Here is a 72089-nt window from a genome sequence, read left to right as displayed (position 1 = left end):
GTGGGACAGACTGGAAGCCTGTCTGGCGGGACAGACTGGAAGCATGGCTGCGCAGCCCCCAGGACAGACTAGATATCTGTCAGGCGGGACAAACTGGAATCCTGTCTGCCGGGACAGACTGGAAACCTGGCTGCACAGCCCCTGGAAAAGAATGGAGTACATACCTGTGTGGTGGGACAGACTGGATGCCTGTCTGGCGGGACAGACTGGAAGCATGGCTGCGCAGCCCCCAGGACAGACTAGATATCTGTCAGGCGGGACAAACTGGAATCCTGTCTGCCGGACAGACTGGAAACCTGGCTGCACAGCCCCTGGAAAAGAATGGAGTACATACCTGTGTGGTGGGACAGACTGGATGCCTGTCTGGCGGGACAGACTGGAAGCATGGCTGCGCAGCCCCCAGGACAGACTAGATATCTGTCAGGCGGGACAAACTGGAATCCTGTCTGCCGGGACAGACTGGAAACCTGGCTGCACAGCCCCTGGAAAAGAATGGAGTACATACCTGTGTGGTGGGACAGACTGGATGCCTGTCTGGCGGGACAGACTGGAAGCATGGCTGCGCAGCCCCCCAGGACAGACTAGATATCTGTCAGGCGGGACAAACTGGAATCCTGTCTGCCGGGACAGACTGGAAACCTGGCTGCACAGCCCCTGGAAAAGAATGGAGTACATACCTGTGTGGTGGGACAGACTGGAAGCCTGTCTGGCGGGACAGACTGGAAGCATGGCTGCGCAGCCCCCAGGACAGACTAGATATCTGTCAGGCGGGACAAACTGGAATCCTGTCTGCCGGGACAGACTGGAAACCTGGCTGCACAGCCCCTGGAAAAGAATGGAGTACATACCTGTGTGGTGGGACAGACTGGAAGCCTGTCTGGCGGGACAAACTGGAAGCATGGCTGCGCAGCCCACAAGACAGACTAGATATCTGTCAGGCGGGACAAACTGGAATCCTGTCTGCCGGGACAGACTGGAAACCTGGCTGCACAGCCCCTGGAAAACAATGGAGTACATACCTGTGTGGTGGGACAGACTGGATGCCTGTCTGGCGGACAGACTGGAAGCATGGCTGCGCCAGCCCCCAGGACAGACTAGATATCTGTCAGGCGGGACAAACTGGAATCCTGTCTGCCGGGACAGACTGGAAACCTGGCTGCACAGCCCCTGAAAAAGAATGGAGTACATACCTGTGTGGTGGGACAGACTGGATGCCTGTCTGGCGGGACAGACTGGAAGCATGGCTGCGCAGCCCCCCAGGACAGACTAGATATCTGTCAGGCGGGACAAACTGGAATCCTGTCTGCCAGGACAGACTGGAAACCTGGTTGCACAGCCCCTGGAAAAGAATGGAGTACATACCTGTGTGGTGGGACAGACTGGAAGCCTGTCTGGCGGGACAGACTGGAAGCATGGCTGCGCAGCCCCCAGGACAGACTAGATATCTGTCAGGCGGGACAAACTGGAATCCTGTCTGCCGAGACAGACTGGAAACCTGGCTGCACAGCCCCTGGAAAAGAATGGAGTACATACCTGTGTGGTGGGACAGACTGGATGCCTGTCTGGCAGGACAGACTGGAAGCATGGCTGCGCAGCCCCCAGGACAGACTAGATATCTGTCAGGCGGGACAAACTGGAATCCTGTCTGCCGGGACAGACTGGAAACCTGGCTGCACAGCCCCTGGAAAAGAATGGAGTACATACCTGTGTGGTGGGACAGACTGGATGCCTGTCTGGCGGGACAGACTGGAAGCATGGCTGCGCAGCCCCCAGGACAGACTAGATATCTGTCAGGCGGGACAAACTGGAATCCTGTCTGCCGGGACAGACTGGAAACCTGGCTGCACAGCCCCTGGAAAAGAATGGAGTACATACCTGTGTGGTGGAACAGACTGGAAGCCTGTCTGGCGGGACAGACTGGAAGCATGGCTGCGCAGCCCCCCAGGACAGACTAGATATCTGTCAGGCGGGACAAACTGGAATCCTGTCTGCCGGGACAGACTGGAAACCTGGCTGCACAGCCCCTGGAAAAGAATGGAGTACATACCTGTGTGGTGGGACAGACTGGATGCCTGTCTGGCGGGACAGACTGGAAGCATGGCTGCGCAGCCCCCAGGACAGACTAGATATCTGTCAGGCGGGACAAACTGGAATCCTGTCTGCCGGGACAGACTGGAAACCTGGCTGCACAGCCCCTGGAAAAGAATGGAGTACATACCTGTGTGGTGGGACAGACTGGAAGCCTGTCTGGCAGGACAGACTGGAAGCATGGCTGCGCAGCCCCCAGGACAGACTAGATATCTGTCAGGCGGGACAAACTGGAATCCTGTCTGCCGGGACAGACTGGAAACCTGGCTGCACAGCCCCTGGAAAAGAATGGAGTACATACCTGTGTGGTGGGACAGACTGGATGCCTGTCTGGCGGGACAGACTGGAAGCATGGCTGCGCAGCCCCCAGGACAGACTAGATATCTGTCAGGCGGGACAAACTGGAATCCTGTCTGCCGGGACAGACTGGAAACCTGGCTGCACAGCCCCTGGAAAAGAATGGAGTACATACCTGTGTGGTGGGACAGACTGGAAGCCTGTCTGGCGGGACAGACTGGAAGCATGGCTGCGCAGCCCCCAGGACAGACTAGATATCTGTCAGGCGGGACAAACTGGAATCCTGTCTGCCGAGACAGACTGGAAACCTGGCTGCACAGCCCCTGGAAAAGAATGGAGTACATACCTGTGTGGTGGGACAGACTGGATGCCTGTCTGGCAGGACAGACTGGAAGCATGGCTGCGCAGCCCCCAGGACAGACTAGATATCTGTCAGGCGGGACAAACTGGAATCCTGTCTGCCGGGACAGACTGGAAACCTGGCTGCACAGCCCCTGGAAAAGAATGGAGTACATACCTGTGTGGTGGGACAGACTGGATGCCTGTCTGGCGGGACAGACTGGAAGCATGGCTGCGCAGCCCCCAGGACAGACTAGATATCTGTCAGGCGGGACAAACTGGAATCCTGTCTGCCGGGACAGACTGGAAACCTGGCTGCACAGCCCCTGGAAAAGAATGGAGTACATACCTGTGTGGTGGGACAGACTGGAAGCCTGTCTGGCAGGACAGACTGGAAGCATGGCTGCGCAGCCCCCAGGACAGACTAGATATCTGTCAGGCGGGACAAACTGGAATCCTGTCTGCCGGGACAGACTGGAAACCTGGCTGCACAGCCCCTGGAAAAGAATGGAGTACATACCTGTGTGGTGGGACAGACTGGATGCCTGTCTGGCGGGACAGACTGGAAGCATGGCTGCGCAGCCCCCAGGACAGACTAGATATCTGTCAGGCGGGACAAACTGGAATCCTGTCTGCCGGGACAGACTGGAAACCTGGCTGCACAGCCCCTGGAAAAGAATGGAGTACATACCTGTGTGGTGGGACAGACTGGAAGCCTGTCTGGCGGGACAGACTGGAAGCATGGCTGCGCAGCCCCCAGGACAGACTAGATATCTGTCAGGCGGGACAAACTGGAATCCTGTCTGCCGAGACAGACTGGAAACCTGGCTGCACAGCCCCTGGAAAAGAATGGAGTACATACCTGTGTGGTGGGACAGACTGGATGCCTGTCTGGCAGGACAGACTGGAAGCATGGCTGCGCAGCCCCCAGGACAGACTAGATATCTGTCAGGCGGGACAAACTGGAATCCTGTCTGCCGGGACAGACTGGAAACCTGGCTGCACAGCCCCTGGAAAAGAATGGAGTACATACCTGTGTGGTGGGACAGACTGGAAGCCTGTCTGGCGGGACAGACTGGAAGCATGGCTGCGCAGCCCCCAGGACAGACTAGATATCTGTCAGGCGGGACAAACTGGAATCCTGTCTGCCGGGACAGACTGGAAACCTGGCTGCACAGCCCCTGGAAAAGAATGGAGTACATACCTGTGTGGTGGGACAGACTGGAAGCCTGTCTGGCGGGACAGACTGGAAGCATGGCTGCGCAGCCCCCAAGACAGACTAGATATCTGTCAGGCGGGACAAACTGGAATCCTGTCTGCCGGGACAGACTGGAAACCTGGCTGCACAGCCCCTGGAAAAGAATGGAGTACATACCTGTGTGGTGGGACAGACTGGATGCCTGTCTGGCGGGACAGACTGGAAGCATGGCTGCGCAGCCCCCAGGACAGACTAGATATCTGTCAGGCGGGACAAACTGGAATCCTGTCTGCCGGGACAGACTGGAAACCTGGCTGCACAGCCCCTGGAAAAGAATGGAGTACATACCTGTGTGGTGGGACAGACTGGAAGCCTGTCTGGCAGGACAGACTGGAAGCATGGCTGCGCAGCCCCCAGGACAGACTAGATATCTGTCAGGCGGGACAAACTGGAATCCTGTCTGCCGGGACAGACTGGAAACCTGGCTGCACAGCCCCTGGAAAAGAATGGAGTACATACCTGTGTGGTGGGACAGACTGGATGCCTGTCTGGCGGGACAGACTGGAAGCATGGCTGCGCAGCCCCCAGGACAGACTAGATATCTGTCAGGCGGGACAAACTGGAATCCTGTCTGCCGGGACAGACTGGAAACCTGGCTGCACAGCCCCTGGAAAAGAATGGAGTACATACCTGTGTGGTGGGACAGACTGGAAGCCTGTCTGGCGGGACAGACTGGAAGCATGGCTGCGCAGCCCCCAGGACAGACTAGATATCTGTCAGGCGGGACAAACTGGAATCCTGTCTGCCGAGACAGACTGGAAACCTGGCTGCACAGCCCCTGGAAAAGAATGGAGTACATACCTGTGTGGTGGGACAGACTGGATGCCTGTCTGGCAGGACAGACTGGAAGCATGGCTGCGCAGCCCCCAGGACAGACTAGATATCTGTCAGGCGGGACAAACTGGAATCCTGTCTGCCGGGACAGACTGGAAACCTGGCTGCACAGCCCCTGGAAAAGAATGGAGTACATACCTGTGTGGTGGGACAGACTGGATGCCTGTCTGGCGGGACAGACTGGAAGCATGGCTGCGCAGCCCCCAGGACAGACTAGATATCTGTCAGGCGGGACAAACTGGAATCCTGTCTGCCGGGACAGACTGGAAACCTGGCTGCACAGCCCCTGGAAAAGAATGGAGTACATACCTTTGTGGTGGGACAGACTGGATGCCTGTCTGGCAGGACAGACTGGAAGCATGGCTGCGCAGCCCCCAGGACAGACTAGATATCTGTCAGGCGGGACAAACTGGAATCCTGTCTGCCGGGACAGACTGGAAACCTGGCTGCACAGCCCCTGGAAAAGAATGGAGTACATACCTGTGTGGTGGGACAGACTGGATGCCTGTCTGGCGGGACAGACTGGAAGCATGGCTGCGCAGCCCCCAGGACAGACTAGATATCTGTCAGGCGGGACAAACTGGAATCCTGTCTGCCGGGACAGACTGGAAACCTGGCTGCACAGCCCCTGGAAAAGAATGGAGTACATACCTGTGTGGTGGGACAGACTGGATGCCTGTCTGGCGGGACAGACTGGAAGCATGGCTGCGCAGCCCCCAGGACAGACTAGATATCTGTCAGGCGGGACAAACTGGAATCCTGTCTGCCGGGACAGACTGGAAACCTGGCTGCACAGCCCCTGGAAAAGAATGGAGTACATACCTGTGTGGTGGGACAGACTGGATGCCTGTCTGGCGGGACAGACTGGAAGCATGGCTGCGCAGCCCCCAGGACAGACTAGATATCTGTCAGGCGGGACAAACTGGAATCCTGTCTGCCGGGACAGACTGGAAACCTGGCTGCACAGCCCCTGGAAAAGAATGGAGTACATACCTGTGTGGTGGGACAGACTGGAAGCCTGTCTGGCGGGACAGACTGGAAGCATGGCTGCGCAGCCCCCAGGACAGACTAGATATCTGTCAGGCGGGACAAACTGGAATCCTGTCTGCCGAGACAGACTGGAAACCTGGCTGCACAGCCCCTGGAAAAGAATGGAGTACATACCTGTGTGGTGGGACAGACTGGATGCCTGTCTGGCAGGACAGACTGGAAGCATGGCTGCGCAGCCCCCAGGACAGACTAGATATCTGTCAGGCGGGACAAACTGGAATCCTGTCTGCCGGGACAGACTGGAAACCTGGCTGCACAGCCCCTGGAAAAGAATGGAGTACATACCTGTGTGGTGGGACAGACTGGATGCCTGTCTGGCGGGACAGACTGGAAGCATGGCTGCGCAGCCCCCAGGACAGACTAGATATCTGTCAGGCGGGACAAACTGGAATCCTGTCTGCCGGGACAGACTGGAAACCTGGCTGCACAGCCCCTGGAAAAGAATGGAGTACATACCTTTGTGGTGGGACAGACTGGATGCCTGTCTGGCAGGACAGACTGGAAGCATGGCTGCGCAGCCCCCAGGACAGACTAGATATCTGTCAGGCGGGACAAACTGGAATCCTGTCTGCCGGGACAGACTGGAAACCTGGCTGCACAGCCCCTGGAAAAGAATGGAGTACATACCTGTGTGGTGGGACAGACTGGATGCCTGTCTGGTGGGACAGACTGGAAGCATGGCTGCGCAGCCCCCAGGACAGACTAGATATCTGTCAGGCGGGACAAACTGGAATCCTGTCTGCCGGGACAGACTGGAAACCTGGCTGCACAGCCCCTGGAAAAGAATGGAGTACATACCTGTGTGGTGGGACAGACTGGATGCCTGTCTGGCGGGACAGACTGGAAGCATGGCTGCGCAGCCCCCAGGACAGACTAGATATCTGTCAGGCGGGACAAACTGGAATCCTGTCTGCCGGGACAGACTGGAAACCTGGCTGCACAGCCCCTGGAAAAGAATGGAGTACATACCTGTGTAGTGGGACAAACTGGAAGCCTGTCTGCCGGGACAGACTGGAAACCTGGATGCACAGCCCCTGGAAAAGAATGGAGTACATACCTGTGTGGTGGGACAGACTGGAAGCCTGTCTGGCGGGACAGACTGGAAGCATGGCTGCGCAGCCCCCAGGACAGACTAGATATCTGTCAGGCGGGACAAACTGGAATCCTGTCTGCCGGGACAGACTGGAAACCTGGCTGCACAGCCCCTGGAAAAGAATGGAGTACATACCTGTGTAGTGGGACAGACTGGAAGCCTGTCTGGCGGGACAGACTGGAAGCATGGCTGCGCAGCCCCCAAGACAGACTAGATATCTGTCAGGCGGGACAAACTGGAATCCTGTCTGCCGGGACAGACTGGAAACCTGGCTGCACAGCCCCTGGAAAAGAATGGAGTACATACCTGTGTGGTGGGACAGACTGGATGCCTGTCTGGCGGGACAGACTGGAAGCATGGCTGCGCAGCCCCCAGGACAGACTAGATATCTGTCAGGCGGGACAAACTGGAATCCTGTCTGCCGGGACAGACTGGAAACCTGGCTGCACAGCCCCTGGAAAAGAATGGAGTACATACCTGTGTGGTGGGACAGACTGGATGCCTGTCTGGCGGGACAGACTGGAAGCATGGCTGCGCAGCCCCCAGGACAGACTAGATATCTGTCAGGCGGGACAAACTGGAATCCTGTCTGCCGGGACAGACTGGAAACCTGGCTGCACAGCCCCTGGAAAAGAATGGAGTACATACCTGTGTGGTGGGACAGACTGGAAGCCTGTCTGGCGGGACAGACTGGAAGCATGGCTGCGCAGCCCCCAGGACAGACTAGATATCTGTCAGGCGGGACAAACTGGAATCCTGTCTGCCGGGACAGACTGGAAACCTGGCTGCACAGCCCCTGGAAAAGAATGGAGTACATACCTGTGTGGTGGGACAGACTGGAAGCCTGTCTGGCGGGACAGACTGGAAGCATGGCTGCGCAGCCCCCAGGACAGACTAGATATCTGTCAGGCGGGACAAACTGGAATCCTGTCTGCCGAGACAGACTGGAAAACTGGCTGCACAGCCCCTGGAAAAGAATGGAGTACATACCTGTGTGGTGGGACAGACTGGATGCCTGTCTGGCAGGACAGACTGGAAGCATGGCTGCGCAGCCCCCAGGACAGACTAGATATCTGTCAGGCGGGACAAACTGGAATCCTGTCTGCCGGGACAGACTGGAAACCTGGCTGCACAGCCCCTGGAAAAGAATGGAGTACATACCTGTGTGGTGGGACAGACTGGATGCCTGTCTGGCGGGACAGACTGGAAGCATGGCTGCGCAGCCCCCAGGACAGACTAGATATCTGTCAGGCGGGACAAACTGGAATCCTGTCTGCCGGGACAGACTGGAAACCTGGCTGCACAGCCCCTGGAAAAGAATGGAGTACATACCTTTGTGGTGGGACAGACTGGATGCCTGTCTGGCAGGACAGACTGGAAGCATGGCTGCGCAACCCCCAGGACAGACTAGATATCTGTCAGGCGGGACAAACTGGAATCCTGTCTGCCGGGACAGACTGGAAACCTGGCTGCACAGCCCCTGGAAAAGAATGGAGTACATACCTGTGTGGTGGGACAGACTGGATGCCTGTCTGGCGGGACAGACTGGAAGCATGGCTGCGCAGCCCCCAGGACAGACTAGATATCTGTCAGGCGGGACAAACTGGAATCCTGTCTGCCGGGACAGACTGGAAACCTGGCTGCACAGCCCCTGGAAAAGAATGGAGTACATACCTGTGTGGTGGGACAGACTGGATGCCTGTCTGGCGGGACAGACTGGAAGCATGGCTGCGCAGCCCTCAGGACAGACTAGATATCTGTCAGGCGGGACAAACTGGAATCCTGTCTGCCGGGACAGACTGGAAACCTGGCTGCACAGCCCCTGGAAAAGAATGGAGTACATACCTGTGTGGTGGGACAGACTGGAAGCCTGTCTGCCGGGACAGACTGGAAACCTGGATGCACAGCCCCTGGAAAAGAATGGAGTACATACCTGTGTGGTGGGACAGACTGGAAGCCTGTCTGGCGGGACAGACTGGAAGCATGGCTGCACAGCCAACACATTATTTTATGTGCAACATAAAAGTGCAACATAGGATACATTTACAAAATGTACTTACCAGGAAGGGTAGAAAGCTGCGACAACATTCCCCCACAGGGCAGAGGCAGGCAGAGAAAGACCTGGATTCCACCTGCCCACGGCTCCGAAACCCCAAGGCGCGCCCCCTCTGGAGGGGAGCAGTAACCACAGGGGAGCAGCCGGGAGAGGACTGGGCATGACTTGCCCCCAACCCAGAACTGGCTGTCCTCACACATACACTCAATATATATACATATATACACCCAACCCCTTATATACACCCTTATCATGTATGCACCTACACACATCCATATACACATACATATACACACGCACACACCCAAACTCACCCTCATATATAGACCCTCACACATATACACCTACACGCACATGTACATCCACCCCAACATACGTTGCCACAAACATTCACAAACACCCATATACCCTCTTATGGACATATATACACCCACAAATGTACTTACACATTCACCCCAATATATACACCATTACATTGTGAAGGGTCATCTCTGGGGTCATCTAGGATTATGGGTAAACATCCTGGCAGGAACACCATGTTTAGCCCTAGCAGGAGGGCGTGGATGCAGCCGGCGCCATACCGGCTCCCCTGCAGGCAGGGAGTGGAACTGAATAACCCCCTTGGTATTTTTTTAGCCGCCTCCCTTACCCTCTCAGAAAAAATAAATTAAAAATGAGAAGAGGAACTCAGAACTGTTCCTGCAGCATTATGGGCACAAGGTAAGAGCGATGTTGGGGCTCATACGGGGGGTGTGAGCCCATACCCATCACCCCAAAATCTCATTATAGGCCCAAGCAACATCAATACCCTTTAAAGCCTGAGGCGCTTGAGGGCATTAGACCAGTTTTCCAATCACTTAGGCAAGCTGGAGTGATTGTACCGGTCCTGACTCACCCGTGCACACTCCAATGTTTCCAGTTAAGAAACCAGGGTGGGAAGAATGGCGGTTTGTGCAGGATCTGCAGGCTGTCAATGTGGCAGTTCACGCTAGAGCCCCAGAAGTGCCAAATCCTCACACTATTCTTTCCCAGATTCCCCCAGATAGCCAGTGGTTCAGTGTAGTGCACCTAGCAAATGCACTTTTCAGTGCATCCAGATAGCCAGTACTGGTTGGCATTTTCCTTCGAAGGAAAAAACATACACATTTACTCACAAGCCTATTGTGAGTCACCCACCATTTACAATGCACCGCTGCGAGACAGTCTGGCCTCTCTGAAACTTCCAGAGGGCATTGCACTGTTGCACTACGTAGATGCACTTCCTGGGTCATGACGTAGTATGTATTGAAATTCTAACACAACAAACAGAGATAAAAATAACATTTGTTAAAGAGAATAAGCCTGTTTAAACAAATGAGTCTTAAGAACAGTTTTGAATTCTGAAATAAAATGCAGTGTTCATATGTGTGTGGGGAATGTTGACGTTAAAGGACAAGTGTTTTGACTCAAGCCCACAGTGACAGACAGAGGCCAGTAGCCTACTTCTCAGGAAAACTAGACCCCGGGGCAGCCGGGCTGCAGCGATAGCAGCTGCAGAAAAGGCACTGGTAGCATTCAGAGATATAGTGGGGTACGCTCAACTCACACTTCGGGTCAAACATGATGTTTCACGAATTTTACAGGACCAGAAAAAAAGCACATTTATCCACACCGAGGTTTTGGAAACAATATCACTCCTGCCACATTATTCTGCCCAAGCAGCTGAGCTCACCGTTCCTTACCAGCTCAAAGTCAAAGATAAACCACCAACTAATCTCACAACTGTTGGAGGCCGTGCTACTGCCGTCACTAATTGCAATCTTCAAATGTGCTGCACACACCAGAACAGGCAACACGATAGCAAAAGGCAATGCCTTCACAAATGCCACAGCCCAACACACAGCTTCACAGGCTCCACACACACAAATGGTGCTAATGGATCACAGTAACAGAGAAGACACACCCTTAACAACCGGAGCAATACAAACACAAGCCACAATGTAAGAAAAACAGAGATGGGCAAAAGGAAGGTGCAAAACAGTGGGGGGAGTTTGGATACACACAGACAGGTAAGCCGTGTCTCCCTACAGCCTACATGAGAGGACTGATTGAAATTGCTCATGGGAGGAGTCACAATTAGCAAAGGGGGGATAGTGGCATGCACTAGTATATACATATATACTAAGAATAACCACACTCACCCAAAATTTTGATGTCTGGTTTGTGCACAAAACACACCACAGGGGAATAACAGAACTAAACATGCACCCGCCGTACACCCGCCGCCGACCAAACCGTTTTAACAATGGCAAATTGATTTTGTTGAACTAACACCTGCTGAAGGAAAGAAATACATTCTTGTATGTGTGTGTGTGTGTGTGTGTGTGTGTGTGTGTGTGTGTGTGTGTGTATGTTTAGCACAGGGAGGAAGGCCTTCCGCACCTCAAAGCAAAATTCAGATACGACCAAGTACGTACATGAAGGGATAAAGGAGCTAACCAAGTACCTGGGAATAGACATGAGAAAACACTGCAGCTACCACCCTGCTAGCACAGGAGCAGTGGAAAGAGCCAATGGCACAATTAAGGGGGGGCTCTCTAAATTACCTCAGGAAACAGGATTGAATTGGGTGAAATGTCTGCCTCTGGTTTTGTGGCAGAGCCGCACTAGGCCCCAAGCTCACACAAGCTTATCAGCCTTTGAGATTGTGTTTGGAAGGTCTCCAAACACAGGGTTGGGCCGCCCGACTGGGACACACACTTGATAAATGAACCACTGTTGCAGTATTGTGTGATTCTGCACAAGTCTCTTTCTGCTGTGCTGCCTGAGGTGTCAGAATTCACTGCACGAGTTCCAGCCAGGAGACTGGGTGCTGATCAGAGACTTCCGCAGACAAAGGTGGAACCAACCCAGGTGGCTGGGACCCTTCCAAGTGCTGCTAACAACCAACACAGCTGTGAAGACCAGCGGCCGAGCCACGTGGACACACCAGAGAGCAGCCGGTCTGGACATCCACATTCACCTAAACACATTCACCCATACACACCCACACACATATACACCCACACACATTAATCCCATATATACACCCACACACATTAATCCCATATATACACCCACACACATTAATCACATATATACATCTCCACACATATTCATCACATATATACATCTCCACACACATCCATCCCATATATACATCTCCACACATATTCATCCCATATATACATCTCCACACACATTCATCCCATATATACATCTCCACACACATATACACCCATACACCTTCATCCCATATGCACAACACACCCATGTAGGCACTTGCAACCAAACCAATTGCACAATAATCAAACAACAACAGACATCAACAGGGTTGAAGATGTGCTGGTCTGAGTCCGGAACCCCGCACCCCCGGCCCACACCAGATACCCCCACTACCCAGGCACCGCTTAATATTAGAGCTAATGTAAGGTAGGTCTGAGAGTCTTATTTTTCCACAGAATGCTTGTTCTAGGTCCAACCATGGGCTGTCTATTAAGTCGTATTTGATCCATTTTAAAATGTACTGTAATCTATTGGCTAAGAAATAATGATAAAAATTTGGTAGTTCTAAGCCACCATTGAGTTTTGGCTTTTGCAAAGTTTTCAGACTTATTCTTGATGGCTTGTTTTTCCATAGAAATTGAGATGTTTGACTCTAAGGACTTAAACTAAGCAACAGAGGGTTTATTTGGGATTAGTGAGAATAAATAGTTGATTTTTGGTAGAACCATCATGGGACATAAATCTACTGAACCTGACAGACACACAACCAAACCGATGTACCAGAGATACATCAACACGACTAAGAGGATACACATTCCAAAACACTGATAGTACAAGACACCAAACCAAACTCAGCAAACAAAACAAACCAAGGACAAAAGCACATAATCTTTGGTGGCAGGGGATTGAGAAAGGCTGGAAACGATTGGTAAGTACGAATCAACAACCTAGGACAAAGAAAATACACTATACCCAACCAGACAGAATCGCTTAAGTTTAGACACGGAGAAGAAGTGAGACTTGAGCATGGATAACAGACAGAATGACTCATGCCAGGAGATCCAACATCAGGGACAATAACCAAACTTAATCATTAGAGAAACTGGAAACAGCTGAATGACTTCAGTGGGTGAGCGGGGCTACCACTACACGAAGGTGAAACTGAAAGGTAAGAATTACAGAGGGAACGGGTGATGAAGACGTAACACTTTGGAGCCTACCTTCATGCATCTCCACCATTTTATCTTCTTTTTCTCCTTCTTTACTTCTACCTCATTCTCCACACTCACTTTGTTATTTTTCTGTAGAACAGCATTCATTGGTTTGTCAGTTCATTAATATGTGAAATATTATCTCAGTACTCTATAAAAGCCATGTAATCTTAAATGGAAAAAATATATATTAATGCTATGTTTTTTCAATCATCTAGTTGCGAATTAGTGAAACACGCACGGTACCGGTTACTCCTTTTTAGACTATACTTTTGTAAGAGCAATAATGGCATGATGTAACCTGTTCTATATGTTCAGAAATTTTGCTTTGAGGTGCGGAAGGCCTCCGTCCCTTTGCTAAACATACACACACACACATACAAGAATGTATTTCTTTCCTGCAGCAGGTGTTAGTTCAAAAAAATCAATTTGCCATTGTTAAAACGGTTTGGTTGGCGGCGGGTGCATGTTTAGTTCTGTTATTCCCCTGTGGTGTGTTTTGTGCACAAACCAGACATCAAAATTTTGGGTGAGTGTGGTTATACTTAGTATATATGTATACTAAGAATATGCTAGTGCAGGCATGTCAAACATACGGCCCGCGGGCCGGACCCCCGTTGGATGATTTAATACGGCCCGGCATAAATTTCTGAGTATGTCAAAAAATGAAGCAGTCTCTAGCTCATTTCTATCAAAAGTTGTGAATTTTAAAAAATGAATACAAATCAAATGCTCTCTCCGGTCACTAGAGGGCAGTAAATGACAGCATGCAGCACTGACACGAGTTAAAGCTTCAGTCACAGCATGCAATTCCGCTATGAAGCGATTCTGCTATGAAGGATAAATTTGGGTCCGTGGAATTGAATACGTTTTATCAATATCTCGTGCCAGGTTACCCCAAATTAACAGACATGGCTGCATAAGTTCTATCCATGTTTGGGACTACTTATCTTTGTGAACAGATGATCTCTGTAATGAACAATAATAAAACAAAGGCGCTCAAGGTTAACAAAAAAACACTTGAATGACATTGTTAAATGTGCTGCTACTCAGGATTTGACACCTAATATCGATGCACTTGTGAAGGCAAAAAGATGCCAAGTTACAGGAGCCAGCAGCAGCAAGTAGACTGCAGGAATGCAGTGAGAGAGAGAAAAAAAGTGTGATGACACGAAATTTGTTTGCACTCATGAATACAGATCATTAAAAATAAGATTCATCTGGTTTCATATTAGATAATTAATATTGTGCAGTATGTTCTCAGCTTCAGTAGGCCCAGCCTAGTAGTTTGATCTGATGTAGTCTAATCCTATTACCCATGCACTACTATAACTTTTATTTTGTATTTCTTTTTTAATTTATTTCAAAACAGTATGACAATTAAGGCGAAAATATTTTTTTTCATAGCTCCCACTTGAGTTTGTTAATGTGGTGAGTTGCTTCAGGTATAAAACTGCATTCACTCAACTGTTAAACCAGTTGTTAACACATTCACCGTCATACATGAAAATTTTTTTTTTTTCATTGTTTGTGAATAAATGTGTTGTGCTTAGAAAAGCTCCCTTTTCATCCATGATTATAATATGTAGGGTAGGCTAAAAATGTAGGCTGAATGATAAAGCATAGTACTGAAAAACAAAGCTAAATATTTGGAGTTGATTTGTAGTTACAGATCCGGCCCACCTGAGAACAGAAGGTCTGGATCCGGCCCCACAGCCAAACTGAGCAGGACATGCCTGGTGTAGAGTGCCTTGTAGCCTCTAGGGGGAGTTAGAGTGCTGTTGAAGTGGGAGGAGAGAGAGAAAGTTGGACAGAGTGTGAGCGGGAGAGTGAGGACACCCGGACTAGCCGTAACCACCACTACTAGCCTCCCAGTTGTTCTTCATTAAAAGTGATATATATTGAAATCCATTCTTCAGTCCCCCTGTTATATTTAAATACTTATCTCGCTACCGCAACCGCCAGCTGGATTAACCCACGGCCCGAGAACTGGTAAGAGTGCTGGTTCCGTAATGCCCGGTTCACACTACACGATTTTAAGCTGGTTTTTCAGTCGCCGACTGTTTTTTGTAGATCGCCGACAGAAACTGTGCTCGGAGGCAAATCGGCGATCACTCGGCGCTCGCTCAGTCGTGTAGTGTGAACTGCTGAAAGACGCTCGCCGAGTGGTCGCAGACTCGTCGCAGACCGGCAGATATCTAGCATGTTTAATATGTAGCATGTTTAATATGTATCATGTTTAATATGTAGCCCAACAACTAAAGACTCGCGATTACAGCACAACCAGTCGTGTAGTGCGAACAGCACAAAAACCTGACGACTGAAAAGTCGTGTAGTGTGAACCGGGCTTAAAAGTACGTTTTACACTTTTAAATATTGGTCCCTAAAGTATTTAAAAGACTATAAATACCTTCATAGGTGTGCAAACACAACCCATTCTGTTCAAGAGATGGTCAAATCTGCGCTCTTTCCAAATAGATAATGAATATAAATCTCTTGGCGTCGAGTTGACATGAATGTGATATTGAATATGATATGATATGAATTTGAATGTGATATTGGCGACACATGAATGTTTTGTGGTTGCTATGGTTATCGCGGCACTGGTTCCATAAGGTCATACGTCATGTTATGACGTTATTTCGAGTGTCGCGCGCTCTTAAGCGTTACGTGTGCGGCTGTAAGCGGCTGGTATAATTACAGCTGTTTATTAATGTATAACTCACAAATCGATCAGAATTTATTAAGATCAGAGTTGTAGCCAGTCAGTTTTAGCAAACGTCTATATTGCTCTGTTGGATAGCCAATAATGAATTGGCATTAAAGCTCAACTGACTTAAAATAAATGACAATTACTATACTATATAATATTTGTTGTAATCGAACACTTTCTGTTTCCGCGTTTGAATTCGTGTAAGCTAAGAAATTATATGGCACAATTAGCTTGATGCTAATGTTATATAAGAAATCCCATAGGATTGCTAGCGGAAATTAGCATTATGATCGCGTTGCTAATTTGCTTTCAAAAACATCATGTACAGCATACTTTCTCATGTAGAAGCATCAAAAGCATTGATAAATGTTTGTGATCTAAACAGAATGCTAGAGCTACTCATTCTATATTGTGTTATAGACATATGAAATTATATGGCACAATTAGCTTGATGCTAATGTTATATTGGAAATCCCATAGAATTGCTAGCGGAAATTAGCATGATCGCGTTGCGTCAAAGCACTGATAAATGATTGTGATCTGTACAGCAGGCTGGAAAAGGAGAGGAAAAGACAGGAAAAACGAATTAATGTGCTGCTAAACAACTTTATTCTGAAATAATGAGTGGTTGAATTATGAATGTCTATTCCGGGTTTCTTGAGTTATGAATGTAAATGTGTGGCGCTATTGAAGTGCATACACAAGAAAATCAGGGACGCTTCATACATAGGCGTGCAGACATAGACATCAGGTGGTGCTAAAGCACCACCAACTCTGCCCTTTATCAACGAAAGTGCCCTTTTAAAACTTCAGTTAAAAAAATATTAACATTTTACTGAGGTCTGTTTGAAACGATCTTTTGAAAACCTTTAAAACAATGCCCTGAAATGAGCCACCACCTCGCACACACCCGACCTCTCTCTTCCTTTAACACCAGATGCGCTGCAGCAGCAATTCAGTTCAGCGAGGTGAAGGAAGCGTCTTTAGCACAGCACGCACGGTCACAGATAGACTTCTTCTCCCGTGCCCACCAGCCAGGTCACATACACATCAAGTCAAATCGTACCGTTTGCCCTCTAAGCCCAACGTGAAATCATTTTCTTGTGCAGTAAAATGTCTCATACAGCACCAAACTACTAAGCATTTTTAGCCGACTGGTCACCTGATAAACTAGTCGCTCTAGCCCAAATCAATGATAGAGAACGTGAGGACGACCACATACAAATAATTAAGGTAGAGTTTGCAAATCTATGTGAACGTTTTCTGTTGTATAGGTTTTTGCTAGGCAACATAAATTAACACATTTGTTTGTGAAAGAAGAAACGGGAAGTTCCCCATTACCTGTGAAAAATGCCCATCTGCATTCATGTAATGACAACACTCAGTCAGCCCCGTCGACGGGGGGGACAACCGGGTCTGTTGTCCCGGGCCCCAGGGCCAGGGGGGCCCATCAAAGAGCCCAGCAATTAATTTTTTATTATAATTTAAAATATAATCTTGAAATTGTTCATTAATATAAAATTATGTACTCAAAATAAGCTCAATGGCTAAAATATATGTTTTTTACCTATCTGCATATTTTCCATTAAGTGCATACACCCCTGCCTCTCACTGAAAAATGGTTTGATCCAGCACCGACCGTCACCGGCTGGTACCCGCCCAACAGCGGGAAATACAGTGGTGGATAGTTAAAGTAAATACAGAAATCTGGAGCGCAGAAAAGAAAGGAAAAACATTTACCTGACGAATGATGAAACTTTCTTGTCCCTGGCCCCAGCAAGACTGTCAACGGGCCTGCATTCAGTAGCCTATAACTCCTTCTCCAACTTTTTGGTCTTTTTACTGTCTTAATTGTAGGCCTATATTGATTTACTAATTGCAAAATAGACAATTGCAGACAGTGGAGGGTAAACAGAAGTTAACTGAAGGACTTAACAATGACTGTATATAGTTAATATTGGATATGGATTTTATCAGTTGGTGGTGTGACTTTTTTCCGTTGAAAACTCACGTTTAGAGAATGTTACAAATAAATGTCGAATTTCATTCAACATGTGCGTGTAATTGTTTTTATAATGAAGTGTTCCACGTGCACTAAAAAGTGCCCATTTCCCCCCTGAGCACTTGCCCCCCAAAATGTCTGTGCACGCCACTGACTTCATACATAACGCCGATACCAGGGGCGTCGCCTGGGGTGGGCTTCAGCCCCGAATGATTATCCAGTAGCCCCGAACCTTTTCGCTCAGCTGTACTATTAATGAGGAGGCCAATGCTGCTGTGAGAATAGGAAATCTCTTAACGCCAATCATAGTGCCGCTTCAAGGATAAAGTTCCGCCTTTCAGGAGAAACGGCCAATCAGCTTGCTGGTTTTGCGGGCGCGGAGGAGAGCCCACCCCCACCCCCGTGAAGGAGCGCACATGCGCTCTAGCCATTTTTGGCAGCAGGTAACTGACGGTGACAGAAACTGGATATACGGCGTTTTTTCAAGGAGAAAGGTAACGGTAGTTAACTATGTAAACTAGTGCTGCCACCTGTCCCGGTTTTCACATGCCTGTCCCGGTTTGTCCCGGTTTTTCTTCTTTTTAATATTCGGTCCCAGCAAAAAAACTAGGTTAGTACAAACCACGATTCAGACTGTTTCTGCACACTTTAAATCTGTTTTTTCCTCTCACTCTGTTCATTTTAAACCCCTCCGGTAACGTTTTACATTCGCCGCCACCACCCCCCACCACAATACTTTATGATGGTAGTTTAAAGCAGTTTCTTAACCCTGGTCACTGCCCTAAAATTGTGTGTTTTCCACTGGAGCCAACTGATCAGCTAATAAACAATCCTTTATTGAGTTTACTCAGCACAGCATATCACCACTTAATGTGGAGTGTCAAAGTAAATAAGCAGTATTTCTAATAAGTAAGCCAGGACGTTAGGGGTTAAAAATCAGCATTGTTATAGCCAATCAGAAGCTTCATTTGAAGCAGCCAATCAGAAGCTAGAGTTCAGCTTGTTAAGGCAGCTGAAAAATAGCTTGGCGAAGAGAGATTTACATCAGCCAACGGAGGAGCCGTTTCAGTGTGGAACAACTAAATTAGCTATAAAATAGCTAAGTTCTAAAGTTTTAAGTCAGTTTCTGCCAGCATTAGTCTGAGGGGACTCGAGGAGTTCGGGCGACACTTTAAATCGATTCCAAGGGGAGGATCTAACGCGGGAACCGTCTCGGGAGAGCTCAACTGTGCAAGCAGAGTGCGTAAAATGGCGGACGGGCTGAACTTCGTCACGGACTGAGAAAGTTTGAGGCTGGCAGCAGTATCGGGAGTATCGCTGTGAAAGGAAAGGTGAATCCGGCTCGTGCTAGCTTAACTTTTAAGAGTATCCCGTGTTGAGTGTGTGTGTTGGTTACAGCACACTGAGGATAAGTTAAAAGTTGAACTCTTGGGGTATCGCGCCAAAGTCGGACTGAATACACGTATGGAGCTGAGGCTTTCTAAAATGGACGCTCGGGGCGAGCAACGTGCTCAGATGGAGACGTTGCACTGATCGCGCGCCTAACTAACGCGTGGGGGAAAACCAGATCTCATATTTCCGCTATCCGAACTGTGAGGGCATTGGATTATCCAGCTAACCTCGTCCGGACGTAATCGGCTGGATCTGTTCTGTTTCTAACACTGAAAACTGCGCTGCTCGCTGCGCCAGCGCTGCTTCTTGACGTGCCCCTGCCATCCAGACGACATCCTCCACGTCATGGCCTGGTGGTAGGGAACTGGTCTTGTGACCGGAGGGTCGTGGGTTCGATTCCCAGACCTGAGGCCATGACTGAGGTGCCCTTGAGCAAGGTACCTATCCCCAACTGCTCCCCGGGCGCCGGGCTAGGGCTGCCCACCGCTCTGGGCACGTGTGATCCACAGCCCTCTAGTAATCACTAGTGTGTGTGTGTGTTCTAACTGCACAGATGGGTTAAAAGCGGAGGACAAATTTCGATTGCGGTGTAAAAATCACAATTGACAAAATATGGCACATTTGCATGTTTCACATCTCGTCAATTTAAGGGAGGTATTTTCTTCTATATGCTGTTCTGATTTATGCTGCCCCATTTGAAGAGTTAAGAGAACCCAGAAACTATTCCTCTCCGTTTGATGAATAGGTGATTCAGGGACTGCCATTCGTTGTTGAGAGACTGAGTGAAACTGTTCCTGTTTAAAGTGCTAAGCATCAGTTTTAAAAGTCTTGGACTTTAGTTAAACTAAAAGGGAGTTTAACTTGTGAAATACACTTGTTGGGATGTTGTCGAAACTGTGAAATTGAAACTATTGAGTTACTGTGATTGTTTGCATTTGTTTCTTTATTTTTTTTATCTGCTTGAAAATATTCGATACAATTAATCCTAAAAGGGACATCCAGAATACTCCCTGATCCAATAAATCAGTAAATTGGATCTTTACGAGATGGCTACTTATGATTTATTTCCTGCTTTTTTTGTACTTCAATTCCTTTACTTTCTATGCTCTATGCTTACCTTGGAGTGGGGGCGTCTCACCTGTCCTGTCTGATCTGGGGAGGAAGGAAAAGCTTACAAAAGTAGCGAGTTGACGCTATAGGTAACGTTAGTCCTTCGGGCAGCCACCGTGATAAAGTGTTCCGAAGCCACCTCATCAAATCAGTAGGTACATACCCGTGCAGCTATTTAGTTACACGAGAGCAACCCAAACGGCCGTTAATCAACAGGATAGGCAACCACATATCTATACTAATAGGTACAGAGGCTGTCTGCGCTGGGGGTGGGGACTTAGATCCTTTCGCTTTCCAGACATCTAAGGTCAAGCTACACTTTACTACCCCCCCACTAGGTGGGGCAAGTTATCCCCGCTACATTACTTTATCAAGTGCTTTTAAAAGAAAACTTGAGAATATGCATAAATAAATGAATGAATGTGGCAAAAAAGTATTTACTTTTAATTTAATTTATTTCCTAATACAAACAAAGAAAACTTGAGAGGAGAGAACTGGAGAGGAGAGCAGAGCAGAGGACAGGAGAACAGAGACCTGGAGAGGAGAGGAGATGAGAACAGACAACAGGAGTGGAGAGCAGAGGAGAGGAGAACAGACAACAGGAGAGGAGAACAGACAACAGGAGAGGAAAGACAGGGTACCCGCGGGTCCTTAAAAAGTCTTAAAATGTCTTAAATTTAGTTTTACATATTCAAGGTCTAAAAATGTCTTAAAATGTCTGGAATTTTAGGAGGGGAGGCATTAAAAAGTGTGTTGCTCAGTTTTTCTGTTTTATTTTACCGATGTATATCCCACAATAATTATCATTTCCGCAATGGCCGTATACTCCGCCTAATGGCAGTAGTACGTCACCTAACAGGTGGAAACAGCAGACGATGCTTTAGCTGCCTAACCAGCTGCTTTTCTTATTTGAGGGCTGCGGCGGGAACAACAATAGAAGGCTCCGATGCAGACATGAGTAAATGTCCATTCAGTGAAGTGGCTGGAGGATGAAAAATATTGTGGCTGGCTGAAACCTTCCAGTGATTCGTATGAGGCGCGATGTGAACTTGCCGAAAAACATTCAAACTTGGTACAATGGGCTATAAAGCGCTGGATTCTCATATGAAATCTGAAAAACACAAGCGATATGATGGCACTCGTAATAGTAATATGCATATCGAGTCATTCGCTGCTAACTGCAGTTTAACTGTAAGTGCCAAAAATGATTTGTCTACTGTGTAGTGCGACCAAACGTCTGTATTTCCCGGGACGTATTTCACGTCCTGTGAGGAAATGTCCTGATTAAATTACCTTCATTGGACCATTCAATGTAAATGTACAGGCACTAGGGCACTGCGCACGGCGCTGCATGTGCCGTAACCCCTCAAGCTTTGTTTATACATGATGCGCCGCGACCGTCGCGAGGTTTCGCGTGCCGACAATGACGTAATCGCGGTGGCTCCGCCCCTGCGCGAGGTCCCCGCGTGCTGTTGCTTCGCGAGGTTGTGCACCCCCCCCCCCCCCGTCAGCAACTTACGGTCGCAACCCCCACCCCCCCCACCCCGTCAACAATTTACACTCGCCACCTTCTCCAGGTTCAAATCTCACTCCAAGAGATCTTGAAAAGTTGGCAACCCTGGTATTATTTTTTCTTGTGAGAGGTATTAAAAAGGTCTTAAAAGTCATTGAATTTGAGATTTAAAAATGTGCAGATACCCTGGAAAGAGGAGAACAGAGTAGAACTGGAGAGGAGAGGAGATGGGAGAAGACAATACAAGCGGTATGGAAAACAATGCCTAATAAATATTATTAATAAAATACACGTTTTTAGTACGAAGACTAGCAAAATAATGCCAGATGTAGTTTGTTTTAGCACAGTCTTTTGTATTTAAAATATTGTTTCTAGCTTTATTTTAAGCATGCTTTCCTGAATTACTATTTAACAGGGTAGAAGAGAGGGTGGAGAGCGAGGAAATATGAAATGTGGAGAGACCTGGGGGGTATTCCAAGAAGCGGGGTTAACAAACTCTAAACTTAACCCTGAACTCTGAATTGTCTTACCCCGATCTGACATACTCAGAGTTTTCGGTTCCAAAATGGCAGATCGGAGTTAAAGTAATCAGGGTCGCTCAACTCTGAGTAGGTTGACCCAGACAGAAGCGCGTTCACGCGTAACTATGAAAGGCATTCTTAATGGAGCGCAGATAAATAGGATTTATCATGGACTTAAACACGAAAATCAGCCGAGCATCGTATTTCACACCACTGTAGCTTGAAGTATTAATGACTGCGTATGCAGAATATTTAGATGTTATTAAACGTAAATGTAATATGGCGGTAGCTGCTAGAGAAAGGCAGTCAGCATGTCAAAAAATTGCCAACAGAGTTAATGCGTGAGTGAAAATGATATTTTTATATTTAGCAGAAGGGTGCGATTATATTATTATATTCTCCACATTTATAATACTGTATTGAGTTTTTAAATATTTTTTTTTATCGAACACTTACTAATTCCAGATCTAATCTGAGTGGTGTGAAACACACATGGCATCAGATAAAAATGAAGTATATGAATATAGTACAAAGTGGTATGGCTGTACATAACTATATCTTATTCTTAAAATATATTCTAAAATATATTTATTTACAGGAAAAATGAAATAATGAAACATAACAGTGAATTTGACTGTAATGTATAAAGGTTACAGGGTGGATGGTGGTGTGGGTGATGGTGGTGCATGATTTAATGTGAAAAGCAGTGATTGCAGATGGAGTCTCTGACAACTCCACCATCTCTGTTGTCACCCACATGCATGTAAGGTTCCTCGTCTGTGGGCATGTCAGAGATGGTAGGCTCTTCCTGGATTGTTGCAATGTTGTGTAATACCACATATGCCATTATTATGTGGCACGCCCTATCATGGGTAACTCTGACCTCCTTCAGGCACTGGAACCTGGCCTTGAGGATTCCTAGGGTCATTTAAATTCTTTCCCTGGTTTTGCTGTGGGCCTGATGGTAGCAGGACTGTGGTCCAGGTGCAGGATCTGAATAGGGAGTCATGAGGTATAGGACAGGCAGGGACACCCTCTGTCTCCATGAAGGAGGCTGTCATAGTGTCCTATAATTGCACTAGGGTTTGCAATGATTTAACTATTACACTGCATGTGAACAACTAGCATAACTACCTCAGGCCTACTCTGTTCAGATTTGTTGTACAGTGTGGAATCATACATGGATCCTGGCCATCTGGCTTCAACATTTGTGATGAGGTGGGAAGCATCACATATGATCTTGATGGGGAGAATGGTCAGTTACAATAGCTACGTTATTTTTGTTACCATTAAAGATAAGTACATTATTCATTAAAGATTATAAAGGTTAGTACCTGTACATTAATGCTATGGATGGATTTCTGTTTATGTAATCACCTTCATGTTCTAATGGTGCTGTAATAGGTAGCATATGTAGGCAGGGGAGTAGCAGTTAATTCTGGGCCCTGTACACTCTTAATGTCAGTGGGCCCCTTTAAATGCCAGAAAATGAGGCACATGAGCAAAATGGGCCCCTCTCCCTACTCGGGCCCTGGGTAGCCAGGTCCACTTTTCCCCCCACTACCACACCCATGTATGTAGGTTCCATCAATGCATCCAATCACTCTAGGAAATCCTTAAAATGTAAATGGAATTAAGTTCGTTATATATTGCTTCTCCTTTGCTTAATTTCTTTATTGTCCATGTGAATTAAAGACAAACCAACGATGCTGTGGAATTCCTCTTTGATGTCCATAACTGGCTTATGCCCAGGAAACACCACAAAACTGGGCACTAGTCATTTTAATGCCAGACATACTTTTCGGACAGACCGACATACAGTAGTTTTGTTCCGCATCTCCTACACTATAAAAAAAACTTCCACTAGCAAAAAAACGAAGAGTGATGTATAAAAATCTGGAGAGAATTGAGGGCTGATCCGCGATGTGTAATATTTGAAATGTGACGCTTAATAATGTTATTGATGTAAGTAATGGATTGAGCTGAAAAACGATAACGTTCATTAAAAAAAGAATCTGAAAATGATAGTAGGCCTCTATTCGGGGTTTTATAAGGTGTTCCCGACGAAGAGCTCGGCGAATACACTGAGCTTTCCGACGAAGAGCTCAGCGAATAAACTGAGTTTCAATATCCACATGATCTTCGAGGAAAGGACACGTCATGATGACGTGTTTGTAACTCTGGGTCAGGTCCAAGTTAACCTGCCAGCAAGCAGGTTAGCTTCAGAGCATAAGTTGCTATAGTAACTGACTCCGGTTCTCTCTAAGCTCGGTTTCTGGAACGGAAAACCTTGAGTTTCCGTGAACTCTGAGTTAACTTACCCGGGTTTTCTCGCTTAACCCGCTTCTTGGACCACCCCCCTAATGTCACGTTGAGGACCCCGGCCCCTCCCTTTTGGGCGTGTGTCAACGTTGTCCACGTGCTTTGTCTGCGTCAGTGGATATCCGTGGTTGGGGTTTTGTCGTGTGATTAATAAGTCTCACCTGTGAATCGTCTCGTAATCACGTGGGGCTAATGTGGTTTGTCTATTTAATGTGCGCTCGCGCAGTGTCCTGTGCTCGTCGTTGTCTATGTTTACACGTTGCTGTGATCAGTATATGTTCTTCGTGTGCTATATTGCGCAATTCTCTGTTAAAATAAGTGACGTCTGTGAGAACAAGGACTCTGTGTCTCGTCCGTCTGCCGCCGCCCAGCGTCACACCTGAAATGAACTGAACTGATCAGGACTGGACTGACCTAAAGAAAGAACAGGTTAGGAGAAGAAAGACTAAAACAAAAACATACAGGATAGATAATAAGTAATTCTTAGAGTATTAATTGTGTAGACCCCTTAGCACTAATAATTATTAATATGTCTTTCAATAATTTGTTTCAGTGTGTCATAAAAGGTAAAAGAACAATTTAGAAACAAGTGAATTGTTTACATTATTACCCAGTTGCATGAAATCCATTGTTGACATACTGTTTTGCATACTTTATTGAGGAATGGATTTACTGATGGAATATACCTGGTCCATGTCCTTTAGTAAAAGCTCACTATCTTTAGGTCACCAACAGTCATTCTGCAGAATTTGTGCACCCTTTGTTAAATATATATATAATTAATTGGGCTGAGCCCCGGATCTTTACATACCCAGGCAACGCCCCTGGCTGATACCATGCTTCTATCATGACTCTGAAGAACACACCCACAGCAGCTCATACTAACTGAACATACCCCTAACTGAAAAGAAAAAAATCTATCTATCTATCTATCTATCTATCTATCTATCTATCTATCTATCTATCTATCTATCTATCTATCTCTATCTATCTTTGTGTTAGAAGCATTTGACAGAAGCATTTGTGTTTCTGCTTCTATCATGACTGAAGAACACACCCACAGCTCATACTAACTGAACATACCCCTAACTGAAAAGAAAAATGTATGTATGTATCTATCTATCTATCTATCTATCTATCTATCTATCTATCTATCTAGATTTGATAGAAGCATTTGTGTTTCTGCTTCTATCATGACTGAAGAACACACCCACAGCTCATACTAACTGAACATACCCCTAACTTAAAAGAAAAATGTATGTATGTATGTATGTATGTATCTATCTCTATCTATCTATCTATCCTGTTGAACACTAAAATATAAATGCTAAACAAACAATATTCTGACAACTCAGTAGGACAATTTTATAGGTATGCATTATATCAAACAAAATATTATTGCTTGTATGATTGAGTGAAACAGCATGGGTACGTTGTATTTTTATTATAAGTATCTTCTTATTCATCAAATAACAGTGTTACATTTTTCCCAGAAATTTCTTGGCTGGTACATTTACCGATAATAACCTGAAACCTGATGCTATAATTATATTACTTGTTTCACTTAGTGATATACTGAAACCAGAACTGATGTTCAAGACATCTGGCTGAAGCTTTTTTCTTATACGTTACATTGTCATTGACATTACCAAGTCGAAAATTACTACCAAGTTACTTCTGGCTCCAGTATTCATGGAATCAGCAAGCCAGGCTTCAAACTGTTCCACCTCCTCCGTGGTTTCCAATGGGAACTGAAATCCTTCAGGCATCTCAAGAGACCCCCGGGATCCTTCGTTTGCATCAGATCTGGTGTTCAGGTTACCTAGTGCTCCCAGTATTTGAGTTTGCTGATGCTTAATCTGCTCCAGCAGTGTCAACATATGCAGTTGAGCAGCTATAATGTTACAGAAGAATTAATAGTTAAAATGTTTCAATCAAAAAACCCACAAACAAATATCATTAACCACTAATAATAAGAGGAATAATAAGAGGAATGTGAAGAACAGTAATTTGGGTTTGACAAGTGTGGTTGAAATTCTGAAACCCTTAAATGGTGAGCACAATAAAAGTCAGAAGCAGTTGGGTAAGATAATAACGTACAAAGATTTATTTAACAAAGTATGGATTTAATTAAGCAAGTATGGATTAGTTCCAGAGACCCCTGTTACAAACACACAAGGTGTCTGCCACAGAGAGCCCAGAGACCCCTGTTACAAACACACAAGGTGTCTGCCACAGAGACCCCTGTTACAAACGCACAAGGCGTCTGCCACAGAGAGCCCAGAGACCCCTCTCCGAGAGACCCCTGTTACAAATGCACAAGGCGTCTGCCACAGAGAGCCCAGAGACCCCTCTCCGAGAGACCCCTGTTACAAACACACAAGGCGTCTGCCACAGAGAGCCCAGAGACCCCTCTCCGAGAGACCCCTGTTACAAATGCACAAGGTGCTTGCAAAGAGAGCTAATTCCCCTCGCCGAACTCTCATCTTTTATACTTTAATCATAAGCACACAAGGTGTCCACGAGGTGAACATGAGGTGATCAAAGCATATGATTGGATGAACATAACACAAATCGCACATGATTGGACAAATGTATATTGGCTTCTCCCCTCGCATGCCCCATCCATGCTTGGCAGTCTTGTGATGGCATGATGGACTGAGTGCGGCCGTGGCCCCTTCCAAGTGGAGATTAGGCACCTCCAGCGAGGTCAGTTTAGGAACATCAGAGGAACATCAGATTAGGACTGAGCCGAGGCCGTCCAGAGAGAAGACAAACACTTCTGAGGCCTACTGAAGCCACGAGGATGGCTTCAATGCCATAAATAATACAAATATGTGCAAAAGAGCTCTAACCTATACATCTAATGTGTTTAATATATACTAAAAAAGCCTGACATAAAGGGAAATCATAAAATTTCCATCACACAAGCCAACTTAATAAAAAACAACAATAATAATGCTTTGCAATGCACAACCATAATAAGAACAAGACGACTTAATTAAGCTTACCAGTGCATGGAATGGGTCCAATTCCTGTCCTTGCCACTCTGCAAGTTGGACGAAAGAACTGATGACCCTCCTCAGTTCTCAAGTTAATTTCAGGACGGTACACCGATGATGCAGGTGGGATGGAATCAGCTGGTGGAGGAGTCACCTGAGGGGCCAAGATCTCTGTAGGGAGGAGCGGAGCCAGAGCAGATGGAGGGGGGATCTGAGGGGCCTGAGCAGGTGGAGGGGGGCCCTGTGCTGATGAAGATAGCCAGCTACGTACTGGTTGATGAGCCCGTTGTTTCTTCAGTGGAATTCTCATATCACTCTCATCACTATCTTCATCAGACTCTCCCAAATAGTGGCTGAAAAAACAAGACTAGTTATTTTCTGTAATGCCCATCTAACAGCAGTAAAGGAAAAATTTGTCACTATTTTAATTCTGAAATATTGAAACTAACATTCGCTTGGGTTTTCTCCAAGGCCTTGAGTCCACCTCTTCCTCTGACTGAATGTCAGAAGTGCTGCAATTTAAAGACTTTTTCAAAGCCTGGTGTGCTGTTAAGTAGTTGTCTGCAACAGAAAGAATCTTAGCTCATGTGCATGAGTGTAGTACTAATATTGATTAATAATGAATAATAAGGATTAGACACTAGAGAGCTGATCTACAGTTGAACAATACACCAAACAGCTGAAAATACCACATGTCTTTAGAACAGTGCAATCAAAGTGGACCCAGTCCTCTCCAGGCAGCTCTCTCTGTTGAACTGCTTTATCCACACGTTTGTCAGTAGAGGGTTTTCCATCCACCGAGTTTTTGCGCATTTTGAAAATGCGCATGAAAAAAGCTGGATGGAAAAAGACCAAAATTCGAAAAAAGCTCCAAATATCGCAAAAAGATTTTTACGCTAGGAGGAGGTGGAAAAGTTAGACTATCACATCGCCAAAATTCGGAAAAACTGGATGGAAAAGGGTTTTTCGCATAAACGATGACGTATCATGCCTCAAGTCATGTGGTTCTGTACATGATCGCGATGTAAAGATGACAAATGAATACAAAAACAGTTCTGGAGAGAGCAAAAATTGAATTTAACTTCTCCATGTATAGAAAAGAAAAAGAAAAAAATGTTTCAAAACCTCAACGTGCAAAAATGCGTAACTGCCAGATGGACGTAAAACCACTATTGTTTGGCGTCCTCTCACGTGATCTAAAGTTTATTTGCATAACTGTAATGAATGGAAACAAGACTTAATTCGCATTTATTTCTGCCGAAACTTGGAAATTGCGCATTATTTTTTCGAAAGGTTTGGATGGAAACCCGGCTAGTTTTGTAAGTTGGCCAGAGTGTCTCTCCAGCACTATACCATTCAGATGGCACAACGACACCCTTTCCACTTTCCAAGAGTTTAACAACATGGAACATTCTGAAATGTGAAAAAAGGATCAGTATTAATTAGTTATAATATTATTTTTTTTGTGTTTTTTAAAGGGTTTTTTACCTTAAATAACTCAGAGTAGTATTCTGTAATAGATGTGTATCCAGGGGCAGTTTGTTCATTAGGGCGATTGGGCGACGCACCACGAAAGGATGAAAAGGAAGTTTTTTTTCTCTCACATTCTATCACGGTATTTAATTAACTATGCCTGTTCTGGACAGCGTCTCTTGCCTCTGAATGCCATTGTCCAATCAGCGTTGAGGTGCATTCCCTGTAGTACCGCCCCTTTTGGGGCGATTTGAGTCTAACTGAAAATTGCTCCGACTGCTCTCGTAGACTCTCATGTTAAATTTTTTTTTCTAAAGTTTAGGCGCTGCAATGCAATGTCTATGGGTTCCGGGAGGGCTCGCCCTTACGTGCTTGCGTCAGACGTAACGTAGGGAAATTAATCTGCTCAACACGGCCAGCGTTCCTTCAACCCAGAACAACTCAATCGTTTCATTAAGAGAAGTGCCATTCTGTCGTCGTAATAATCAAGATAAACTAGCAACTAAGGATTTAGGGCCACCGAGACCAAATTTAAACATCAAACAAGTGACGTGTCCACAAAGGGAGGAAAAGAATAAAACCGAGGATTTTTGCGAAACTGGTATGAAGGGAAAACATGTCTAGCAGGCTGTGAAGTAGAGCGCCCTGTTCTGCTTTCCCTGCTCTGCTCCATTCTTAATGCTGTTGCCCATTTATATTTTAAAATAAAAATGCAATACCTAAAATAAAATGCTGTCTGAGGAATACAGAAATTATTGCGAGTGGGAAAGATTCACTTTATTTAATTAATAGTAAATCTGGCCTCTCTCCATGTTTAAAGTTGTTTGTGAGGGCAAATTGAGAGATGACAATCTCAGTTAAATGTTCAGTCATTGTAGAGCTTTAACCTGTGACGATCGGGGTGAGGCGAAGGACGAGACACAGAATCCTTGCAACAGACGTCAATTTTAATCTTTACACACAGAGATTGTGCAATAGCGCACGAGGGACACTTGACACTCACACAAAAACGTGTAGACTCTAGACAACGACGAGCACAGGACACTGCGCGAGCGCACATTAAATAGACAAACCACATTAGCCCCACGTGATTACGAGACGATTCACAGGTGAGACAGATTATCACACGACATAGCCATAACCATGGATATCCACAGACGCAGACGATGCACGTGGACTACGTAAACACACGCCCAAAAGGGAGGGGCTGGGGTCCTCAACGTGACATAACCAAGATGTTATTTACAAGATATATCGGTGCACAAATACGGTACAGTCTATAATGTAAAGAGAAATATATATTTGTGATTATATTTTCATTGGTTAAGTCACTGTTTTTTATTTACCCACTGAAATGGTCACCTTGGATGTCATCACAACAATTGCTCCCCCTGAGATATTTGTCAGAGGCCGTCACTGTGTGTATCCCATGTATGTGCTCACAGTACAACAATAGAAATTCCAATCATTTCAATTTTTTCAATTTTGTTATTCCTATTGCTTCATCCTAAAATGAAAGCATAAGAAATAAGAAAATAGGACAAGAATGCACAATAAGAAGTAACAAACATAAGAAAAGCCTGTAAGGAAAAAAAGAGTTTAATTTCCCTAACTGTCTGTGAGGAGCTGGAGAACGAGCTGCAGGTTATACAGTGAGTGCAGATCACAGAACATAGTAAGCAGTGTGTTTTTGCAAATAACATCACATCTGCAATGATCTACAGTACTTACCTTCATCTCGTTCCTTTGACCCCATCACAGAGGCGTTACAATAACATCCTGTGTTCTATTACTTTAACACTGTGCATAACATTATCTAGTTAATTGATAAATCTTTCCTTGAGATAAGTGTACTTCTTTATAACATGTTATTAAACAAACCGCTGTAAGAATTCTATGTGCACTACAAAATGAAATGACCATGACTAAATAACTTCATTCAGAAGTAGGAGAAGAGGAAGTGTGAGTGCTGATACACATTTCTGTCTATCCAATTAGTAAGACACAACATAGACCTTAATGGAAGTCCCAGCAAAATGCATCCTCAAAAATGCTGAATATGAGCTCTGTAAAATATTTAATCAGAGCACTCTACAACAGTGCAAATGGCACAAATTTCATTGTCAGTGTTGAAAATATTTTCTCTTGCCGTTTTGTCTACTCCTGATCAGAGACTGGTTTCAGCATGAGTTAATGTGAGATAAATGAGGTAGTCCAAGTGAAATTGATATTCAGAAAAAATATCTGACTGAAAGAATTCTGACTGCTTTGCATGAGTTTTTTATCAGAGCACTTCACAATAGTGCATACAGCACAAAATTCATTGTTAGTGAAGAAAATGTCCACTTTTTTTGAAGCAGTGCTGATAAAAAACTGGGTAGCAGTGAAATGACATGCCGGCCCTTGGGTTTAGAAGGTATGCAGTAATGGTATAAACACCAATTTATCTCTGTGAGGCAATGCTACACATTTCTGTGTAATGTCTGATGAGTTGGCACATTTCAGTTAATCCAGTGAGTGAGAGACAGAGCCAAATGGATACTGAAAAAAAACTGACCGCTCTGCATAAGCTCTGTATAACACATAGATTCCATCAGAGCACTCCACAATATTACAAAAGACATGTCAGTCAGACACTGCAAACCTGAGATCATGAGGGGGAAAGGATTTCGGTAGGCGTTGTAACAGTACTGCTAAAATTATACTCTCCTTACTAACGCAGCCCCTGTTGAACATAGAGACATGTGCTTTACATGGTATAACCTACACATCTAGATAAGTCACCAAAACAAAAGACATGTCAGTCAGACATTGCAAACCTGAGATCATGAGGGGAGTAGGATTTCGGCAGGCGTTGTAACAGTACTGCTATAATTATACTCTCCTTACTAACGCAGCCCCTGTTGAACATAAATAAAAATCTAATTTACACACAACACCACTATAAAGAACTCTAGATAACCCTAACCCTAGATAATAAACATCAACTATCAACAATAACCACCTGTTACTACTCAAAAGACCAATCTTTGGTTGATGCTCGTAGTCTGTAAACAGGCCAAGCAGGTGTACGTGCTATATATCTAGATATATCAATTGTAAGACAAAGAGACAAGAGAATACTTCTCATAGGGCTCATCATCGGCAAAAAATTACAGTTGAACTGGACATCAAGAAGGGCTACTATAACTTCCATATAGATGATTAGATTATATATCAATGGAACATTTGTCAGCCTCTATCGAAAGCATTTTCCAATTATTTCAGTTTGATCTGGTCAATGTTTATTCATTTCCCACAACAGCAATCTTCTAAACCCATCTTGAATTCAACACAAACCACTCAAGTACAATATCCCCCTCCACCATCTACCAATACTTAATAATAACCTAAGTTATTCACTTAGTTCTCTTAATAAATCATACACTCTACATAAATCAAATCAAATATATTTGTATAGCGCTTTTCACAACATACTTTGTTCTGCCTTCAACACACAAACGTGTGCACCACATAATGCGTTTGTAACCATTATCATCCATAAATTATTTAATATCTTATGTACAAAGACTGAATGATAAATATGTATACATTTGCATTGTAATTACATTGCATTATGTCGTCTATGTCTAGTCATCTGCGTCTGTGTATCTTTGTGGGTGTGGTTGTGTCCGAGCGTGTTCAACAGTCTCCCCTGTGCCTCGTCTCGTGATCACTCGGGGATTATGTGGTCTGTCTATTTAATGTGCGTTCGCACAGTGTGCTGTGCTCGTCTTTGTTTGAGTCAGTCCACACTTAATGTTTAAATGTTATACATGCGTTGTCTGCGCTGTTTGTATGTTAAATAAAGTGACGTTTGTGCGAACCGTTGGACTCGGTGCCTCGTCCGTCACCCTGCACGCATCGTCACATCTATATAAGTATTACATAACTACACAATTATTCTCTGTTTGGTGTATTTAACAGATAAAATAAGATTCATTTTGCTGGACTAATGTATGTGCAACTGCATGTGCAACTGACTTTGCATTGGATCTAGTGCACATCTATCCCAGAACCATCAGACTGGACTGGATGGGGATCAAAATGTGTTGCACGAAAATATATTAAAACTATTTTACATATAGTAGTGCAGACTTCTTCAGGAGCCTCTTAACTGTCTGTACTGCGCATTCGGCTTTAGCATGGCCCTGGAGGTATTTTGGACTGCTGGTCACATGGTGAAACCCATATGATTCTGCAAACCCGGAAAAGGTAGTTCCCGAGAACTGTGGCTGTTTTCAGTGACCTTGACGCATAATCCACTAACAAGAAGGTTTTATTCCTTAGCATGAACAGATCCGCTCCACACTGCCATGGTCGGCCCAGGTAAGGCGTTGGTATCAGTGGCTCCCTATGATTCTGTCTCTCCTGGCAACATGTTCGGCAGTTAATAACCAACTTGTTTAGCTTCTAGCTGAACCCTGGCCATCATACCGACTATCGTACCCACTCTCTGCACTTGACCATGCCTTGATGTCCTTCGTGTAACTTAAAGAACTTAAAGTCCAGTCTTTGGCCTTTCAGCAGAAGACCATCCTGGACTATGAGAAGGGCTTGTTCTGCCCAGTATAGTTTGAGTGCAGGTTCGTTGGTGCCATGTGCCGGCCAGCCTTCTGAACACAACGGCATCACACGTGCGCGCACACTGTCCTTATGCAGCTGATCTCTCAAAACTCTGAATCTCTGAAATTTCTCCAGCATGGCATGCAGGCGCATATTATGCTCCTCTTGTGTACGACCCCACACCAGCATGTCATCCATATGGCAAACTACACCCTCAAGTCCCTCTGTAACCTCAGTTACCATTTTTCTGGAAGTGTTCTGGGGCTGATGCTATACCAAAGGGTAATCTCTTGAAGAAATAGCAGACATAAGGTCAAAGTCAAATTTATTTATATAGTGCTTTTCACAACACATGTCACAAAGCAGCTTAACAATCGTATGGGTCCAGATCCCTAACGGGCAAGCCAAAGGCAACAGTGGCGAGGAAAAACTCCCTATGATGGTGGGGATTAGGAAGAAACCTCGGGAGGACCAAGACTCAAAAGGGAACCCATCCTCCATTGGGAGGCCCGCTAGCACAAGTCCGTGGTGCGCAGGATGGTTCTACAGATAGAGTTATGGTCCTTGTTCCCCGGCCAAGTAGTCACAGTCCCTTCGGTGTCCTCAAGGTATGCTGTAAAGTAGCCCTGGGGTAAAGTCCATTTAAACCTTCATTGCATGAGAACACACAACATACAATAATCTCCTTCTGTTTTTGTTTCCAGAAATGTACAGAAACTCTAAAAATAAAATTGCCACTGAAACTACCCAAATCAAACCTGTCAATTTATCAATAGTAATTTTTCAAATGTGTATTGGCGTTAGCCCTGTCACTATACCCCAATTCAGATTGGTATAGAAAAAAATCTGATAAAAGCCCAAGTTCTGCAATGCAGATGTTGCAATTGAATGAAATATGTTGCAACACTATTAGTGTGATTGCACAAACAGAAGCTGTGGTATACAGTTTGATAGCTGATCTGTTACATTTACATTTAGGGCATTTATCAGCTTACAAAGTGCATTGCATCTGTTCACAGAATGCATCCTAGATAGTAGCATAGATATGTCAGAATTAAATATACCCTTGAACCAGACTACTAAACTATAGGTTTACCTAGTATTCCAAATAAACAGTCTCAAACTTAAATAGCCTGTCACGATACAGCCCCGGACCCTTCATTTGGGGCATGTGTAGATGTAGTCTGTGTCTATATATGTACTTCCTGTGGGTGTGGCTATTTGTGTATGTGTTCACTCGTCTCATTAGTCCAATGTGCTACAAATGGTTCTCGTTGTGTGTTAAGTATATATTGTCTGTGTTAGTCTTGTCCCGTGCTTACGTGCAGTCAGTGTTACGTTTCTGCTACTTGTGTAGCTATTGTTTGTAATAATAAACTACGAATTATGGTGAGGCATATATAGACAGACAAACTACCATCAGATGAGGCGGATCATAGGCCCCGCCCACCTGAGAGACGAATGCAACGCAACAACAAGACCACTGCCGCTGTATACGGAGGCGACAAGTAGGGGGCCTGCCGTACCGTGACAGTCTCCTCCACCACTACAATTTTTTCTCCTAATTTTATCAATCTTATCATTAACACTAGAGCTCCTAGAGAAGCGAAAAATTTCACAGGGCTTGGTAGGGTCCATGTAGCCCACTCCCCTGCTGTGAAGGGATTAACGCCCATTGTCTTGGTAATGCGGTGGAAGCGGCTCACCCCCAGCTCATACACCTGCCAAAGCACAAGCTGGCTCACCCCCAAGCTCATATGACCAAAACACCAAACGTGATACTTCACGAAAAAGTTGAAGTTACAAGCAGACTGTATGTTACCGATACTACAACAAACGGCAGAAAATTTGTAGACTCGTGTTTCAAAAGTTACAATTCAATCGCACGTAGAGACGACAGTTTCTCTAATGAGTCCCGTCAAACAATAAAAATAAATAAAAATGTTTGAATCTTGCTCTTTGTATATTTCATATACTATACTATATAATATTTGTTGTAATCAAACACTTTCTGTTTCCGCGTTTGAATTCGCGTTTGAAAAGCTAAGAAATTATATGGTGCAATTAGCTTGATGCTAATGTTATATAGGAAATCCCATATCATTGCTAGCGAAAATTAGCATGGTCGCGTTGCATCACTGATAAATGTTGTGATCTAAACAGCAGGCTGGAAAAGGAGAGGAAAAGACAGGAAAACAAATTCATGAGCTCTCTATCTATCTATCTATCTATCTATCTATATATATTTGTGTTAGAAGCATTTGATAGAAGCATTTGTGTTTCTGCTTGTTTGTGATCTAAACAGCAGGCTTGAATCTTGCTCTTTGTACATTTCTTATACTATCTATCTATCTATATTTGTGTTAGAAGCATTTGATAGAAGCATTTGTGTTTCTGCTTGTTTATGATCTAAACAGCAGGCTTGAATCTTGCTCTTTGTACATTTCTTATACTATCTATCTATCTATCTATATTTGTGTTAGAAGAATTTGATAGAAGCATTTGTGTTTCTGCTTGTTTGTGATCTAAACAGCAGGCTTGAATCTTGCTCTTTGTACATTTCTTATACTATCTATCTATATATCTATCTATCTATATTTGTGTTAGAAGCATTTGATAGAAGCATTTGTGTTTCTGCTTGTTTGTGATCTAAACAGCAGGCTTGAATCTTGCTCTTTGTACATTTCTTATACTACCTCTCTATCTACCTCTCTATCTATCTATCTATCTATCTATCTATCTATCTATCTATCTATCTATATCTATCTATATTTGTGTTAGAAGCATTTGATAGAAGCATTTGTGTTTCTGCTTGTTTGTGATCTGTGATCTCTGTGATCAGAGACTTTCTGGGTGAGGCTGCTGCCTCAGTCTTGCTCTGTGAATTAACATAATAAAGGGTGATGTTTGGCTTTGCTAATTGCTGGCAAGAAGGAGAAGAAGGAGGGGTGATGTCCTCAGAATCCTGAATTCTCAGGAGCTCTAGTGTTAACACTGGAGCTCCTGAGATTTCAAGGTTCTGAGGACATCACCCCTCCTTCTCCTGCCCAATTAGCAGGACCATACATATGTTAATTTCAGAGCAAGACAGGAGCAGAAAGACAGGCAGGAGCTCTGTGGCAGGAGCTCTGTGGTGCACCAGGTCTAGTCTGTGTGCAGTCTGTGTGCACCAAGTCTAGTTTGTAGTCTAAAATAAATAAATAAAGTTTAGCCCTGTTTCGGCGTTATGTGTGAAGCGCTACATATTGACATAAGTATTATTTAGAGCGGTGAACCATTATCATTAGCGTGGTATTGGCGTTATGTATGAAGCAAGCGTCTCAGATTTTCTTGTGTATGCACTTCAATAGCGCCACACATTTACATGGCTGAACCAACCATTATCACGGGTCCATATTGTTCCCGTGAAACACATTATCATTAGCGTGGTATTGGCGTTATGTATGAAGCAAACGTCCCAGATTTTCTTGTGTATGCACTTCAATAGCGCCACACATTTACATGGCTGAACCAACCATTATCACGGGTTCATATTGTTCCCGTGAAACACATTATCATTAGCGTGGTATTGGCGTTATGTATGAAGCAAGCGTCCCAGATTTTCTTGTGTATGCACTTCAATAGCAGCAACAAAGTAATAAAGGTATAGTAAAGTAATATTTATTTTTACATTTACTTATTTTTACTCATACAGCATAGTAACATAATATTTTTTTTGCAGTGTTTATGCTTGTGTTTGACTGATATTTCGTTTGTGTAAATAAGATATTTTGTTCGTGTAAATAACTTAGCGTCATTTATTTATTTTTACTCATACAGCATAGTAATATAATATTTTTTGCAGTGTTTATGCTTGTGTTTGACCGATATTTCGTTCGTGTAAATAAGATATTTCGTTTGTGTAAATAACTTAGCGTCATTTATTTATTTTTACTCATACAGCATAGTAATATAATATTTTTTGTGTTTTCTTGTGTTTGACTGATATTTCGTTCGTGTAAATAAGATATTTCGTTTGTGTAAATAACTTAGCGTCATTTATTTATTTTTACTCATACAGCATAGTAATATAATATTTTTTGCAGTGTTTATGCTTGTGTTTGACTGATATTTCGTTTGTGTAAATAAGATATTTCGTTTGTGTAAATAACTTAGCGTCATTTATTTATTTTTACTCATACAGCATAGTAATATAATATTTTTTGCAGTGTTTATGCTTGTGTTTGACTGATATTTCGTTTGTGTAAATAAGATATTTCGTTTATGTAAATAACTTAGCGTCATTTATTTATTTTTACTCATACAGCATAGTAATATAATATTTTTTGCAGTGTTTATGCTTGTGTTTGACTGATATTCACGGATTGCCGTGAACCATTATCACGGGTCCAATCACCTTTTATTGTTCCCGTGTATGCAGGGGATTAGCCCGGTTTCGGTTTCGGCGTTATGTGTGAAGCGCCACCTATTATAATAAAGTATAATTAGTATGCGCTGTTGTGGGTGTGTTCTTCAGAGTCATGATAAAAGCTGAAACCCAAAGGCAGGCGACTTACATTTTCACTACTATCCTGTGTGGAGACGACGCAAAACACCATGGCAAGACAGAGGACGTTCACCGGTCAAGAAGTTGCGGCTTTGCTGACCAACGAGGACTGCTGTGAGTCCGATGCGGGAGAAGGACCCTCCTGTTTTTTGACCAGCGATTCATCCGATGAAGAAAGAAGCAGTACATCGGATGAGGTACAACAGAGCCCTCCAAGGAAGAGACGGACACAGGCTGACACCACACCTGCACCAACCGTACGGGCAAAAGATGGAACTGTTTGGGAGAAGGTTGGCATCGCACGCTCTCGTGTCAGCAGCTGTTCGCCTAATTCAACATTTGTTGAGCCGTCCGGGCCTACAGAGCATGCAAAGGTATAGTAACTTCATATTTCTTTCCAGTGTTTCTGCTTGTGTTTGAATGATATTTAGTACGTGTAATTTACCTAGCGTCATTTGTTTACTTTTACTAATACAGCGTAGGATCACAAGCAGACTGCAGAGTTTTCTGTGTTTGGTCGTCATGGAGATGCTGCGAATCATCACAGACTGCACTGTCCATGAAGCCCGCAGAACAGACAGCAGCTGGAGTTTGTCGGTCAGCGAGTTTATGGCATTCGTAGCAATCCTATTTCTACGAGCAGTCCTCTGTCCAGTTGGAGCGATGTCGGACTGTTGGTCGGCAATGTTCGCTGTGCCTTCGATCCAGGAGACAATGGCACGGGACCGCTACCAAGAAATCATGCGGTACTTGCGCTTTGATAATAAGGACACCCGTGCGGAGCGTGCAAAGAGCGACAGATTTGCTGCGATTTCGGACATCTGGCAGCGATTTGTGAACAACTGCATTTTGTGCTATACCCCAGGCAAGGAACTGACAGTCGACGAGCAGCTGTTTCCGACCAAGGTTCGCTGTCCATTCACCCAGTACATTGCCTCAAAGCCGGACAAGTTTGGAATAAAGTTTTGGGTTGCTTCTGAGTTGAACACAAAGTACATGTGCAACGCCATTCCATACCTTGGAAAGGACCCCGATCGTCCCAAGGGGGAAAGAGTGTCCGAGAATGTGGTGATGAAGCTTATGAAGCCATACCTGGGCAAGGGCAGAACTGTAGCCACAGACAATTTTTTCACATCTCTTTCCCTGGCTAAGAAGCTGCTGGAATGCAACACGACTCTGCTTGGGACAATGAACAAGATTCGCCGAGAAGTTCCTTTGGAAGCCAAAAACGCCAAGGGACGTGAGAAGTTGTCAACGGAGGTGTACAGATCCGATGATGCGCTTCTGACGGTGTATGCCTCCAAGCCCAACAAAACAGTTTGCGTTCTGAGCACTATGCACACGCACGTGGAGATTGCAGACGACCGCAAAAAGAAGCCAAACACTGTGACGGACTACAACCGGACGAAGGTATGCATGTGTTGGCATTGATAAATCAATTTATCATACATGAATGAATTTATTCAAAATATAACATGTACTTCTTTGTATTTGTTCTTTGCAGTGCGCCGTTGACATCATGGACCAGAAGGCGCGTGCATACACAGTGCGCGCAGGAACACGCCGGTGGCCCGTTGCAGTGTTTTATAACATACTTGACCTGGCAGCGATGAACGCGCATGTTTTGTACACGGCATGTACGGGGTCCACAGAGAGTAGGAGAGTTTTTATGTGTACTCTTGCTGAGGAACTCCGTCTTCGTTTCCTACAGAAAAAGGAGTTGAAGAGAACGCCACGTCCTTCGCCTGCTCCTGGAAAGAAGACTACGTGTCAGGTGCAGACAAACTGCAACCGGAACCACAGCATAACCCCGTGCGCTGCATGCGGCAAGTACACCTGTCGCAAGTGTAGGGCAGAGTGTCCCTGGCTGTGTGGCAACTGTGTACCTAAAACTACATGAAGGTACGTCGATAAGTATATTTATATATATATATGAATGAATTAATGTTTCAATTTATATAGCGCCTTATCTAAATACCCAAGGCGCTTTACAATTGTTAACACAGCTACGTTACAGACAACCAATCACACACACATATATATACACACACACTATTATTTGAACATAACCAAAAATCTCTTCTCTTTCTGTTCCACAGTCGCACATCATGAAACCCGGTGTCACGGTCTGCCCCGCATCTCCTGCCATTTCATGTCTGTTTCCGTGTTAGTCCTCTGTTTATTTCTCGTCGTGGTTGCTGGTTATTTTTCTCATGGTTGCTGGAATTGGATTCCCGTTCTGTTATGACCCATGCCTGTGATATTTTCACAGAATCAATTTATACATGAATGAATTCGTTCTAAATATAACATGTACTTCTGTGCGTGCATACACAGTGCGCGCAGGAACACGCCGGTGGCCCGTTGACCTTGGCAGCGATGAACGATGAACCTGCCGCAAATGTAAGAAAGAGGGTCCCTGGCTGGTACACATGAATAAATTCGTTCAAAATATAACATGTACTTTGTTCTTTGCAGTGCGCCGTTGACAGACATCATGAAGGTTCGTGCATACACAGTGCGCGCAGGAACACGCCGGTGGCCCGTTGCATGCGGCGAGTACACCCTGGCTGTGTAGCAACTGTTGGCTACAACTACATGAAGGTACGTTGATAAGTAGGCCTACATACGTAACACCACATATGTTACGTATTTTTGTCTTCTGAAAGATTTTATTCAAAATGTAAGGTGTACCTTGAATTGTTCTCCACAGCATCAACGCGTGTGTTGCATGCGGCAAGTGCATCTGGCGAGTACACCCTCAACTTCAAGACACCCTCAACTTTCTTGACATTCCACTTCAAGAAACCCGGAATAGACATCCATGTTTGATCAAAATAAAGTTGTTTTACAGCACATGAATTTGTTCTTCCTGTCTTTTCCTCTCCTTTTCCAGTCTGCTGTTTAGATCACAACATTTATCAGCCATATATATAATTGCGCCATATAATTTCTTAGCTTTTCAAACGCGGAAACAGAAAGTGTAACAAATATTATATAGTGTAGTAAATATACAAAGAGCTTCAAACAATATACAAAGAGGTTCAAACCATTTTATTTGTTTTTATTGTTTGACGGGACTCATTTGAGAAACTGTCGTCTCTACGTGCGCTTGAATTGTATCTTTTGAAACACGAGTCTACAAAATTTCCGCTGTTTGTTGTAGGATCGGTAACATATACAGTCTGCTTGTTTGTAACCAAGTTTTTCGTGAAGTATCACGTTTGGTGCTTTGTATGAGCTTCGAGGTGAGCCGCTTGTGCTTTGGCAGGCGTATGAGCTGGGGGTGAGACGCTTCCACCGCATTACCAAGACAATGGGCGTTAATCTCTTCACAGCAGGGGAGTGGGCTACATGGACCTTACTAAGCCTTGCGAAAATTTTCGCGGCCGTCGGGTTCCTAGTGTTAAAGAATTTCATAAAATTGGTACTGCTACTAGTGGGATTAGTGAATTGATTTGTTCATGGCTCCTCGTAAGGCTGGAAACAGTTTTAAATAGAAATTGTTTTTCTATTAAGGCCGATAAGTATGAGGATTTTGCCTTATGGAGGGCATGCTTATATTCAATAAGGCTGCTTTTCCATGATAGTCTATACACTTCTAACTTAGAATTTTGCCATTTACGCTCCAGGATCCGCGCAGCTCGTTTGAGACTACGCGTGTGCTCATTGTACCATGGCGCTATTCTTCTCTCCGTGGCTCTCTTATATCGTAATGGCACAACTTTGTCTAAAGCTGTACGAAGGGAAGTCTCGACGTGCTCGGTGAAACGCTCTAGTCCTTCCGGAGCTACAGGTGGATCAGTGTTTGTCAGACCCGGTAAAATATCAGTGAGCGTGGCTATGGTACTGGGTGTTATAGTTAGTTTAATTTGGTAGCGGGGTGGCCGATGAATACCGTCAGTCAAGCACAACTCGTACGTTATGAGGCTGTGGTCAGAAACGGCCTCACTCTGAGGAAGAATTGCTAAACTGCATATGTTAATACCAAATGACAAGACCAAGTCTAAAGTATGACTACAGTTATGCGTAGGACCCACCACATTCTTAGTGACACCCATTGAATCAAGAATTGCTTGAAAATTTATACTAAGAGTCACACAGATTTTCAAAATGGATGTTAAAATCACCAACTATAATCAACTTATCGGCTGATGGCACTACATGAGACAGGAAGTCTGAAAACTCCTGCAAGAACTCAGAGTATGAACCAGGGGGGCGGTAAATAGTAATTAACATAAATGACTGTGACACTTTGTTGGTTGTTAAATTTGATACATTTGATACAGTGAGGATGAGATGTTCAAAAGAATTAAACTTGAAGCCGAATTGAGAAATGCCTACATCGGAGTCATATATTGTGGCGATACCACCTCCTCGACCATTTGGACGGGGATTATGGACATATCTATAACCAGATGGAGAAGCTTCGTTTAGGGCCATATAGTCGTCTGGTCGGGTCCAGGTTTCCGTCAAGCAAAGCATGCATAGATTATGATCGGTAATCATTTCATTAACAAGCAATGCTTTAGATGACAGGGATCTAATATTTAGCAGTCCTAGTTTCAGGATTAAACTACTCTCTGGGGGAGTGTAGTTGAATTTAACCTTGATTAAATTTTGTCTACTAACTTTGCAAAAAGTATTTTTGGTACTCGAGGAACAGACAGTTTCAATCTGGTGTGACCTAGGTGACATCTCTTTGCAGCTCGCAGACGCAGCCTGTGTGATCGTTTGTCAGGTGTTACAAACCCCTCAAGCACTGTCTGGGGGGGGGGGGGGGGGGTAAGAGGAGTATGTAACAAGTGGAGATGGCAATCAGGTGGAATGGATGAATGAGAGACTGAGATGATGTGGGAAAGAAGACCACAACAAAATTCCTAAGGTCAATATGTTTACTGTGGGATATGGAATATATATATTAGTGGTGGGCCGTTAATGGCGTTCGTTAATTTGATACTCTTATCGGGCGATATAAAAATTATCGCTGTTAATCTATTCTTAAAGTTGGGTTGGGAACTGGGTCAAAATAGGTAAGCAAACTATGATGACTTTCACCTTGATAGTTTAGCTCGGCTGTATTCCTAACCAAATTGGACAGTAGGGGCGAGAACGAGTACGGGAAAAGAAAACCAAACAACAAAACAAACAGCGGCCTACCCTACCTGGTGCTAAGCGACTTCTTTTAACTTACAACATCCATAAATCATACCTAACAACAAAACAACGAATAAAAGGAAACACCATAAACAACATACAACTACGCAAAACAAAGACACAATCCACCACGCACAAGAACAAGGGCAGTATCACAACTCTTAACATCGGGTAGCAGATGTGTATCAAAATGATCCTCAAAACAGGGAGAACAAACGAGGAGAGCCTGCCACTCTCTCCTGCCGTCTTCACTTCCAGGAAGCCTTTTGTAGCTGAGGACTGACTTGTCAGGCACCACCCAGAACCATGTGACTCCATCATCCCGGGTGCACCTGAAAGAGATTACAACACAACACCACACATTCCACAGCACATCACGCTCCCTCGGGAGAACAGCACAATCATACAGCAACAACTCATCACGCTCCCGTAAGAGAATAGTACTATGTGTACAGTAATAACTCATCACATTAGGACCTAACAACGAGTTTTCAAACCTGTGAATTACAAATCGTACGTGTATTTACATGGATGCCGCCATGAAGTCGCCAGGTTTGCTTCATGTAAAATTCATTTTAAGGAACGTAAAGTGTTACCGGAGCGGAGCTCGGAGCAGTCGTTTTCTGCATGGTCCTAGCGCTAGATTCGTCGCTATTTAAATATTCCTTTTTTCTTTTTAACCGTTAAAACTGCAGAGGACCAAAACTGGCTTTTGAAAAATTATGTCCGTGAGGTTAAATGTACTAAATGTTGGCTTACATTTCAAATCTCATGTTTAGCTGCATAAACATGCTATCAACCCCTTTTAATGTACAGTATGTAGGCTTACAAATTCATGTTTAACTGAATAAACCGTTGAACACGAGTAGCCTACATTTTATTCAGCATGTTTTTTTTCTTCAAGTATCAAAATAGAACAGCTTTCTCAAGCAGTCATTGATGCATTTTGGAAACAGGAGATGAGCCCCTGGTCTAATGCACTCCCTGTATTAAGAAACCCTATCTCAAAAACTGACTTTGTTATTACTTGGGTAGCACGCATATGAGCCATTTTAATATAGATTAATCTAGATTAATTTCAAGATTTCAGTGAGATTAATCTAGATTAAGAAAATTAATCTATGCCCACCCCTAATATATATATTCATACACTACCGTTCAAAAAAGTTTGGGGTCACTTAGAAATGTTATTATTTTTGAAAGAAACACAGTTTTTTTTTTCTTTCAATTTAGCTAACATTAAATGCATCAAAAATACACTCTATACATTATTAATGTGGTAAATGACTATTCTAGCTGTAAACGTCTGGTTTTTAATGCAATATCTACATAGATGTATGGAGACCCATTTCCAACAACCATCACTCCAGTGTTCTAATGGTACATTGTGTTTGCTAACTGTGTAAGGAGGCTATTGGATATTTAGAAAACCCTTGAAAACCCTTGTGCAAGTAGGTTAGCACAGCTGAAAACAGTTTTGCTGATTAGAGAAGCTATAAAACTGACCTTCCTTTAAGCTAGTTGAGAATCTGGAGCATTACAATTGTTGGTTCGATTAAACTCACAAAATGGCCAGAAAAAAGACAACTTTCAATTGAAACTCGACAGTCTATTCTTGTTCTGAGAAATGAAGGCTATTCCATGCGAGACATTGCCAAGAAACTGAAGATTTCCTACAATGGTGTGTACTACTCCCTTCAGAGGAGAGCACAGACAGGCTCTAACCAGAGTAGAAGGAGAAGTGGAAGGCCCCGCTGCACAACTGAGCAAGAAGACAAGTACATTAGCGTCTCCAGTTTGAGAAATCGACACCTCACAGGTCCTCAACTGGCAGCTTCATTAAATAGTACCCGCAAAACGCCAGTGTCAACATCTACAGTGAAGAGGCGACTCCGGGATGCTGGCCTTCAGGGCAGAGTGGCAAAGAAAAAGCCATATCTGGCTAATAAAAGAAAAAGATTAATATGGGCAAAAGAACACAGACATTGGACAGAGGAAGATTGGAAAAAAGTGTATAAAAAACACATATATTTTAGCCATTGGGCTTATTTTGAGTACAGAATTTTATATTAATGAAAGATTTCAAGGTTATATTTAAAATTATAGACTTTAAATAAAAAATAAATTGTTGGGCTCTTTGATGGGCCCCCCTGGCCACGGGGCCCGGGACAACAGACCCGGTTGTCACCCCCTGTCGACGGGGCTGACCCCAATGGCTTGAGCAGGAACAAGTGTAATAAAATACAAGCTATTTCTTTAAAAATACAGTTTATTCATTCTACTTTCGATTTACAAATTCTATATAAAAGGCATAAACAATAGCTTTGATCAGTAAAAGTTATCCACTAACAACAGTTAGCCTTAGAGACTAACCCTCAGAGTTACTGTACCGTTCCCAGCACCCCAAATGTGGCCAAACCATTCACTCTAATACCACCCTCAGTTTCCTGACGTATTAACCCCTACTTACAATCCCATATGCATATAAAAAAAAGTAAATCAAACCTACAGTACACGCCAAAAAAAGTTCACTTTCAACCACACACTGTACACTTCCAAACTACCTACACAGCACAAGTACTTCCCCAAATTAGGGTTAAATACGTACAGTACACTGAGGTAGACTACAATCGTTCAACATCTCATGTAATGCCACACTAGCCAGGAGGGAACAGAGTATATTTTATCTTCAATATACATATCTGATTTTTGGCAACCCAGATTACAATATACTCAGAGTATCAAAACAAAAACCCAAACAAAACAGTACAAAGGACAATGAAACAATGCAACAGAAACTGTATCTAAAAACAAAACAAGAAAAAAAAAACCAGGAAAAACAAAACAGTGTCTATTGTCCCCACAGGCACCAGTACTCTGCAACGTATACACAAGCACACCATTAGTCAAACAAGCCTAGGTGTAAAAGTTAACGGCTACTAAAACTAGCCCAGATTGTACCTGTATCACACCAGTGTTAGGCCCCTTTAACCCAGTTCTCCAGCTTCTGTTGGCCACCTGAATCTGGCTGGAGCTGTAATACACAACTACTTCTTTTAAAAAGAATAGTTTAAGCTAGTTTCAACAACAAATACAAGCTAACAATCTCATACCTGCTTGTTATTGGCTACAGGTGCAAAACCTCCAGCACTGAACCTCCCAAACACGCTCTACTGTCCGCCGGTAACTGGTCCATTCATGCTTTCCCCGACGTCCAAACCAAATATAGGCCACTCTATCCACTCGGGGGATGATCCTCATTTAAACACTGAAACTGCAGTTTCCACAATCTGACCTTCACTTTCTGCTCATGTTAACCAACCTTAAAATGCGCAGGAGCAGAGAAATATCTTAATTATCAGCCTTTTACCAGAACGGGAAGCTGCACGAGACCAAACAATCTTTTAACCACCTGTCGCGGGACTAATATACCCTCAAGATCGGCTTTCATATTAAAAGTCTCTTTCTCACCTTAAAAAGGGCCGCCCCCAGGGACAGACTTCACATTAAAAATACCTCCCTCATATTTAGCCCTGCCGGCTACAAATATAACTCAGAAAAGGATTTCTCTGTGCATGTATCCCAAGCAGCTTGTTGGCATGTAGATAGCTAACTGTGCGTGGTGGTAAGATACACTTGCATCCTCTTCCAGGCTTGTTTGTCACTGTTGCAGATGTTTTTAACTTTTTGGTGATTGCTGACTTTGATGACTGTAGATAAGGGCTTCTGCAAATGACTGGCTATTTTCTTGTAGCCATTGCCTGATTTATGAAGGTCAACACATATCTGCCTTACTTGAGTAGTGTGTTCTCTTGTCTTTCCCATGTTTAAGAGTGAGTAAGAGAAATAGAGTGAGATTATCCTTCTGCAATAAAAAAATTATTGTCGCGTTACAGCCCCTGACCCATCCTTTTGGGGAGTCTGCATCTATGGATCTTCGTGGGTGTGGTTGTGTCTGAGCGTGTTCATTGGTCTCCCCTGTGGATCGTCTCGTGATACTTGGAGCTTATGTGGTTTGTCTATTTAATGTGCGTTCGCGCAGTGTCCCGTGCTCGTCTTTGTCAGAGTCGTTCATGTTTGGGTGTTTGTGTATTCCACGTGCGCTGTCTGCTCTTTCGTACTCAATAAAGTAACGTTCGTGCTAGAAGATAGGACTCTGTGCCTCGTCCTTCTCTCACACCCCAATGTCACAATTATTTATTTTAAGGTGTTTAACACATTTTAACCAGAGGTGCCAATAATTATGGAGGATGCTGTATTATCAGTGTTGTATAAAGTATTAGAGACCCATACTTGAGTAAAAGTACAAGTACTCTATCAAAAAATTGACTTGAGTAGACGTTGAAGTGTTCTTTAAAAACTTTACTTAAGTAGAAGTACAGAAGTATTCAGCATTTTTTGTACTTAAGTATTGCAAGTAGTTTATTCTAAAATGTATTACTCAAGTACTGAAAGTAAAAAGTACAAGTATTGTGTTTTGAATTAATTAAAGAATTGTTTTTATATATCACTTACAAATCAAAGATGTCAAAGACCACAAATACAAGTGCTCTGTATGTACAAACAAGTAGCAACTTAAAAAACTGGGCTTAACACTTCGTACACAAAAAACAGATAACTTATGTCCCACTACGTCGTATGTTTGGCGCAGAAGTACAAGTTTGCCTTAATTTAGCTGAGAAAATGAGGTGTATTTTGGACGTAAAATCCATCCGTCGGATTCTAAGGGTGAGCCTACTGCCCTGCGTTTACCCTCAATAAATGCCCTTACCCTATAAAAACACTATACTATAAAAATGGGCACATGATTAGTCAGCCTGAAGACACGGCTTACTGTTGCTAAAAACACAACTCAGCGTGACGTCGCCTTTATGATTGCCAGGTAATGTTAAGTGAATACTGCAGCACGTCATGAACATAATTAGGTTAGTTAGCCAAGATATCTAACCTAACTAGCGCTTACTGACTGCTAAAGCTGGTGTGTCTTCTGTGCGTTATATTTATAACTTACATTGATGTGTTTTTTACAGTTCGAAGGTGAATTTTTGAAGGCCAATATTTCACACTCTTTAGGGAGACAGAGATGGCACTTCATCCTATAGGAATTTACTTTCACTCCAGCAAATGCAAACACTGTCTCTAGGTAGGACCAGGGTGGTCTCCTTCCTCACCCTCACCGCCACGATCACTCGATGTTGAAGGTGTGGAAGGTGCCAATATATGTACATTAAAACGCCAACTAGCTTATTATGCAGCACTTATGCTGGTCTTCTGCTGTTACCAGTGCATGAATTCCACCTTCTAACTTCGCACGCACAAAAATCGAGAGGTGCACGACCTCACGACGCGACCGCCCGCGTGGCCAACGCGCATGGGCGAGCCACCGCGATTGCGTCATTTTTGCCGGACACTTGCGCAGTCACGACGTGTCAAGTGAACCTAAAATACGAAGCTCAAGTGTTCAGTGAAGGCAGCAGCAGAGTAAACGAGACGCGACCGGAGCATGCGCAGTTTTCTCATAAGACAGCCTGATCGCTTGACCCGGTGACAGCACCAGCTAACATGTTTATAATTGTAATAAGTAACTATACAGCACGTAAAAAATGTATCGGAGTAAAAGTATTAAACTGATGGAAAATATGTAATGAAGTAAAAGTGGAAGTAGGAGAAAAAAAATAATACTCCAGTAAAGTAAAGATACAGCATTTTAGTTCTTAAGTACAGTAGTGAAGTAGTTCTACTTCGTTACTATACAACTCTGTGTATTATTATAAGAAAAGTGTAATAAATGGGAGACAGCAGCTTTGCTGGAGATGCCTGTTTTGGGGCGGCTAGTTGACTCACAATGTGAAACTTTCATGCTAAATGAGTCAGTAGCAGTATGCATATAATGAATGTTGACATTTTCACACATCAATACATTAATGCACTCATAAAATACAGTACATAATAGAAACATTAACAGGTTGGTGCAAGAACAGAACTTTTATCCCAGATTGGCTCATGTAAAAGGAAGCCATAAGATGTATGAAACATTAAAAACATAGTTTTACAAAAATTCTACAGAGCTGATAGGGCAATAAGCAGATTAATATGAAGATTACAAAGTGCAATTGCACACTGATAAATCACATCCTGTTAAATTTAATGATGTGTTAAGCAAATATCGGGGTCATTTTCATCAGATATGAAGGTGTGATGGTTTTAGCGATGATTATGAAATTAAGCAGTGAGCCAAAATCACAGGGATCATGTAACAGATTTGACATCTTAAAAGCATTTTAAACATTTTATTTGTTTTCAGTGTTTATTTGTGTTCAGTGCCATAGCCACATGACTATGACAGACGTTTGCCAGCCTATTGGTCATCAGTTCATCAATTCATCAGTCCAACATCAGTTCTTTCCCTTCTTCAAGGTCACTCATTCCTATCGGTGGACTCATTATCTGTGTCATAAAGACGTTACAGTGTTACTTTGTTACAGAATATCTCCACGTACATTTCAAGGCCAATTCCTCTGCCACTGTTTCGATTTAAAGCAATTCTCTTTTCTAAAAGTTGAGAAGTAAGAAGCCAGTGTAAGTACACAGGAGAGAGTTCAAGCTTAAATAGAGAGCAGGAGAGAAGAGAAGGTGGATAAATGAGGAACAATGATGAGGACACAGACACTTCAACTCACAGGATGTTTTACTTATTTACTTATTAGACTGGGCTTTGCAGTACGGCCCAGTGCCGTAATTGCAGTAATTCTAAGCTTTACTGTTTCTAACAATTTTTAAAATAAAGTTTTTTAAAACTCACAACTGTCAACCACCTGGTTTGTCTCACACTCTTATGCCCCGGCACGAGGCAGGGAGTGGTCGACCCGGGGAGACTGGGCGGGCAGCCCCCTCCGTCACCGCATCCAAGCCCACTCACTCATAACCACAGAGATGAAGAAGTCAATATGAATAAAATCATTACCATATAAGGAGGGAGGGAGGGAGGGAGCGCTTACCCCCCTCTGAACATTCAGTATAAAAAGAGATGAGCTTTGACATAGAGGTTATCTCTGCATTTACTTCAGATGGTATTTCCGACTAAAAGTCTCTGGGACCTGTGAAGAGGACACTTAGTAAACCCTGTGAGTAATCATTAAAGCTCATTAATAGCACCATAGAACTCACTGTCCTAATACTGTTCTTATTAATCATTAGTCGCTACTAGCTAAGATATAGGATAATTGATCTTGAATCAAAGGGCAAAGGGGAATATTTGGGTCATCAGGTCATGGGCCCAAGAGTCCTTCACTGTCATCAGTAAGTCTCACCAAAAGCATCTGAGTTAAATGGTAGAGAACGCTGGGAGGGCAGACAGAGAGTGATCTTGGTGATTTTATCAGGTCTTGATAAACATCTGGAGACCATAAACCTAACTGACTCCTAAGGCTTTCTGCTTCTTCTCTGCAAAATTGTGCAAGGACCTGAACAGGATCCAGTATAGTGGAAGAAAATGGAGACCTCTAAGGGTGTGAGGACTGAGGATGTGTATGAGACCCTACAGCAGCCTCCTGTAGTGAAGAACTCACATTCAACACATGGTGAGACAACTGTTACCCAGTACCATCATTTCACAGCATGCAGTTATCATCAATATGACTATAATCATAATCCTCCCTTTGATGTGCCATCTTTTTGCCATCTCTTCACCAGCATCATGGATGGATAGAAAGTTACACACACTGCTGATTTTCAACACTCTTTTAATGATCATTATACTGATCATAACTGGATTTCTCGGTAAATCATTTAAACTCCTTATTACAATAATGATTAATGGTTGTGTTCAGATTGATCCAGTTATCAGTTTAAATCAAAAAGAATGAACAGTTGCTTACATGAGATGGAAGCATTTATCAGTGTTTTGTTTATTGTGATGTTGCAGCTGCAACACACCTGCAAAGAAGTGGCTCAGGTATGGACACACCCACCTTCAACGTCGCATCCTGATATTAGATTAGCACTTCCTGTCTGGTGTGGGGAGTGATGATTTAAAAATAAAAATGCAGTTTTAATGTGATATCCAATGTGCTAAAATATGGAGTGAGATTAATGTCTTTAATACAAGAGCACAAAATCAAGAAAATTGAGCAAAACCCGTGACAGAGAGAGCAGGGAAACAAGAATTGCACTGTTAATTGCGCTCGCTTCACTGTTTTCAGTTCACGTTTATGTTTTTTTCCTCGTTTCTTGATTACAAGAGGAAATGCGTCACCAAGGCTTGGTAGATGATTACCTGAACCATCAATTACATTTTTTTAAAACAATAAGACGTCATGGTTAGCTAAAGTACCACAGATAAAACCATTTAGCACCCAAAGCCAACAAAGCAGTGAATGTGCAATAAAAATCAGCATTGCAAAACACTGCATGAATCTACATTAGCTAGTTACTTTCATAATGATACACTATATTGTCAAAAGTATTTGCTGCCCTTACTTGACTCACATATGAGCTTAAGTGACATCCCATTCCTAATCCATAGGGTTCAATATGACGTCGGTCCACCCTTTGCGGCTAGAACAGTTTAAACCCTTCTGGGAATGCTGTCCACAAGGTTTAGGAATGTGTTTATGGGTATTTTTGACCATTCTTCCAGGAGCGCATTTGTGAGGTCATATACTCATGTTGGACAAGAAGGCCCGGCTCTCAGTCTCCACTCTAATTCATCCCATTCATGTTCTATCGGGTTGAGGTCAGAAGTCTGTGCAGACCAGTCAAGTTCATCCACACCAGACTCTGCCATCCATGTCTGCCATCTTTATGGTCCTTGCTTTGTGCACTGGTGTCATGTTGGAAGAGGAAGGGACCAGCTCCAAACTGTTCCCACAAAGTTGGGAGCATAGAACTGTCCAAAATGTCTTGGCATGCTGAAGCATTCAGAGTTCCTTTCACTGGAACCTGGCACAATGCAATCAGACATGTACCGTTCTCCTGGTAACCGCCAAATCTAGACTTGTGCATCAGATTGCCAGATGCAGAAGCGCAATTTCTCACTCCAGAGAACGTGCCTCCACTGCTCTAGAGTCCAGTGGCAGCGTGCTTTACACCACTGTATCCGGCGCTTTGCATTGTACTTGGTGATGTATGGCTTGGATGCAGCTGGTCCACCATGGAAACCCATTCCATGAAGCTCTCTGCACACTGTTCTTGAGCTAATCTTGAAGACCAGATGAAGTTTGGATGTCTGTAGTGATTGACTGCAGAAAGTTGGCCACCTCTTCACACTATGTGCTTCAGCATCCGCTGACCCCGCTCTGTCAGTTTACATGGTTTACCACTTTGTAGCTGAGTTGCGAGCAAAAAACTGAATCAAGCGCACTTAACCTTACAATTTTTGTTTCTCTGCTCTCGCTGGCAGTGTTTCTGCTCAGTTTTCTTATTTTGTGTGCTCAGTCTGTCTGACTTGCTCGATTTAACCTTATCTCTGCATGTCTGTTTGTCTGGCTGTCTAAGCTTTGGAAATAAATGACAATAGAGAGTTGTGGCATCTCTATGAAGGCGTGTACTATCTAATCTGGAATGCCAAAGGGAACTGTTCTGAGGCTGAGAAATTCTGTCAACAGAAAAACTCAGAAATTGGGAACATGACAGACACAAACAAGGTATTTTTATTTGTCATTTTACAAACGCATTTAACATAATCTCCCACAGTAAATAAACTACATTGTAATGTACATTGTTATGTATGTACAGAACTGGTTTCTATCGGTGTCACAAAGCAAGAAGCTGTGGATAGATATGGTAAGATTTAGAAACAATATCCCTGAAACATGAGCTGGATTCATTGATAAAGAGGATCACTTAAAGATGTTGAAAGCTGGACTTGTTAAATGTTAATTTCAGTTCAAGTATAAAATGCAAAAAAATGTGTCAATTCATGGTTTCTGCATGTCTTCAGAGTCAAATCGGATATAAAACCTTGGATGAGACATTCTATCAGTGTCCATGTTGTCATGGTGATATGATGGACCTCACAGTGCCAGAATCAGAAGAAATGCAGGGCTGGGTGTGTGAAAGAAGACAAGAGGATATGGGATCTGCTCGATGTGAAGTTAAAGTGCCTGGTCCTCGTGGTCCCGCTGGTGCAAGAGGCTTTCCTGGAGTGACGGGACGGCCTGGACCAGTTGGGCCTCCTGGATGGCTGGGGGCTCCTGGACCACCTGGGCCTGCTGGAGCACCTGGGCCTCCTGGACCACCTGGGCCTCCTGGACCTGTGATAATTAGTTAATGTGACAATGTGATAAAAAAGTAAATGAATCATTTGGAGTATATGTCCATTTGTATAAATATGTAATTTAATAAAGCTGTAAGGTGCTGGAAAATGTTGAAAACATGACATGTTGATTTATGACGTGTGCGCTCTCACTCCAGTTGCGGCGCGTGAAGTGTAAACCTAACTTAAGATTACCAACCCTAATTGGGTCAAATAAAAGGATGGCAATTATGTTACTTGTCACATATGGCTCCGCCCCCTTCTGTCAATCTTATCGTCTTGTTTTGGTTTCCCATGTGCTTTCTGTTTCGTCGCCCTGTCATTTATTACTCTGTTTAGTGCCTGGTTCTATCAAGTGTATTGTGCTTATTTTAGTTAATCATGTGTTTTTGAAAAGTTCCAATATGGTTTTAGGCCCCTTCACAGTACTGAAACAGCATTAGTTAAAGTAACAAATGATCTCCTCCTTGCTTCAGATCAAGGCTATGTATCACTGTTAGTGCTTCTTGATCTTAGTGCAGCATTCGACACAATTGATCATAGGATCTTGCTAGAAAGGTTAGAACGCTGGGTTGGAGTCTCAGGCACAGCCCTTTCATGGTTTTATTCTTACTTAACAAATAGCTATCAGTTTGTAGAGCTCAATAATATTCCATCCAAACGTACAATAGTTAAATATGGGGTCCCGCAAGGCTCCATCTTAGGACCACTATTATTTACATTATATATGCTACCATTGGGCACAGTTATAAACAAACATGGTGTAGGGGTTATAGTTATGAGATATAACTAACCTACCTGCTTGCCTACAACCAAGGACGGAAATAGGTGCAGAAGAAGGATTGACGTGCATAAAACTTAAATATCTGACTCCAAATTATAGTTGGTAAGAATCTAAAAGAACTCACTTCTTGAATAGATCAGTACAGGTTATAGAATATACCTAACCAACTTTATAAAGTACCTTGCTATAAACAATAGCCTGCTTTGTCAGAGGTTTATCATAAACATGCGTAGCAGATGGGATACTTTAGAGGGAATTGGCATTAGCATTGATTTACCTTTTAACTGATACTAATAATGAGCTCATCTGGCCCAGTATAGCTATAATCAAGGAAGACCGTGGCTACACAATTAACCAGATTTATTCAATAACCAACAAAATATAAAACAATAACAACCATACTAGACTAAAGTAACAATAATACCTAATGGAAACAGAGATACCAACCGGAGCAGGCTGCCTCACGGAGAAGGACCCCAAAGGAGGCCAAGAGAGAAGAAGAAGCCAAGGCCCAGAGAGAAGAAGAGACCCCTGCACCCACAAACTTCTCTTTTTATATCCCCCCAGCATCTCAAAGGGACAGCAGTCACAAAAACCAGGTTAACCAATGGGAATCAGGTTGCTGGTAAAGACATCAGAGTACATTTGCATACAGTGTGCATTCCATACAGGACTGTCCCCTTTGGGGTGAAGTCTACAAACCTTATCAGGGAGTGATGGAACTCTTATCCTGTTAGCATAACCTTTACCCAGTACACAACAAGCTGCAAAATAAGACTAAACATGCCACACAAACATACTGACATAACTAAAATACAAATGGTCAGTTTTATCCCATTGCTCTGGGAACCTCTTGAGGTAAACCACCATTTGTTGCCCCCCATGGTTTTATGGAAGAACACCAGATCCTGCATCCCCCACAGGAACACATCTGAGCACTCCTACAATGGTGTCAATTTTCACTGCTATGCAGATGACACTCAACTTTACATATCAGCCAAACCTGATGACAAACTCAGTTTAGGAAAAATTGAGGCAAAATCAAAATCTGTGTAAGAGATATTAAATGCTGGATGTCTCTAAACTTCCTCCAACTAAATGAGGACAAAACAGAAGTTCTCCTTGTGGGCCCTAAGGCCACAAGACAAAAAATTCCAAATTTAATGCTTAATCTTGCAGACTATCCCATTACACCTGGCACAGTAGCCAAAAACCTAGACGTCATACTCTACTCTGACCTATCATTTGATAAATACATAGATAATACTACTAGGATAGCATTTCTACATCTCCGCAACATTTCCAAATTAAGAAATGCATTATCACAGGATGATGCAGAAAAATTGGTGCACGCCTTTGTTAGCTCTACATTAGATTACTGCAATTCACTACTGTCAGGATGTTCAAATAGGAATCTAAATAAACTTCAAATAGTTCAAAATGCCGCAGCCAGAGTTCTGACCAGAACTAGAAAATTTCAGCATATTAGACCAGTCCTATCAGCCCTGCATTGGCTCCCAGTTAAATTTCGTATTGATTTTAAAATTCTATTATTAACATATAAAGTACTACACGGGCTTGCTCCTGAATACCTCCAGGAACTTATTTCCTACTATGAACCCCCACGTCAACTAAGATCACAGGGTGCTGGTCTTTTATTAGTTCCACAAATTAATAAGGTAACAGCAGGGGGAAGAGCCTTTTCTTATAAGGCCCCCCAGCTTTGGAACAACCTTCCAAAATGCGTACAGGACTCTGACACCATCACAATCTTTAAGTCTAGGTTGAAAACCCACCTATTTGGTTTAGCGTTTGATAATTAACATCCCCCCTTAGATAAAGGTACAGATCCAGGGGTTCATAGACGAAGGGTTTTATGGTTGACTGGGGTGCTGGTGCTGTTGTCGTGTCACTGCTCGTGGTCACTCAAGTTTGTTGACAGTGCAGTGGATGGATGCCATTGTCTCAGAATGCCCCCAAGCCTATGTTACCTTCTGGTTCTGCCTTTTTAGCTAGGCTGTAATAGTTTAACTTAATGCCGGAGTTGCTGCCACACTCCAGAAATGTTTTAATTTCATCTGTCCTGTATATGTCCTCATACAGAGCTAATTTTCCCTGTTTTATTTTCTCCACATGGCTGCCCGCCTGCTCGAGGAAAAATGAGATGAGGAGAGACAAGCGATTTATCCAGTGCCAGCCACCTACTGCCTGACCGGATAAGCCTACACCATGATGGACAATACTACATCTTTTCCTTTTCTTTATTTCTTTCTGTCTAAATTGTTGTTGTTGTCATGGTGACCAGTGTCGGCCAGAGGAGGATGGGTTCCCCCCTGAGTCTTGGTTCCTCTCAAGGTTTCTTCTATGGAAGAAAATCTGTGTCACCAGACTTTGAATTTGTATTTGAAGCACTGAATTTGTTTGCCCTTGAATTTGAAGCTCTGAATTTTTTTTTGCACCGAAATTATGCATCTGAATTTAGTTGCTTTTGAATTTAATGCTTGAACTTTTATCATTCATGGTTAATAAAATACAATGAAAAAAATTCAAGCGTTAAAATAATTCAAAAGATATTTTTTCAAGTTGCTCGAATTCGATTGGACAAATTTGGCTCACAAAATACGCGTGCAAAATTTCGTGTGCTAAAATACGAGGTCAAAGATATTCAGAGTAAACATCCGGGACACAAAGGATGAGCAATCGATTCAAGTCTCCAATCGAACCAACATCCAACCAATCACATTACGCTCCACTGGTCACGGCGGTGTTTGAAGCCACAGGCGGACAGAGGGAGAGGTATGTCGGCGCACTGGATCGGCTCCTCTTCGGTGAGTGTATTTACTCATTTATTTGTCTTTTGTGGTGTTTTTAAGATACAGTAAACAATATGTTGCACATCAGAGGTTTGCGCTGGACTGATCTTTTTTTGAACTCGCTATGTAGTCAACGTAGCTGCATATGTGTGTGTCTGTCCGTCAGTCTACACTGCTTTATATTATATTTATCATAAAATCATTACATTCGTTTATTACTTCCTTACCAGTCAAGTAGTTTTCTTTTTGAGCTGTCTTCATTAAGCAGGGTAATCATGTTGTTTTAGAACTGTCTCTGTGGGGTAATGGTTAGCGAAGAGGGCTTCAAACAAAATTGGACCTCACAAGCGAATTTTTATATATATTTATATATTTTACACACACACACATATATATATCCAGATACTTTTTGTATATATATTTATGAAATAAATGAAAAAATGAAATAAATCTTTCTCTCCGAGTTTACTTCTGGATAAGGAATTTATTTTTTCATTTTCTCTTCTGTTTATTACTCTAAACAGGTAATTGGACGTGTCACGACAGATCAAGCAGCTAGGACGAGAGATTAAAGAATCCCCAATGTGGACAGTGCTCACTCGACGACTTGACAATGGTCTTGCTTTTTCCAAAAGAGGCAGAAGGGAATTTGACTCTGATATCATTTTTGAAAACTACAACTCTTAATAAAATGAAAGTGAGTCAAGCATGAGTTTTAATTAGTTTTATTTTTTTGTGGTGTATAATTTTTACCTTTAGGTCAAACATCAGAATAACAAAATTGGGCAATCAAACAACTTTTGATTGTATCCATTTACTGTAATGTCTCCTACACTGTAAATAATTTTAAAAAGTAATGAAGCTGCATCTCAGTTTTTTATTGTTTTTTTATTGCTCAAACTAAAACTGATGACAAAATTTGCCATACATTTTTCATTCTTATGGTCTTAACTTTGTAAAGATGTGTTATTTTATTCCAATTCTCAGACCAGTTGTTTCAAGAGACAGGAAATTCTCACAAAACTGGACAGCAGAAATGTAAATATCACAGCCAGAGGACTGGGATGCAGCTCCTGGGTTAACTGCATCTCTCAAAGCTGTCATCTGTTCTTCCATCAGTGGGCATTCTGTGTGAGGGACAATGATTTTTGAGTGGTCATCAATGGGAAGTCCGTTGTTGTCCCACTCAATATTGGGAATCTCCATTCCCTACAAATAAGTTGTATACACTTATGTGGATAAAATAGCCACTTCCAAACTTTATACATAAACCACACTATTTGTTAAAATCATATTACACTTGCATGTACCTCTATCTGCTGCAGGAACTGGGTGATGTGAATGACCCAGCACCCACAGTTGATTGAGGGTCTGGTTATTATTGGATGATTGTCCCAACCACTACAAAAAGTATCTAGGTCTTCCTGCAGGCGTGGTAAGAACACATAGTGGCAACAGAAGATGTGTGTGATGTTGGAAATGTTGAACCCTCTCCTTCAAGGTAATGGAGAACATCATAGTAGATGCTTGTTACAGCGACCCATAGACTTCACCACAGCCTTTCAATCCTGGAATATGATCAAATTGAAATACCTTGTATTAAAAAAACAAAACAACTTGCACTCAACTTCTGAAACTTCTACTTCAAAAAGGGCGTCGCCCCCTCAGGCAAGGTGTCCCACTCCCTCAGTGTAAATAATAAGACCCATTTATTTTACAACAATCGCTACACGGCGTCCCCTCGCCCGCTCAACAATCGTCACACGCCGCCACCCCTACTGTATATGTCCTGGCGCCGGCCCTGTATATATATATAATTAAAAATAAAAAAATAAAAAAATTATTGTCAGTCGCTGGCATCGAACCAAGGTCCATTTTGTTTGAAGCCCTCTTCGCTAACCATTACCCCATGGAGACAGTTCTAAAACAACATGATTACCCTGCTTAATGAAGACAGCTCAAAAAGAAAACTACTTGACTAGTAAGGAAGTAATAAACGAATGTAATGATTTTATGATAAATATAATATCATAAAGCACAGTGTAGACTGACGGACAGACACACACATACGCAGCTACGTTGACTACATAGCGAGTTCAGAGCGAGTTCAAAAAAAGATCAGTCCAGCGCAAACCTCTGATGTGCAACACGTCGTTTACTGTATCTTAAAAACACCACAAAAGACAAATAAATGAGTAAATACACTCACCGAAGAGGAACCGATCCCGTGCGCCGACATACCTCTCCCTCTGTCCGCCTGTGGCTTCAAACACCGCCGTGACCAGTGGAGCGTAATGTGATTGGTTGGATGTTGGTTCGATTGGAGACTTGAATCGATTGCTCATCCTTTGTGTCCCGGATGTTTACTCTGAATATCTTTGACCTCGTATTTTAGCACGCGAAATTTTGCATGCGTATTTTGTGAGCCAAATTTGTCCAATCGAATTCGAGCAACTTGAAAAAATATCTTTTGAATTTTTTTACGCTTGAATTTTTTTTCATTGTATTTTATTAACCATGAATAATAAAAGTTCAAGCATTAAATTCAAAAGCAACAAAATTCAGATGCATAATTTCGGTGCAAAAAAAATTCAGAGCTTCAAATTCAAGGGCAAACAAATTCAGTGCTTCAAATACAAATTCAAAGTCTGGTGAGACAGATTTTCTTCCATATTTTCTTCCAGATTTTCTTCCATTATTCTGTTGTAAAAAGCGCTATATAAATAAAAATTTGATTGATTGATTGATTGATTTTTATGTTGGGTACCTGTTTATTTCTTATTGCCCACCTAGTATGGCCCTGGACTATTCTAACTACTTTTCTCATGGATTTGCCCCTAAAACATTTCACTCTACACAGTGACTGTGCCTGCCTTGTTATCACTCTGTAACCATCGTCCCTTGGATACGGGTATTTATTGTAATCCCAGCTCTGGCCATAGGAGGTAGTAGAGAGTAGGATGGAGGAAGCATGCAAACAAGCCTGATGAATGGGGGGTGGCTGAAATATATAGGCCTGTATTGAGAAAACATGGTTTTCACGCTCAATGTAAGTAAAGATGTTTGTGAATTAGAAATTGCACAGTGCTTTGGTAGTAGTTAGTTGTATAAGGGTATGACACTGATTTGATTTATGCGTTGTATTATGTACTCATGTGAATGTATAGTATTCTAAGATATCTTTCTTTTATGTAGAAGGCTGTTCGTCACACCCTTTATCATCTGGGACCGGCAAGAGCTAGAGTGTCTATCTATTTCCAACTGGACTATATGGACTATATGGACTGATCAATCTTCGTCTTCCAGACATAATAATCTAATAATAATAATAATAATAATAATAATAATAATAATAATAATAATAATCTTTATTTGTATAGCACCTTTCATACATACATGCAACTCAAAGTGCTTTACAGTATAAATAAAAAGAAACATTAAAAGGAGATAAGACAAAAAGAAAATGTTAAAAGAAATTAAAGATAAAAATATTAAAATAACATAAAAAGTAAAAAAGTAAAGTAAATAAGTAACTGTTTGAAGACCTGAGAGACCTGACTGGAACATATCTAACCATCATTTCACTGAGGTAAAGAGGGGCAAGACCATGAAGACATTTAAAAACCATGACTAGAACCTTCAAATCTATTCTAAAGCTGACAGGTAACCAGTGCAGTGAGTGGAGTGCCGGTGTAATATGATCTCTCTTTCTCCTGCGGGTCAGAACTCTGCAGCCGCGTTCTGAACTCACTGTAGGTGCAAAATAGAGCTCTTTGGAAGAGCAGATAGAACTGCGTTACAATAATCTAGCCTTGATGTGATAAATGCATGGACAAGTTTTTCAGCAGGAGAGAGCATATCTCGGACCTTAGCGATGTTTCGAAGGTGAAAGTAAGCTGTCTTGCATGTAATCATGTTGTGTGATTTGAAGCTGAGCTCATTATCAAAGGTGACGCCCAGGTTCTTAACACATTGTCTGGCATTCAGATTCATTTGATTTAAATAAGTCTGGACATCATTCCTTTGTGAATCACTGCCAAGAACAAGAACCTCTGTCCTGTTTATTTAACTGCAGAAAATTGTCAGACATCCATGTCTGTATATCATCTATGCAGTCAAACAGTGAGCAAATTGATTTTAGGGCTTTAGGTTCTAGCGAAATATAAAATTGAGTGTCATCTGCATATTGATGATAACTAATACCATGTTTATTAATGATGTGTGGTAACGGAAGCATATATGGGTTGAATAGTAACGGCCCAAGAATTGATCCTTGGGGGACGCCACAAGTTATTTTTTGACGTGTGGAGGAAGAGGTACCTAATGCTACATAGTAATCACGCCCAGTTAGATACGATCTAAACCAGTCTAAGACTAAGCCAATAAGGCCTACCCAGCTCTGTAGTCGATCAAGAAGTATTTCTTGATCAACGGTGTCAAAAGTGGCGCTTAAATCTAGCAGAAAAAGGACTGAGAGTTTGCCTGCATCCTTATTCAATCTCAAGTCATTTACTACCTTAACTAGGGCTGTTTCAGTGCTGTGGAGAGCTCTGAAACCAGATTGAAAAGTGTCATTTATTTGATTTACTTTGACATAGTCATTCAACTGGATTGACACTACTTTTTCAATTATTTTGCTAAGAAAGGAAAGGTTAGATATAGGTCGATAATTATTAAGAATTGTGGGATCAAGATTTCTGTTCTTTAATAGTGGTTTAACCATTGCAGTTTTAAAAATTTTAGGGAATTCACCCAATTGCAGAGACTGATTAACAATCGTTAGAACTTCATTTGTTAATGAGCTCAGAACTTGCTTGAAAAAGCATGTTGGTAAAGGGTCCAGTTCACAAGTAGAGGATTTTAGTGATGAGATCACATCAAGTAGTGTTACCATGTCAACTTCTTGGAAATAAGACATATTAAAGTTAGGCTGAGTAACTGATGTAAGGGTTGATGGTCTATTAGTGCTTGTTGCTATGTTCTGCCTTATACTAGTAATCTTGTCCCTAAAAAATGTAGCAAACTCCTCACATTTTTCAACTGAAACAGTCTCAGGGAAGACACAGGAGGTGGGGTTTACTAGCTGATCTATACTTTCTGAACAAGACAGCTGAGTTATTATTGGATGAATTGATTAAGGTAGAGAAAAAAAATTTCCTTGCTGATTTCACTTCACTGTTGTAATACAGCAATGTTGTTTTATAAATATCAAAATGTACTTGCAATTTTGACCTTCGCCAACGTCTCTCAGCCTGCCTACAATCTTGCCTAAATTTTACAATAGATGGAGTGTTTCTCCAGGGCATCTTAATTTTACCAGAGATTATTTTAGTTACCTTTGGTGCCACAGCATCAATACAGTTCCTAACTCTGTGTGTGAATGTTTCAACTAGTTCCCATTTTCTGGGAGAGGAGGGAGGGACTGTATCATGTCTGTGAAGGCCACAGCACTGCAAGCACTGCCAGCTTGGTTATTGTGTGCTTTTCACTGAGTGTTCTAGTAGATAATGACATATTGAAAAATACAGCAAAATGGTCAGAGATTGCAACATCAGTAATTTCAGTATTATTAACCTCTATACGTTTAGAAATGATCAAATCTAAAATGTGGCCATGCTTATGAGTTGGACCTGATACATGCTGTATGAGATCAAAAGAGTTAAGCATCCTCATGAATTCTGAAGTGATTGGATTTGTGGATATATTCATGTGAATATTAAAATCCCCAGCAATTAAAACATAATCAAAATCAGTTAAAATCCTTGAAAGCATTTCTTCAAAATCTTCAAGAAAATCGGCATATAGTCTGGGAGGATGATAGATAACAATCAAAAGAACTGAATAAGTATTGTTGAGTTGTACTGCCAGATATTCAAACATAGGATGTTCCCCTAATGAGATCTGCTTACAGCGAAATGCTTTATGGTAAAAACATGCAACACCACCACCTCTCTTATTTACTCTGGAGACATTAAAATAGTTAAAGTCGGGAGGCGAAGCTTCATTTAGCACTATTGCTCCATTGCTATCAAGCCAAGTCTCTGTTAGAAAAAGAAAGTCCAGACAGTAATCTTCAATTAATTTAGCTATTATAAAAGACTTGTTTGTGAGTGAGCGGACGTTTAGTAAGGAGACTTTGAAGACTTGATGTGTTTGATCAGCATCGCCTACATCACTTGTGCATTTCACTGGGATCAAATTTAGTTTGTTACAATGTTTTGTACCCTTATGTTTTCTTCTGATTACATTTTTATTTCGATTCTGAGAGCCATACCACCGGCTATTTAAAAGAACTGGAATGTAGCACTGACTAGAAGCATGGGTTCCAGTGTGTCAGACCTGAGAAATCACTGAGTGTGCAGGAGAAGTAGGTGAGTTCCTACAAGACTGCAGACTAGTGTTGCAGAACCTCTTCAATCTCCTGGAGTTTACCTCTGAGACTGTGGACAGATTCTCTGACAGGAGATGGTGGGCTCCTTTGACTGACATTACTGACGTTACTGCTGGCGGTTGGGTGCAGGTTCCGCATGTGAGTGATTCCATACATTAGATTATCCACAAGCATTTGAGTCCCAGCCCTGTTATGGTGAAGCTGATCAGGTTTAAAAAGCTCAGGACGCCTCCAAAATATGTTAAAATTGTCAATGAAGTTTACCTTCCAATGAGCACAGGCAGTAGTGAGCCAGCTGTTTAGAGCCAGCAGTCTGGTAAAGTGACCACTGCCTCGACGTGCAGTTGGTATTGGTCCAGAAATGAACACTTCACACCAGGAAAACTCCAGAATGTCGAGCAGATGGTTAAAATCCTGTTTCAGAATCTCAGACTGTTGTTTGTAAACATCGCTAGAGCTGACATGTACAATCAGTCTTTCCGTAGCTGGATGATCATGCAATATGTGTGGAATTCACCGACTTCACAGACAGTAACACGAGGAAAGCAAAAGGCTTTAATACTGTTGCTCCATACATCTCTGATGACTGAGTCCCCAATTAGCAGCGTTTTGGGCTGTGACGGTGTTCCTCGTCTCCTTTCACCGTTAATGCCTCATGCTGTTGCTGTTGCTTAGCAGCCAGACTGGAGTCGGATCCCTGATGCTGATTGGGGTGTGCTTGATGTCCTTGATGTCCTGGAGAGGGAGGCAGTATGTTGTGATGAGACTGCTCAGTTTCTGCTACTTCAGTTGAGGCGAGAGCTTCATATCTGTTATCGAAAAGAATGTTCTGTTCTGAAGATTGCTGCTTGCCGCCGCTGCTGTGCTGGTTTCTGCTACGTTCCTTCCCCCAAACAAGAGTCCAGCCCTTATCATTGTTGTTGTTAATGGGATTAGGAGTTGAGGCCAAGATGAGCTTAGGCTTTGCCCCCAGTACATCCCAGCGACAATGCAGAGAAACGTCTCTTTCTTTGCCAGTCACAGGGACGGTTTTGTCAGTGGTTTGTGTGGCAAGAATTGAGTCCAGATATTCTTCCTCCTCCCTTATAGAATGTAAGGTGCCGAAAAAGAATGGAGGTATGCGTTTTTGTGTAGATTACCGTGCATTGAACAGTAAGACATATTTGGACTCCTATCCGATGCCACAGATTCAGGAGATACTGGAGTCACTGTATGGTGCAAAGGTGTTTAGTACTTTGGATTACGGAGTGGGTATTGGCAGGTGAGCATGGATGCCGCGAGTGTACAGAAAACGGCGTTTGTTACGCATGAAGGGAGCTTTGAGTTTCTACGGTTGCCATTTGGACTAAAACATTCTGCAGCTACCTTTCAGCGATTGATGGAAAACATCCTCAGGGAAGTGAAAGGAAAAAATAGCTTTGTGTACATTGATGATGTGGTGGTGTTTTCACGTAGCGAGGAGCAACATCTTAAAGACCTCGAGGAGATATTTCAGTGCCTGGCGCGAGCGGGTTTAACACTTAACCTAAAAAAGTGTAACCTGATGCGTCGGTCACTTACATTTTTGGGTCACGTCGTCTCTGCGGAGGGACTGCAGACTGACCCTGATAAGGTGAGAGCCATGAGCAAGTTCCCTGTTCCAAAGAATGTTAAGGAGGTACAGAGGTTCCTTGGCTTTGCCGGCTGGTACCATCGTTACATCCCTAATTTCTCAACGAGAGTTGCATCTTTGCACGAATTGAAGAGGAAGGGTGTAAGGTGGAGTTGGACTGAGGAATGTCAGAGAGCTTTTGAGGACATCAAGCAAGCCCTCCTGTGTGCACCCGTGCTTAGACCACTGAATTTGGGTCAGATGTTCCGAGTGCAGACTGATGCAAGCGAGACGGGCATCGGGGCGGTGCTGACTCAAGAGGAAGGGGGTGAAGAACATGTGATAGCCTATGGTTCTAGGTTGTTTAATGGGGCAGAAAAGACCTATGCTGTGTCAGAGAAGGAGTGTTTGGCAGTGCTGTGGGCCATAGATGGAGAGTATACCTGGAAGGCACGCACTTTGAAGTGGTCACAGACCATGCTGCTCTTACTTGGGCGTTTAATCACCTAAATCCTTCATCCCGATTGACCAGATGGATCCTGAGACTTCAGGAGTTTGATTTTAAAGTGATCTCCCGGAAGGGCCAGTGCAATGTTGTGCCTGACGCATTGTTATGTGTTCCGACCCCGGTGTCGTCGCAGGATACTATGGCTGCCTATAAAGCAGTGACAACGGCCGAAGCGCTACCAGTCCATTGGACTGATATAAGTAAAGCCCAACAAGCGGATGAAGAGGTACAGGAGTTGATGAAGAGCGTGCCATCAAATCCAGATCCTGAACGGATCCACTATACAATAAAGAATGGATTTTTGTTTAGGCGTGTATTAAAGGGTAATCAAGGTGGTTATTCCCTTCAGCTTTATGTACCGAAGAGTTTGAGGGAAACCTTTTTAAAATTTGCACACAACAACCCCCTTAGTGGGCATTTAGGCAGACTGAAAACTCTGTTGCGGGTCTTGGATGTAGCGTATTGGCCGGACATACGTAAGGACGTTTGGCGACACTGTAAGGGGTGCATTGCTTGCCAAAAATACAAGCCAAGGGTAACTAAGCTACCCGGATACTCCGGTACTAGAACCTGGGTACATGATGGGAGTGGATATTATGGGGCCATTCCCCAAGTGTGCCAAGCAAAATGAGTATCTATTGGTGGTACTGGATTATTGCAGCAAATGGGTTGAGGTATTTCCTATGAGGGCAGCAAAATCCCCTCAGATTGCGGCTATCCTGATAAAAGACATTTTTACCCGCTGGGGGACCCCTGTGTACTTGGTATCAGACCGTGGAGCACAGTTTACCTCTCTACTGTTGAATACTGTCTGTAAACAATGGGGAGTGATCCAGAAATTGACCACGGCCTACCACCCACAAATCAACATGACCGAGCGGGTGAACCCCACTCTTAAGACCATGATTGCTTCGTACATCCAGGAACATCATAGGGAATGGGATAGATGGCTCTGTGAGTTTAGGTATGCCATAAACACCACTTGGCAAGAAAGTACTGGTTTTTCACCAGCAGAGGTTGCACTGGGAAGGAAGCTGAAAGGCCCATTGGAGAGGCTCTCCCATTGGGTAGTCCCCCCGAACATGACGCCTATGCCACTTTGACTAGGCAACAACAGCTCCTAGAGCAGGTCAAACGGAATGTGGAAAAGGCCCAGAGCAGGCAAGTGCTCTATTACAACGCCAAAAGGAAGCCTATCGGATTTCATGTGGGTGAGTTAGTGTGGGTTAAGTCTCATCCATTGTCCAAGGCTGAAACGGGTTTTAGTGCTAAATTAGCACCAAAATGGAAAGGCCCAGCGAAGGTGCTAAGAAGGCTTGGGGAAGTGAATTACAGAGTATATTTTCCGGTGGACGGTAATGTCTAGGATACTTTTAATGTAATTAATTTTAAAAAGTATAATGGATCGGAGGTTTTTTCTTCTGAGAGGGAGAGTGTGTAATCATCGTCCCTTGGATACGGGTTTATTGTAATCCCAGCTCTGGCCATAGGGGGTAGTAGAGAGTTAATATGCACACATTCATGCACACACACTCAGACAACAACTTGTTTTTATTGAACAGAGAGAGACACAGACTCAGGGAGAATTTGTCTGGGACTGCCAATTTACCTAACCTCCATGGTTTTGGACTGTGGGAGGAAACCAGATATCCCGAAGGAAACCCACGCAGACACGGGGAGAACATGGAAACTCCACTCAGATAGGAACTTGAACCCAAGACCCCAGTGCTGAGAGGCAAACGTGCTAACCACCAAGCCACCGTGTTACCCAATGTTGCCCAATTCACAGACGACACAACCACTGCTTTTGTAAATTTGAAATTAGCCCTGATATCTGCACCAGCTCATGGCCTTTGTAATCCAATCAAGCCTTTCACTGTATTTGTGCATGAAGACTGTGGTTTTATGACATCCTGCCTGACTCAGGAACATGGTGGTATACAGCGTCCAGTAGCTTATCAATCAGCTAAGTTAGATGCTGTGGCATGTGGAATGGGTCCATGTTTAAGAGCAATACAAGCAGCTCAGAACCAGGTCCGTAGTGCTTCTGGCAAACCTGCTGAAGGTGGCCACACAATAATTCCAGGTAAATGGGTAATGGTGAGGAGACATGACAAACAATCTCTAGAACCCAGATGGGATGGCCCATTTCAGGTTATTTTGGTGACTAATTCAGCAATGAAATGTGAAGTCCCAAAATGCTGGTTTTCTCCTAGTTCCAAAAATTAGTAAAACTACAGCTGGAGGCAGAGCTTTCTCCTTTAAAGCCCCTCAATTATGGAATAGCCTTCCAGCTCCAATCCGAGATTCTGACACAGTTCCAATATTTAAATCTAGACTTAAGACTCACCTATTTAATCAAGCCTTTAGCTGATATTCCCCTTGTAAGGTGTAGGGGCTTGGGGGCCCCCAGATGTTGAGATTGTTGGTGATCTGTCATCCAGCTGTGTCATGGCATCACTCTATTTGTGACAATGACTTGACTGGAAAGCAATGTCTCAGTGAGCCCTCATGCCTGTGGTCACCTCTGAACCCCTCCCTTTAGTTATGCTGCTATAGATTAGTCTGCCGGAGCCACATGCTCATCACTGGCACGTGAGCTGTGTACATTTAAATCAATGGTGGTTTAAATTCATGTCCACTCAGTCTGTATTGTCTATCTTTTTGCATGCCTCTACCCAAGATGATTGGATACAGGCACCTGCAGGCACCTGGGGGATGGTCTGGCTGCCGGTGGATGTGCTGATGCTGGGGTTGGATGAGCCGTTGCCACGAGGGGTTGTGCTGATGCTGGCCCCCCTGAGGCCCACCGCCTGCACCGAGGGAACTGAGGCTGCTTGGCCGGGGAACAGGAGCCTTGACTGTTGCTGTGGAACTTTGAAACCACCCTGCGACCACGGACTTGTGTTAACAGGCCGCCCAATGGAGGATGGGTTCCCTTTTGAGTCTTGGTCCACCCGAGGTTTCTTCCTAATCACCCTATAGATTTTCCTCGCCACTGTTGGCTTGCTCATTAGGGATCTGGACCCATACGATTGTAAAGCAGCTTTGTGACAACGTGTGTTGTGAAAAGTGCTATATAAATAAATTTGACTTTGACTTGACTTGACTTTGCAGGTATTTCATTGAGTTTTGTTGTTTGCACTAACTGTTTTGAGAAATGCACTAGTTGTGATGCCAGTGTAAACCATGATGTGAGAAATGAACCAAATCGACTGAGAAAAACTGTAATAAATCTGTAAGGTGCTTGAAAATGTTGAAAATGTGACTTAAGAGTACCAACGCTAATGGGGTCAAATAAAACGATGGTGATTATTTTACTTGTCACATATGGCTCCGCCCCCTTCTGTCAATCTTATCCTCTTGTTTTGGTTTCCCATGTGCTTTCTGTTTCCACACCCTGTCATTTGTTACTCTGTTTAGTACCTGGTTCTATCAAGTGTCTTGTGCTTATTTTAGTTAATCGTGTCTTTTTGTGTTGGGTACCTGTTTATTTCTTATTGCCCAGCTAATATGGCCCTGGACCATTCTAACTACTTTTCTCATGGATTTGCCCCCAAAAAATCTCCCTCTACCCAGTGACTGTTATCGCTCTGTGCCCAAATTGTTAATCTGCTTCGCTTTTGTATGAGAACGATGTTGCATAATGCTAGATTAGACACTTTCTCAGCTGATAGATAACATCTTTCTATGTAGCATGCTTGAATGCTTAAATGTTTCAAGCAGAAGACATGTTATGAAAGATGAGTTGCTTCACTTTATCTCAGTAGGAGGTGTAAAGGAGGGGGACAGTTTTATGTCTGATGGGGGTACTAGGTGCATACTCAGCACAGCTCTCGTTCAACATGCAAACATCCTGTGCAATGTCCACTTCCTCTGTCAGGGTGTACAGTCTGTATTGGGTACACAACACTTCTGATTATCGTATGCATGTATTTAAAACTGAGTCTATGTATATGTGTATGCCATCCATTAATGTGCCTCAATAAATCTTGGCATCTGGTTTGAACTTCTGTTAATATTCTTCTGTGTAGTGAACCTGATGAAGACATCTGAAACATGAATTTTCAGGACCTCCGTTTAGATCATAAGACTTAAGTCAATAATCCATAGGCTAGGGGGGTCAAACTCCTTTTGGTCTGGGGGCCACATACAACTTAATCAGATCTCAAGGGGGCCGGATCAGTAAACTCATTCCAAAATTACATGGAAGTCCACTTTTTTTCCTTTGTATTAGTGCAATGAAGTAAATTATAAAAATCTTGACATGAAATGAATTGTCTTTTTACTAAATATATTATAAATCATTTTTTACTTTTTTCTTGAAAATGCGACACTGTGTCCACTTTTCTCTTAATTGACAAAGACATTTTTGTGACGGGGGTATAGAGGCGGATGGAGGCACTGGTTGCATGTCAGGAGTTTTATTATCCATGACAATGAAACAACTTAAACGAGCATGAAGCAAAACAGAAATGCACAGCTCACAAAGAGCAAATGAACAAACGTAGAGATAAAGGCTTCTCCTTTTAAGCACGGCAAAGTGCAGGATGTCGTAGACGCTTCAGTCCTCAAAGGTCATGTAATGCACGACCTGTGGGCATAAGAAGGGGTGCACACTGATAGTAAACAGTAATTAGGTGAGTTCGACCGGGGAAGTGGCTTGGTGGCCTCCGGGCCGACCCACCGTGACAATTTCACTTAAGAGGGTGCCAGGGTCAACAGAAAAAGCAGGTAAAGCGATATAACTGACTAAAACTCGCCACTATAGCGGATAGTATAGGAACTGCAGATTTTAAATGGAGTTTATTCTTTAATAATGCAGGTTTATTCTGCGGGCTGGGCTGAACCCTGTGGCGGGTTGGTTGCGCACATATGTTTGACAACCTAATTCTGTTAATCTTACCAATTTCTCTGCATCTATTGTGTATTTGCTCTTTATATAAAAGCAGTGGCGTGGCATTTTGGGGGGCAAGTGCTCAGGGGGGAAATGGGCACTTTTTAGTGCACGTGGAACACTTCATTATAAGAATAATTACACGCACATGTTGAATGAAATTCGACATTTATTTGTAACATTCTCTAAACGTGAGTTTTCAACGGAAAAAAGTCACACCACCAACTGATAAAATCCATATCCAATATTAACTATATACAGTCATTGTTAAGTCCTTCAGTTAACTTCTGTTTACCCTCCACTGTCTGCAATTGTCTATTTTGCAATTAGTAAATCAATATAGGCCTACAATTAAGACAGTAAAAAGACCAAAAAGTTGGAGAAGGAGTTATAGGCTACTGAATGCAGGCCCGTTGACAGAAAATATGCAGATAGGTAAAAAACATATATATTTTAGCCATTGAGCTTATTTTGAGTACAGAATTTTATATTAATGAACAATTTCAAGATTATCAATCAATCAATCAATCAAATTTTATTTATATAGCGCTTTTTACAACAGTTGTTGTCACAAAGCAGCTTTACAAGTGCCGAGTCCTAGCCCCCAGTGAGCAAGCCAAAGGCGACAGTGGCAAGGAAAAACTCCCTAGTTTTTTGCATGAGGAAGAAACCTTGAGAGGAACCAAGACTCAGGGGGGGAACCCATCCTCCTCTGGCCGACACCGGTCACCATGACAACAACAACAATATATCTTAATTTGATTATATTTTAAATTATAATAAAAAATTAATTGCTGGGCTCTTTGATGGGCCCCCCTGGCCCTGGGGCCCGGGACAACAGACGCGGTTGTCCCCCCCGTCGACGGGGCTGACTGAGTGTTGTCATTACATGAATGCAGATGGGCATTTTTCACAGGTAATGGGGAACTTCCCGTTTCTTCTTTCACAAACGAATGTGTTAATTTATGTTGCCTAGCAAAACCTATACAACAGAAAACGTTCACATAGATTTGCAAACTCTACCTTAATTATTTGTATGTGGTCGTCCTCACGTTCTCTATCATTGATTTGGGCTAGAGCGACTAGTTTATCAGGTGACCAGTCGGCTAAAAATGCTTAGTAGTTTGGTGCTGTATGAGACATTTTACTACACAAGAAAATGATTTCACGTTGGGCTTAGAGGGCAAACGGTACGATTTGACTTGATGTGTATGTGACCTGGCTGGTGGGCACGGGAGAAGAAG

At 43.3% G+C, this 72089-nt stretch overlaps 2 protein-coding genes across 7 annotated transcripts; both read left to right on the top strand.

Moving 5' to 3' along the window:
* The first annotated feature begins 13025 nt into the window (after positions 1-13025).
* On the top strand, positions 13026-54620 carry LOC143516653 (uncharacterized). 6 transcript variants are annotated; one of them, XM_077008390.1, is made up of 8 exons: positions 13026-13207; positions 50674-50730; positions 51067-51186; positions 51299-51385; positions 51531-51560; positions 53102-53250; positions 53342-53389; positions 53547-54620. In XM_077008390.1, exons 3-8 carry the CDS (start codon positions 51099-51101, stop codon positions 53874-53876), a joined length of 732 nt encoding a protein of 243 aa, XP_076864505.1. In that variant the 5' UTR covers positions 13026-13207; positions 50674-50730; positions 51067-51098; the 3' UTR covers positions 53877-54620. The 6 variants fall into 6 exon arrangements, with proteins under 6 accessions (XP_076864505.1, XP_076864504.1, XP_076864506.1 ...); XM_077008391.1 differs by lacking the exon at positions 13026-13207 and adding an exon at positions 14972-15242; XM_077008389.1 differs by lacking the exon at positions 50674-50730.
* Positions 39153-41295, top strand: LOC143516652 (uncharacterized). The gene is made up of 6 exons (XM_077008387.1): positions 39153-39195; positions 39315-39859; positions 39954-40351; positions 40549-40852; positions 40928-41053; positions 41163-41295. Exons 2-3 carry the CDS (start codon positions 39446-39448, stop codon positions 40347-40349), a joined length of 810 nt encoding a protein of 269 aa, XP_076864502.1. The 5' UTR covers positions 39153-39195; positions 39315-39445; the 3' UTR covers positions 40350-40351; positions 40549-40852; positions 40928-41053; positions 41163-41295.
* Positions 54621-72089: the final 17469 nt, after the last annotated feature.

This window comes from Brachyhypopomus gauderio, chromosome 6 (genome assembly GCF_052324685.1).
Source record: "Brachyhypopomus gauderio isolate BG-103 chromosome 6, BGAUD_0.2, whole genome shotgun sequence".
NCBI lineage: Eukaryota > Metazoa > Chordata > Actinopteri > Gymnotiformes > Hypopomidae > Brachyhypopomus > Brachyhypopomus gauderio.
This window is presented reverse-complemented; position numbering and strand designations above follow the sequence as displayed.

Excerpts from the sequence above, each read along its gene's own strand:
- LOC143516653 (XM_077008389.1), top strand. The coding sequence starts at position 51,099 with ATGGAGACCTCTAAGGGTGTGAGGACTGAGGATGTGTATGAGACCCTA. Across the intron at positions 51,386-51,530 it reads GATCATAACTGGATTTCTCG|CTGCAACACACCTGCAAAGA; the intron begins GTAAATCATTTA and ends GTGATGTTGCAG. Across the intron at positions 53,390-53,546 it reads AGAAGCTGTGGATAGATATG|AGTCAAATCGGATATAAAAC; the intron begins GTAAGATTTAGA and ends GCATGTCTTCAG.
- LOC143516652 (XM_077008387.1), top strand. The coding sequence starts at position 39,446 with ATGTGCAACGCCATTCCATACCTTGGAAAGGACCCCGATCGTCCCAAG. Across the intron at positions 39,860-39,953 it reads CGGACTACAACCGGACGAAG|TGCGCCGTTGACATCATGGA; the intron begins GTATGCATGTGT and ends TGTTCTTTGCAG.